The sequence below is a fragment of the Plecotus auritus genome (genome assembly GCF_963455305.1).
Source record: "Plecotus auritus genome assembly, chromosome: 9".
In the NCBI taxonomy this organism is placed as follows: domain Eukaryota; kingdom Metazoa; phylum Chordata; class Mammalia; order Chiroptera; family Vespertilionidae; genus Plecotus; species Plecotus auritus.
Genome location: NC_137783.1, coordinates 8574343 through 8644270, shown reverse-complemented (window position 1 = coordinate 8644270; position 69928 = coordinate 8574343). Strand labels below are relative to the sequence as shown.

Below are 69928 nucleotides of genomic sequence, written 5' to 3'. Positions count from 1 at the left end.
GAAAGAAGGTCAGAGGACACGTGCTAGTTTCTTTGTTTGGAGACAGAGGAAACTCTAAGCAGTACGAAGTTTTCAAGTGAGTAAAATACAACTCTAAGCTTCTTAAGTGGTGGAATACCCCACGCATTCAATGTATGTTATGGACATAAGAGTTGATCTCTTACTATATGAGCATAAGCTACTGCCACCCATCATCAAAAGGAAGAGGTGATTTCACCCTTGCGCCTTAATACATTTCAGAATTTTGTTTCTAATTTTTCTCCCTGCTATTTCCTGAGAAAACCCCTGATGTTTACTTGGATGAGTGATATCTGATTTATAATCAGTAAATAATAATTCTGTCCACAAAACAACTGGGGAAAGATGATATAATGATGCTATCATTTATAACATTGTGAGAGGATTAATGACTAACCCATGGTTGAAGTTTTATTAGTAGTAAGAATGACTTTAAAGTAATATGAGTTACTGATGGCAGACAAGCTAACACTAAGCATACATGTATGCACTTATTTAATACATTAGAATGACAAATGTACTGCCAGGGGTTAGGGGAGGCTGGGGGAAGGTCAATGGGGAAAAAAAGGATATATATATATATATATATATATATATATATACTACTATTTATAATACTTTAAACAATAAAATAAAATTAAAAAAAGAATGACAAATGTACCATCAGTTATTGTACTAGAGATGCATTGCAAGCTGGTTTTAGAAATACATCTATTTATGTATATGTATATTTATGTAAATTCATGTATGTTTTTACTAACTTTTTAATTCCCAAGGGGCATTCTCCGACCATTCAGTATTCATTCCAATGAATTTGATTCAGATGTGGATGTTGGAGATTTGCAGATGGTTAAATTTGTTTGGTATAACAATATAATCAACCCAACTCTACCCAAAGTGGGAGCATCCCAGGTCATGGTGCAAAGAAGTGATGGGAAACTGTAAGTAATAAAAATCCAAAGAGATTTGAATTATTGAATCACATTTATAGTTCTATGCCCACTGGAAGTTGACTTTAAGTTAAATCTCTTGTGATGGTTCTCCTACATCCCACCCACACCTGCTTCCTCATACTTCTTGTTCTTTAGGATAAAGTGTAGAACTTTAGGGAAACAACTTAGATAAATTTGTAGATGAGTGTTGTGTTATCTAACAAAAGTGGTGTTAGATTGAAAATCTGGTTTCATGATTTAAGGTGAGAAACTTGATGTTATGCAGCTACTGTGCCTTGTGTTACATGTGTGCTTAACATGTGTATCTTCCCCAAATGTCCTGGGTTCACCAAATTGCCACTTAAATGGTCAGAAAAATATTTAACTTATCAAGGAATACAAATAGGAGAAACCAAGATGGCGGCATAGGTAAACACCTAAACTGCTGCCTCGCCCAACAATATCAAAACTACAACTAAAAGACAAAACGGACACCATCCAGAATCACAGGAAAGCTGGCCGAGTGGAAATTCTACAACTAGAAGGAAAGAGGAAAGCACATTGAGAATCAGAGGAGCTGCAAAAGGCTGAGGTATGGAAACACGTGAGCGCACGGAGAGGAGGGCTGCTGAGTGCACAGGCGGCTGAGTGCGCAGCTGGTTTTCTAAAGCGGGAGGGAGACGGAAGCTCCCGACTGTGCTGAACTCCAGTTCCCAGCGAGTTTCTGGGAACCCAGATTCATTCGGGGAGAAACTGGACTATCAGGAAAAGAGAAAGCACACTGAGACTCAGGGGAGCTGCGGAGGCAGAGGTCCGGAGGCACGCACATGCAGAGAGGACAGACTGCTAAGTGCACAGGCGGCTGAGTGTGCGGCTGGCTTTCTAAAGCGGGAGGGAGACGGAAGCTCCCAACTGTGCTGAACTCCAGTTCCAGGCGAGTTTCTGGGAACCCAGACTTATTCGGGGAGAAACTGGACTGTCTGGCAGTGGGCAAAACTCGAGGACGGCTTTCTCTCAGAGGCACTTACAGCGATTACCGAGGGACACTGAGACCCAGGGGCCTCATAGGACAGGGCTGACGGGAAGCCAAGGCTGTCTGCTCCACCCTAAGACTCCGCCCCATCCAAGCTGAGCACAGAGGCTTTTGTAATTTTGCAAGTCTTGTCTCATAAGAGTGTCTCCAGCATAGAAGTTCACCTGGCATAGACACAGCTGATCATCACAGCCAATTGGCTTGGAGGTCAATTCCTCCCAGTGATACCAACAACAATCAAGACTTAACTACAACAAGGCTGTACACACAGTCCACAAAGGGGTGCACCAAGAGTGTCTGCCTCAGGTAACTGGGGAAGCTAAGCCACTGTGCCCTAGAGGACACCTACCACACAAAGCTACTCTACCAACTGAGGGAAGCAGCAAAATGTGGAGACAAAGAAACAGATCACAAACGAAAGAAATGGAGGAAAGCAAATGACTGGATATAGAGTTCAAAACCACAGTTATAAGGTTTTTCAAGAATTTCCTAGAAAAGGCCAATAAATTTAGCGAGACCCTCGAGGTTATGAAAAAGGACCAACTAGAAATTAAACATACGCTGACTGAAATAAAAAATATTATACAGAGACCTAACAGCAGACTAGATGGATGCAAGAATCAAGTCAAAGATTTGAAATACAAAGAAGCAAAAAACACTCAACAGGAAAAGCAAAAAGAAAAAAGAATCCAAAAAGTTGAAGATAGTGTAAGGAGCGTCTGGGACAACTTCAAGCGTACCAACATCAGAATTATGGGGGTGCCAGAAGAAGACAGAGAGCAAGATACTGAAAACCTATTTGAAGAAATAATGACTGAAAACTTCCTCTACCTGGTGACAGAAATAGACTTACAAGTCTAGGAAGCACACAGAACCCCAAACAAGAGGAATCCAAAGAGGACCACACCAAGATACATCATAATTAAAATGCCAAGAGCGAAAGACAAAGAGAGAATATTAAAAGCAGCAAAAGAAAAACAGTTAGTTACCTACAAGGGAACAACCATACGATTGTCAGCTGATTTCTCAACAGAAACTATGCAGGCCAGACGGGAGTGGCAAGAAATATTCGAAGTGATGAATAGCAATAACCTACAACCAAGATTACTCTACCCAGCAAAGCTATCATTCAGAATTGAAGGTCAGATAAAGAGCTTCACAGATAAGAAAAAGCTAAAGGAGTTCATCAATACCAAACCAGTATTATATGAAATGCTGAAAGGTACTCTTTAAGAAGAGGAAGAAGAAGAAAAAGGTAAAGATAAAAATTATGAACAACAAAATGACAACAAATACATACCTATCAACAAGTGAATCTAAAAATCAAGTGAATAAAAAATCTGATGAACAGAATAAACTGGTGAATATAACAGAATCAGGGGCATAGAAAGGGAGTGGACTGACAATTCTCAGGGGGAAAGGAGTGTGGGGGGTGCAGGAAGAGACTGGATAAAAATTGTACACTTATGGATGAGGACAGTGCGGGGGAGGTAAGGGCAGAGGGTGGGGTGGGAACTGGGTGGAGGGGAGCTATGGGGGGGAAAAAGAGGAACAATTGTAATAATCTGAACAATAAAGATTTATTAAATTTTTTAAAAAGGAATACAAATAGGCTATTCTGGATCATTAGCCTTCTTACTGAAGACAAAGGTCAGCCTTTGGTTTTAACCAAGACTAAAGTGTGTGTGAACCAAGAGATATTTAGCAGAATGAAACACCAGAAAAAGTGAGCTGACGATGTTGATGATCAGCACAAAACCAATATTAGCCCAGTGATTTGAATATAAAGCCAAATTCTGATGCACAGTATTATGCTTCTTTTGTCATCATGTCCCCCAGTCCCCATAAAAGCCCAATGAGGGGGCTTTAGCTTCTGGCAAAGATGGAATAACAGCAACTGGATACACCTTCCCAACTGGAAAACAACCAAAAATTCAGACAAAAATATATAAAATAACAGTTTCTAGACATTGAACATCAGGCAACAAAGGAAAGTGATCCCTGAGAGACAAGAAATAAATAAGGTAGACCCTTACAATTGTTTTAGATAGAAAAATATATTTGAAGAAATTTTCAAACTTGGTGAAACTATAAACCAACAGGTCTAAGTGATATAACAAGAAACATGAAGAAAACTAACCAACTCACATCAAGATCAAATTGCTCAAAACTAGTCATAAAGAGAAAAATCTTGAAAGCAGCCAGAAGAAAAATATGCATTATGTACAGAGAAATCAGGATAATAATTACAGCAAATTTCTCATCAGAAATGCAAGTGAGAAGACAGTGAAACAACATCTTTAAAGTACTGAAAGGAAAAAAAGCTGTTAACCTAGAATTCTATACCCACAAAAATACCTTTCAAAGATAAAGATGAAATAAAGGCTTTTCAGATATACCAAAGCTAAAAGAATTTATCACCAGCAGGTCAACATTAGAAATGTTAAAGAATGGTCTTTGGGTTGAGGGAAATATACCAGTTGGAAAAGACAAAAGAGTGCATACATCTTTCATTTCAACTCCTGGTAAAATTCTGTACAATTCAAATGAGTCCATAGTGACAGCAGATCAGTGGTTGCCTGGGGATGAGAGAAGATGAAAAGGGATGGGAAAGAAAGATTACAAAGGAGCAGAAGAAAAATTGAGAGATGATAACTATGATGTCTATGCTTAGTCTCTTGATTGTGGTGATGGGAGGTAGTTACTATTATTATCCCCATTTTACAGATAATTAAATAAAAGCTTAGTGCCAGAATTCATATGTAGGAAATTTGACTCCAACACTTTCTTAGCTACTATAAAACAAATTCAGTTCACCTTTATTCATATATAGATATTGTGTGCCCTTCATTTCTGTGTGCTCTTCATTCCCTTATCAATATTAGTTTTTAAGTTTTAATTTGCCATCTGTGAGTTGCCAGCCATTAGACTACAGGGGAGGAAATGAAGATGAAGAGAAAAGAGCATTTTCTGAAGACTTTCATGTACCAGGAAATTTACAATTAAGCTTATATATTAAAGAAAATTAGCCCCTAAGCATCCTAAGTTTTGTTCAATCTTAATGAGCACAATTAGTCATTTCAGGTCAGTTCCTGAATTAAAGTAGGAATGCCTAGCCAATGGAACACCAGGGCCTCAGAATTTTTCCTTTGGCTGATTTCTTGTCATGCTGTTGACCTTACTCTTCCTCAGTTGTATTGGTTGACAATGTGCCAAATGTTTAGTAGGTGTTTTTAGAATGTGACAGGTGAGTCTTCCCTGTCCTTTGAGGTGTCCAGCGACACCTCCACTCTCTGCTGTTGCACAGCCATGAAACAAAATGTGGAAAGAAGAATCCAGTCCTTTATACAGAAGAGAAGTCTTCCCTCCGCCAATGTCTGGTCTCGAGCATTAGGTGTGCTGGAGAGGAGAGCAAAGCGTAGCCTCATGCTCAACACACCGACTGTGGGCCACATGGAGTTGACGTTCATTGTTTTCTCTCCGCAGGTACAATTTCTGTAGTGAAGCAACTGTGAGGGAAGATGTTCTGCTCACTCTCACTCCATGTAGGAGCCTGCTGACATCTGACCACTAAATCTTATTACTAATAAAATCTGTTGGTGAAGCAATACAGTCCTTTTTTTGTCATCATGAGTCTATTTTTCCAATGAAACTTTTGGATATGGCGATTAAAACCCAAAGTTTGGAGTTAGTCTGAAGAACCACAAATAGCGGTTGACTTTTGCTACATATGATGTGACATTGAGCTTAGGAATATTGTTTACTTGATACTGACATATTGTCCATTACTACTATGGCTGATGTCAGTCTGATTTCTTAAGGCAGATGTCCAGGTCCAAAATGACCCCCTCTTGGTGGGTATCCACCTTTGCTGCTTTTTCCATCTGCTCCTACTCAGGCATCTCAGGAGAGATGACACATACGGAGGTGAGGACTGGGAATTTCCAATTCTCCTAACTGCTCCCATTGGGGCTCCCTCAGACCCTCTCCTCTCTGCAGCCTCTTTGATTTTTCTAACGTACAAATCAAAGAGCCTCCCAATAGTCCCCAAGATAGAATCCACATTCCTTAGTGAGCCTTGCAAGGGCCCTGTTTTCACCTAGGACGCCAGCATCATTTCTCACCACATTCTTTCTAGAACTCTACATCCCCTAACAGGGCCTTGGCCTCAGATGCTGCCTGGACCTTTGTGCAAACTCTTCCTCTCCTTAGGATGTCCTTTCCCATGTCTTCCTGTCTACTTAACTGCTACTGACTAACTTCCTGTCTGTGTAGATATCCCTTCTTCCAGGAAGACCTTCTTCACCTCCATTACCCACACCTCTGAAGACTGGATTATAGGCCACCCCACTACATTCACACTGTACCTTGGATTTTCTCCATCTCAGCACTTATCTCTCCATATTAGTTTCTTGTTTACTTGCCTGTATATCCTATTTGTGAATTTTGTAAGGGGGTTGCATGTTGTATGTGCCTGGTTCAATGGAATGCAGGTGAGTGTCTAGGGCCAGGGGTGGGCAAACTTTTTGACTCAAGGGCCACAATGGGTTCTTAAACTGGACCGGAGGGCCGGAACAAAAGCATGGATGGAGTGTTTGTGTGAACTAATATAAATTCAAAGTAAAGGAGCGGAGGGGAGAGCAAGAGAATCCTCTGCTCTTTCCGCTCCGCGGGCCGGATAGAACAGCTGAATGGGCCGGATCTGGCCCGCGGGCCGTAGTTTGCCCACGGCTGGTCTGGGCTGTGAGAAAGATTTAGAAAACACCTTTCTCAGAACAAACACTTCTTTGGAATTAAGGGGCTCTGAGAACCCAGCTTGGGCCAACCCTATTCTTCCCCCAGAATTCATAAGACAGTTCTCTATTGAGATGACAAGGTATCTGAACCTTCTGAACTTGAAATTAAAGTGTAAAACAAAGAAAGAGCTGATCAGCCGGAGGAAAGCAGTGGTTTGGCTCCCTCGGGATGTGTAGACAAAGCAGATGACAGCTGGAGACCTCACCTATATCTTTGTGACCTTCAAGGAGTTATACATTTTGAAGACAGGAGAGCTGTCAGTGGAAATGAAGTAATAGTTTCAAAAGAGAGCCATAGATCTGTGTGAATACAAATCCTTAGTTTCTAAAGCTGAGTGGGATATAAGTTTATTCAACATATTTCAGTGTTTTGACGTTTGAAAGCCTCACCTAGAAATCTTTCCATCTGGTGTGGAGTGAATTATTTGGTCTAGGAGGCTCTAAAGAAGATGCAGATTAGACCCCAGTCTTGCTAAGGCCTTAGTCCAATTATATCCCCCAGGGCACTTAAACAGGAGCCAGTGTATTAGAGTACAGTGCATATTAACGAAATGTGGGTGTTAGGAAAGAATACGCTCTTACTGGTGAACTGGTGCTGTGTGCCCAAGAATGGTGACAGTGAGTACAATGTCAGCTGCTCTCTCTGAGTCCCAGGCCTGGCTGAGCTGGGTTCCTGTATTGGTTAGCCACTGCTGCATAACAAGCCACCACCAAACTCAGTAGCATTAAACAGTAAGCATATGTTAGTAATCTCTGGGTTAGTTGGGTGCTTCTTCTGGTCTTGGCAGGATTCACTCATGTGCCTGTGGTCACAATGTGTTGAGTCAGCAGTGCTGTTAATCTTAGCTGGGTCTCTCACATATGTGGAGGTCAGCTGGCTTTGAGCTGTTCCATGTGGTTACTGCAATCACATTTGATGACCAAATTAAGGCATCCATCTAGCCAAAGGCATCCTATATAATAAAAGCCTAATACGCAAATCAACCGAACAGTGGAATGACTGGTCGCTATGACGTGCACTGACCACCAGGGGGGCAGACGTTCAACACAAGAGCTGCCCTCAGGCCCAGGCAGGTGCCAGAGGGGGCTCTCCCCCCACCCCCCAATCGCCCTGCCAGTCACCCCACAGATTGGCCCTGATCGCCGGCCAGGCCTAGGGACCCTACCTGTACATGAATTTCATGCACTGGGCCTCTAGTAAGGACATAAACGTCTGTTGTTGATGAAAAGAGCTGCAAGACCACATTGCAGAGGGTGTGGATATTTAGGGGGAGTGTGGAGAACTGTGACCATTTTCTCAATCCACCTATCACCATCTCTAACCTGGTTCTCCATCCTGGGAAGCCGGGGACTGGGGAAGAAATAGGTCAGGTGTTGGAAGGGTTTTTACAGTGATGGGTCAGCTTAGGCCCCAGTCTCTGATGTTCTTACACTGCCTTTTCCTCACTGCTGTCATCAGAAGTGAGGGCACCTTTTTGATTCACTGACCTTTGACTTTCTCCATGAAGGCATGCTTCTTGTCAAACAACTAATGGCAATGAATGGAGAGTTGCTTCTTCTTATCTTAAAACAACACAACAGTCCTGATCAGATTTGCTGGTTAGGAAAGCCAGTCTCCACAGTCATCATTCACTCTTTTATTTTTTAAATTTTATTAAATTTATTGCAGTGACATTGGTTAATAAAATTATATAGGTTTCAAGTGTACAATCATCTGCATATTGCATTATGTGTTCACCACCCAAAGTCAAGTTCCTCCTGTCACCATATATTTGACCCTTTTTATCCTCTTCTACTTCCCCTCCACCACCCTTCCCCTCTGGTAACCACCATACTGTTGTCCATGTCTATGAGTTTTTGTTTGTTCATTTATTGTTTGCAGTTTTATATCCCACATATAAGTGAAAACATATGGTTCTTGGTTTTTTCCATCTAACTTACTTCAGTTAGCATGATATTCTCAATATCACTCACTCTTGCTAACTCATGTGAATCACCTCTTCATTATTTCAAGGTGTAACAATCACAATACTTTTAAAGAAATCCCCTCCTCACCAACACTGAGCCACCAACTGTGCACTTTTGTACAAATTTAGCCGAGTCAGCTGATTTAAAATTGCTATTTTCTTACTGTGGAGCCACACACTTCTTGTAGTGGCTGCCCAGTTCACAACTTTAGCTCCATCTTTGGGTGCACAGGGGTGGGCCTCAGCCTGGCCTGCCCAATAGGAGCCATTCTCCATTGCTAATTCAGAGACAGTTCCTGACCTGGCCAGGCCAATCACCTGGTAATTAATTAAGAATTCTGAGCTGAGATACACAAAGCCACAGGATCCCGGCAGCAGAATCAGGTCCAAGGCAGCGGAGATCTGAGGAGGACTGAGGCCTCCAGAGTGGCCCCATTTCTTGGGCTTCCCTGGGTCTCATGGTTCAACAATTTCATGGATTCCATGAGATCCCCCAATATTTGTTCAATAAATCTCTCTCTTTTTTTAAAAAAATGTAGCTAACCAGAATTGATTTCTGTTGCTTACAACCAATAGGCCCATAACATACCTCTAAAAACTTACATGTTTAAATAGCTCATGATCTGTACTTCACTATTGTTTCAGGGAGTGGGGGCGGGGGTGGGGAGAATAGCCAACATACATAGAAACATGTGAAATGGACAGATCTTTTGTCCCTAAAATTCAACGTTAGGAGTTTATCCCACAGATACACCATCCATGTGGAAAGTGACAGATGTATAAGAATATTCACTAAGGCATTGTTTTTAATAGTAAAATACTGGAAACAAACAAATGCTCACCAATAGAAAACACACCAGCTCTTACAGTGGTTTCAACCACTGAACCCCCACAGGTAGTGTCCTTCCCTTGGGTTGGAGCCCACAGATGAACTTGGCAGTGAGGTGAGCTAACAGGGAAAAAGGCACAGGGGACAGATCACATATCATTATTTCTCCTAAATCTAATCAGATGTTCATATTCTTCCTGCTTCTCTGAAGAATAACATCTCTTTCTTCCCTTCCTTCTTAAAACTGTGTCCTCTCATCTTTCTTGGCCCTGAAATTCACTGAGGAGAAGGGGAAAATGCCCACAAACTCCATTCATGGCACATTCATTTTTTCATTAACTCATGACCATGTCAGTGCCAGGCACAGTGCCAGCAGCTGGGGTCCAACTGTGGCCAAAGCAGATGAGGTCTCTGTCCTCATGGAATTGCATTCTAGGTGGGAAAAGCATGACTACAAATACATAAGCAGGTAAATGAGACAGGTAATGAGACCTTGTCATGAGGAATCTAAAAAAAGCAAACAAGTTGCTGGGGTCAAGTGGGGAGGCTGACAGTGGAGAAACTTCAGGGGTGGTCAGAGATGGCCTCACTGAAGAGGTGACCTTAAAGCCAGTTGTTGAATGACAAGAAGGAGCCAGCCCTATGGAGGTCCAGGGAAGAGAGTCTAAGGCCATGGGAACAGTAAGCACAAAGGCCCCGAGGTGGGAAAGGACCAGGCATGTTGGATGGAAGCCAATGTTGCCATGTGCGGAGGGCAAAGTGGAAGCAGGAAGAAAAGAGGCGTGAGAGGCAGTCAGGGCCATCTGACATCTCCTACAGACTCATTTACCTATTTACTCACTAGCCTTTCACGAATCTCCTCCGGGGCCAGCACAGCATGTCTAAGGAAAGCACCAAGGCCTCTGATGTCCCAGCCTGTGTAAAGCGCTCCAGCCCCTCCTAGACCACCTGAACAGACTTCCAAAGCTTAAATACTTCATCGCTTAGGTCAACCAGATGGCTCAAATCTGGCAGTTCAGCAGGAAATTTGTTTTCTATTTCAACTTATTCTATGTAGCTAATCTTCCTATTCTATGTGGTTGACCCTCAACAGATCTTGTTGATAACTTGCTCCGAATAACTGAATATTCAACAGTTCCTTACTTCGCTCTGTACAGACTGGATTCAAATTCCATCTCATCACTCATTATCTATGTGACTTTGGAGACAGTTTATCTCTCTGTGCCTCAATTTCCACATATGCAAAGAGAGACAAATAATGGTACCTACTTCATGCAGCTGCTGTAAGACTTAAATTCGATAACATGTGTAAAGTGCTTGACTGTACGCTCTAAGCTTTAATAGCTGTTGCTGACTATTCTTGTTATTCTGGGAGAAGTCCTTTCTGTTTTCTTAACAGGGGAGCCTCTCTAACTGCCCTCCCTCTTCCCCCCCCTCGCCCCCCCCCCCTACTGCAGTGTTCTGGTTACTCTGGAGAAGTGTGAACTTTGACACTGAGGCATATTTAACTTGGGGAGGTAGAGGGCACCAGTGGTGTTTGCCATGAGAAGGCTTATCTGCCCGCTGTGTGAACTGGCCAGGCTGCTCACAGATGCATGTCTGTGGGGAATTCATGTCGGCCTCACAGAGGCTGGATCTTACAAGGTGCGGTGTGTAACCTTCGGAGGACCTGGGGAAACCCAGCAGATGTGACCATGTCTGGTGACATGGGCTTTAGAGGCTCCTGAACCCAGCTATTCAAAATTACAGTGGACCTGGCTGGTGTGGCTCAATTGGTTGAGCATTGTCTTGTGCACCCAAAGGTTGCAGGTTCGATTCCTGGTCGGGGCACATGCCTGGGTTGCAGGCTCAATCCCCAGTGGGGAGCATGCAGGAGGCAGGGAATCACTGTTCAGATCTCACATCCATGTTTCTCTCTCTTCCTTCCTCTCTCTCTAAAAATCAATAAAAATTTTTTAAAAAATTACAGTAAGATAATAGAATAATTGCTGCTGTTTTTTTAAAATATATTTTTATTGATTTCAGAGAGGAAGGGAGAGAGAGAGAGAGAATTCAATGATGAGAGAGAATCATTGGTCAGCTGTCTCCTGCATGCCCTACACTGGGGATCAAGCCTGCAACCCAGACGTGTGCCCTGAGAATCGAATGGTGACTTCCTGATTTATAGGTTGACGCTCAACCACTGAGCCACACTGGCCGGGCTGCTATTGTTTAAACCACTATGTTTTGAGTTGGTTCATTACGCAGTAGATAACTGGGACAGGTAATTAATGGGGAATTGTGGTCAGAGGCTATTGTGGGGGCTGTTGAATCTATCTCCAAAGCTCATGTCCTTGGGTATTACTAGACTGCCAGAGACAGAGACAAGACAGAGACAGAGACAGAGAGAGGAGGTGTTTTTTAATCAGACACTCCCGTTTACATTCACGTATGTGTGGGCACATCCATCTGTTCTCAGTGGGAAATGCTACCCTCCAGTTTGCTGCTGTGACCTCATTGGAACTTGCATACTACTTAGTGATGAAATACAAAATCAGAAAGTGGGACCTACTTGGCTCACAAGTACATGCACAGGCACATAGGTACAAAGTTGGGGACTTTGGACCCCCTTTTAATCAAGCTTCTTTCCTCTTCCCAGGCTTGTGGGAAGATTGGACCACTGTTATTAACCTCGTTTTGTGTATTTGTGCAGATTAAGCTCTTAAGTGCACACAGCATGTTTTATCATCACCTGCTGTTTCCTTGAGGCAGCGTCCAGACGATAAAGCTGGAGTATAAAAGCCGGCCTGGGCACTGGATCCAGAGGGAGAGGAAGCCTGGACCGTCTGACAGGGTAAGTCCCCTTTGCCATTCTCCCACGATCTGTGAAGGACAGGCTGGGCCAGTGGTCGGCAAACTGCGGCTCTGTTAACTAATGAGTTTGCCAACCACTGGGCTGGGCGAATAGCCTGGCATCCGAGTCTGCTCGTTGCCCCGGCACCCCTTGATGAGGCTGGTAACGTCGGAATGTATTGCAGATGGTGAGCATCTGGGCAATCGCACTCTTTCTGCTGGGAGCAGCCCAAGGTGAGAAACAGCACACCTGCCCCGGGGGGAGAACTGGAGCCCAACGTCTCCGCTCTGGCCAGAGAAACTGAGGCAGCTGGGACAACTTCAGATCCAGAAAGAGGCGGGTGGGGCTGCCACTACCTGGGAGCGAGGCCAGTATGAGGGGGGCCTGCTTTGCAGCATCTCCCCAGCATCCTGCCTTCATGCCGGGGTGCCCTAGGTCAGACCTTTCTGGGTAAAGCATTAAACATCTGCCCAAATTAACAAATTGACTTACCAATGCCCATTCTCACGTTTGTTAGATAAGTATATTTGAAGAGCTGAGATGGGACACAGACCTTTGACCCAATGGGACTGGTCCCGGACCAGATGGTGGTACTAGGGGCAGGAAAATACGGGTGGGCAGAGGTGGGTGTCTGCACGGTCTTCAGGCTGTCCCCACGCAGGGGAGTGACCAGGCTGAGCAGCAGTGACTCCAGATCCCAGGTCCAGAGTTAACCCTTGAGCAAGCCACCTTTCTCCACAGGAAAAGAAATCTGCTATGGTCAGCTCGGCTGCTTTTCCGACTCTGAGCCCTGGGGCGGGACTGTCATCAGGCCCCTGAAAGTCCTTCCCTGGAGCCCCGAGAAGATCGGCACCCGCTTCCTGCTCTACACCAATGAGAACCCAGACACCTTCCAGGTGAGGCCGCTGTCATTTCAACATCATTGTAGCTGGGGGAGGGGCTGTGCCCACCCCGCACACCAGGAGTTTCTTCCCTCTGTACCCACCTCCTCCATAACACTGCCCCACCCCAGCCCTCCAGCTGCACCCTCAGGCCTGGACAGAGCAGGTCTTCAGTAAAAAGTTGGCTTGAATGAATGAATGGCTCACATTCCCCAGAACCTCTAGTTGGTTATGGGATTCAGTTTTGGGCAATGAGCTTACCAAAGAACGCTACGAAAGGTATGACCTTGAGCCACAATCCAGACCCAGTGGAAGCAGTGAGTCCTGACATGGGAAGGTGGGGCCGGAAAAGGGAGGTCAGGGTGGGCTTCATGGAAGAGGGGGCCTTTGTGCTACATTTTGGAAGGCTATAGCATTGGGACACGTAGAAAACGGAAGAGAGAGGCAGTCCTGACTGGTTGGGCTGCAAAAACATGCAATCCCTCTGCGTTTGTCACAGAATCTCCTTCCCTCTGATCCATCAACGATTGAGGCATCGAATTTTCAAACAGACAGGAAGACCCGGTTCATCATCCACGGCTTCATAGACAAGGGCGATGAGAGCTGGGTGCTGAAGATGTGCAAGGTAGGGGCCGGCTCCTGTCCCTGTGACCCACTCTGCCGGCCACTGCCATTGCATCCCGCCAACGTCCCTGCATCCCTTTAAGCAGTCACAGTAAATGAGCTCAAAAGGCAATTCAGCTCCTCTTTACGAAAGTAAAATTTCCTTTCCACTGGACTGCGTCTGGAGCCCGAAACGATGACATCTGCTATGTGGACAGACGCGTCCTTGCTTCTGGCTAAATCAAGGTTAAGTGTTGTCTGCTGCCATGTCCAGTGAGGGCACTGGGAATTCCTGTCAAGGAGGAATTCTGTTCTTTTTGTTCAGATTTTCCCCCATCCCTGAGAATCAGACACGTGTTGCTAGGGCCATTTCTGTGAGAATGAAGAACTGAGATTGGCCGGTGACTAAAAAGGCAGCATAGAAACTGCCCAAATTGTATGCAACATAGCACCTGTTGGTCAGAAGAACAGGCAACAGGCAAACACACTCATGTGCACATACATACACATGCAAACACACAGAATATACCATTCTCCTTTCTTTTTGTGTAGACACTGGTTCAGTCTACTTTCCTGGCACCAAAGCATTTACCCAGCACACCATTAGTAACCCTGATCTATAACGCCACCAGGAAAAGTTACAAACCAGAAAACTGAAGGCATGCTGTGTTTGCCCTTGGTTTTCCAGGCATTTAGCTCTGTCTCACAATGAATAAGCACTTTCGTGTATATGCTGTACGATATAGCTGATGCCCCCCGTTCTCCAGAGGTTCCTCAGGGTTGCTTTAAAAATAAAAGTCCTACAGAATAGCCTCCTGTATCCCTGTGTGTGTGATCACACAGATTCGGATCATAGATGTGAAAAGATTCAGAGTGGATTTTACATTTGTAGGGCCGTTTCTTTTTTCTTTTCTTTTTAAATATATTTTTATTGATTTCAGAGAGGAAGGGAGAGGGAGAGAGAGATAGAAACATCAATGATGCGAGAAACTCATTGATCGGCTGCCTCCTACCACTGGGGATCGAGCCCGCAACTCAGGCATGTGCCCTTGACCGGAATCGAACCTGGGACCCTTCAGTCCGTAGGCTGACGCTCTATCCACTGAGCAAAACCGGCCAGGGCTCTTTTCTTCTTTTAATCTTTGTTGTTGAAAGTATGACATATGTTCCCTTTTCCCCCCCATTGACCTATTCTAACCCAGCCCTGCCCTCCGCCCCAGGCCTTCACCACCCCATTGTCTGTGTCCATGGGTTATGCATCTATGCATGCAAGTTCTTTGGTTGATCTCTTCCCACCTACCCACCCTCCCCTGCCTTCCCTCTGAGGTCCTGCATCTGTTCCATGCTTCCTGTCTTTGTAGGACCGGTTCAAATTCCAGCTGGCCATGTGCACTGCCTGGCGGGACTTCTAACCTTCGATTATCAGTTCCTTTAACCTCCAGGAAGTTTTCCTTTCAGAATTCTTCTTCCTCTTTCAAATCAGAGCAGTTCTATTTCTCAAATATGTCAGCATGTGTCCTCTCCATGAACGTCTATGCTTTCCTGACCCTAAAATCAGGAAATGATGCTTCCCTCTACCTTCCAACTTAGTCAATGCCCAGCAGGCTGGGCTGAAGGCAAGCCCGCTGATTGGCAGCAGCGTTGCCGAGAGGCTGAAAGGGCCCCTCGAGGTCAGACCCACAAGGACATTAGACACCGGCTCCCAGAGGTTGCACTTGAGGCCTTCCCTTTTCAAAATGGGGCTCCTTTAGGGATGGAATTGTTCCCCCACCTAAGCAACCTTATTGAATTTGGTGGGGGGTGGCGGGGAGAGGGAGAGGAGGGAACCAGAGCTGCCAGCTTTCCTACCAGCTGGAGAGAGAATCTGTTTGCATTCACCCGGGGTGACTCCTAACTGACAACAGGTTTCCCTACGTCTAGTTGATCGCAGCGCCCACCTGGCCAGGACAGGGCACGGCCAGTCGTAGCTGCTAGCGACGGTCCCTGAGCCCTGGCTGGATGTGGCTTCAAGGGCCCGAGGGCAGTAACGCCTGCTGTCTCCCACCAGAACATGTTCGAGGTGGAGGAGGTGAACTGCATCTGCGTGGACTGGAAGAGGGGCTCGCAGACCACCTACTCGCAGGCCGTCAACAACGTGCGCGTGGTGGGCGCCCAGGTGGCCCAGATGCTGGACGTGCTCAAGGTGAGTGGAGGGGGTGGTGGGGCCGCCTGGGAAGCAGGCGGGGCCCCTGGTCTCACTTGGGTCAAGAAGCCGCTGGCATTATAGATTTAAAGAAGAATGAGAAAGAATTGCTATTTCTCCTCGCGTCTTCGAAAACTCTGAAAGTCGCCTTAGTGGATTTTCTGAGAGGATGGGAAAGCGCTAAAAGCTCACACTGGGGGCTTTTTTTTAAAAAAAAAAAATATTTTTATTGATTTCAGAGAGGAAGGGAGAAGGTGAGAGAGACAGAAATATCCATCATTGATCGGCTGCCTTCTGCATACCCCCTACTGGGGATTGAGCCTGCAACCCGGCATGTGCCCTTGATCAGAATCAAACCTGGGACCCTTCAGTCTGCAGGCCAACGCTCTATCCACTGAGCCAAACCGGCTAGAGCCACACACTGGGGGCTTTTATATTGCCTTCGATTAATGGGCAAAAGAGCTGAGGCCCAGAAAGCTTAACTGGTTGCCCCCTCAAAATCAGAGCAGATGAATGCGAGTTATCTTTGGGCCCCCAAGCATCTAGCTCCAGGGGTCCCACTATACCAAGTGGGCTCTGTTTGAGGGAAACGGCTTTTCGGGGAGAGCCAGGGGAGCCAAAGGCCTGTGTACAGTTAGCATGTACCACTCCACTGGCCCGTTGTTGGGGGTCCTGTTGATGGCAGGGAACCCCTTCTGCACAATCAATTCAGCTGTGTCTTCCTTTTCCCTAATTCTTTGTCTAAGTCACTAATTTTCAGTGACTCTTTTGTCTGCCAGATGAAGGTCCCAGCCACTTCTGTCTGACAGTTCAAGGGTCCATGAAAGAACCAACTGGTTCTAACTGCCCCGCAGCAATCCAAACCCGGGGTGTTTGTACTAGAGGCACTGGAGACCAATGAACGAGTATATCTGGGTGAACATCAGTGAGATCAACATGTGCCCACTCCTTGTACCTCTGTGTTATGTTTGTTCATCCACTGTTTGGGGGTACGGTGTCAGGAGCTGTGCTAGGAGGTGAAGAGGATGGATGAGGGTCCAGGCCCTGGAGGAGCTTATAGTGGAGACTTGACAATAGAGTGTGGTCAGGTTCTGGTGGGGAGAGCCCCGGGCTGTATGGAAGCAGGTGGGTGGGTGTGTGGGGCTGATCGGGATGGGGCGGCAGTGGGCTGATGTGAGCTTTGTGGATGAGAGCTGGGCAAGTAGTTGGGGAGATGAACAACTCCAGGAAGGATTCCGAACCAGGCCCAGAGATCAGAGACCATGACATATTTAAGGGCCTGAAAGTTCTCCAAAGGGTTTGCTAGAGAAGAGTCTAGAAAGATCCGTGTTGAGTCAGGAAAGCTCTGAGGCCCTGGTCATGAGCTTGGACTTGATGCTAAGGGGAGAGGGAGCCACGAAAGGCCTCAGCAGAGGAGTAACAGTATCAGGTTTGCACGTCCCAAAAACCACCGCACAGAAAAGTCCTCAAAATGCCATCTTTCCTCTGCAGACGAACTACAGCTACTCACCCTCCCAAGTTCACCTCATCGGCCACAGCCTGGGAGCCCACGTGGCTGGAGAGGCAGGGAGCAGGACTCCAGGCCTGGGCAGGATCACCGGTAAGGCCCAAGCAGTGGGGCTCTGGGTTTTTCCCCAGTAACCCCACCACGTGGTACAAGACTGCCGTCCAGCTCAGAACTGGCCCCAAGGAGACTGTCCCCTTGGCCGCGGCAGGGAGTTTGCACCAAGCATTTCAGGAGGCCCCCTGGGAAACAGGGGGTGGTGGCTTCGTTCCTCTTTGTTTCTCTCTGCTACTTCTGCCTCTGTCCCTGTCCCTTCTCTCTAAAACCAGGTTTCCTGGTGATGTGGGTTGCTCAGCAGCACTTGGCACCCAGGAAAAGGCAGAGTTAGGCTGGTAGGAACGTGGGCTGGTATAATTCAGAAGGGTCCATATTGTCAGGGGAGAGAGGAACCTCTCCCCTGCTCTTTGAAATCAAGGGCAGAATAGAACATGGAAAGTATGCTTCCCTGCTCACTGCTGGGACAAGAAACCCAGCCACCAACAGGGCTGAAAGCATTCTTTTAGCCCAAGCAAAGCCTTTACATTGTAACAATAGCAACAAAATATTTCTGAATAATAATAATAATAATAATAATAATAATATGATACTAATATAATTGCTATAGTTAGCATAGTTTAAGTGCCTAATTATCCCCAAACACTACACAAAGTGCTTTACATCTTCTCACTTAATCCTCAGAACCAAAGAAACAGGCTCAAGAAAGTGAGTGGCTTGTCCAAGGTTACGTAACTAGAGGTAGAACTGAGATTCAGACCCAGTTTTGCTGTCATTCAGCTCAAACAAGTCTCTAACTTTATAAGGACTTTTCCTTTTCTGTTCAACAGACAGTTATGTTCATGCCTTTTTGGCTGCTCTGACCAAACCTTCAAAAAGCTGTTGACAAATCCAAGAGCCCTTCCAAGAAGGAACTTTATTCAGGAGAAAATAATCATAATTAACATTTTACTTATACACCCATGATGGTGTGCCAGGCACTTAATGCTCCAAATATTAACTCATTTATTCTTATAACAACCATATGGAATAGATGCCATTATTACGCACCCCTACTTTTATAAATGGGGAAACAGAGGTACAATAAAGGTCAAGTGATTCACCCAAGGTCATGCAACTTGCCCAAGAAGTAGCCGAGTGGGGCTTGGAGCCATGCAGCCCAGTCCCAGAATCTTGTTCTTACCTACAGTACCACTTGCTTCAAATTTGGGAAGTGAAAGAGAATGTTGAAGAAGAAAGATAGGTGAATAAAGGAGGGTATCTGATGTAGAAAAAAAAAATCCCTGCTCCAAAGGAAAAATCTAAATGTCTTTGTTCATCTGCCCTTCCCTATCCATGCCACTGGAGCCCTCCTGCAATGAGCAATTGAGACTCTGTGTCCAGGGGGCCATGGCACTGGACACTTCCCTGTTGTGGCACCCCTTTGGTTAGACGGTGCGTGGCCTGAGCAACCGTACATCTCGGTCCTGTGGCCACCACAGCGAGGCCTGTTGCCTGCAGCACTGACCATCTCTCTTAGGGTTGGATCCGGTAGAAGCAAGTTTCCAGGGCACTTCTGAAGAGGTCCGACTTGATCCCTCCGATGCTGCCTTTGTGGATGTGATTCACACGGATGCAGCTCCTCTGATCCCCTCCTTGGGTGAGGCCAATGATGCTCCAGCTGTGCGCATGTGTAATGGGGTTTTACCCAGGAGAGCCTTGCACTGGAGAAAAGCTCATTGTTGTTCCCAACATTGCAGGTTTTGGAACGAGTCAACTGATAGGTCACCTTGACTTCTTCCCCAATGGAGGAGAAGAGATGCCGGGATGCAAGAAGAACGCCTTGTCACAGATTGTGGACCTGGACGGCATCTGGTCAGGTAAAGCCAGACTGGGGCACCACCTTCCTGGGGTGGGCAGCGCCTTTCCCATAGCAGATCTTAACAAATAAAACACCCTGCTCTTTAAAAATATACAACCCCCCTTCTAGACCTTATTTCTGAAAACTGTAGCTATATATCATTTGTTATATCTAAGCTCTGCTGATTTTGTACTTCTTAAAACATGGTTGTGTACGAGCAACAAAGAATTACCAAACTGTTGCTTAAAGCTCTAACTCCAGCAATAAATTGGTAGATACACATAACAAAGTAAGGGAAAACGATAAAAGTTAACATCCTGACTCAAAGAGAATTTGTCTGCCAATTTCTCCCTTGGGAGTCAGTGGTATGCTTCAAGCTTATGAAACTGGCGTCATTTCAGTTTCCATGGCAAAACCATTTGCACAGGGAGAGTCACCATTCCTCAGTGTTGAGTCAAGAATGAGAAGCAATCACACGTTAGGAAGGTTAGTGTGGAGACTGGGCTATTCGAGGTGGTTAGTCTTTGTCATTGATCAAGTGCCCCGGGATAAAGGGCATTCTTCAGATGCAGCTCTGACTCTGTACTTAATAATGTTAAACGTACGATGGATAGGCAAATTTTTCAGCCAGAGGCATCATTTGGCATCATATAGGTCAAAACCCTTAGTGGTCTGACCAGATCTAAGGAGTAAAGATTTTTATTGAACTCAATCAAAATGGCTTGGCAAGTATGGACACTATCAAAGCAAATATTAAGGATAAGACTTGTAGGTTTGTCTTTTATAGCTTTGTGAGGGTTTGTATGGCTAGGGCAGCCTAAACTCTCCATCAGTGATGGCCAAGCAAGTTCAGCCCAGGCCTGGAAGGTAGGAATCTGTCCCTTGGCAGGAGTTATGGAAGCCAAGGAAGATTGTAAGGAGTGAGATGCTGTGAGAGTGATAGGGATGCTCATATACAGCCACCTAAAGCTACTCAACCTTCCTTTTCATTTGCATGAAAGTGTTGAAGTCACCCTGGTATTAGCATGTCTAGGAGGTCAACGTCACATCTGGTTGTGTATTTAAGGACCTCCAGCTTGGTGCCTGGGACACAGGATGGCAGAGGGTAGAGGCGTGGACTCATGAACCACATGGGCTTGGGTTTAATTCCCAGCTCAGCCATTTACAAGCTGTACACTGAAATCTGAGTGTATAATCTATAGATCTTCCTGCAGTTAAGGATGGGATGGTATCCACTTCCTGGGAAGAGTGAGGAGGACGTGGACAATCCATGTGATGTTCTCAGTACCATTGCCCAGCACACAGAAAGCACCCACTATGTGCTAACTGCATTAATGTGGCTGGATTTGGGACTTACCTTAAATTTCTGAAAATACAGTCCCACCTTGGAACCATCCCACCTGGAGAGGCAGAGAAGTTGTCACAGCTCCCTGACCACCTGTGCGGACTTCTTCATTTGTTTCCCCAGGAACCAAGGACTTCGTGGCTTGCAATCACCTAAGGAGCTACAAGTATTACACGGACAGCATCCTCAGTCCTGATGGGTTCACTGCGTACCCCTGCGCTTCCTACAGGGCCTTTAAGTCTGTGAGTTTTTGCCCCACGCCGAGTCCCACTGTGGGACTGTTGTCCAGCTGTGTTTGGAATCTACGGTACCTGCTCTCCTGGTTCTGACCCTCCTCTCCTTGGTTTCACTGGCCCATCAGAGTCCCTGGTCCTGTGGGGCAGAGGGATACAAAGCTTTAGGCAGGCAGTGGTTAGCACTCCAGATGAGTCACATGGGTGAGGAAGACTGGAAAGTCAGAGAAAAGAGCAGTCCATTCGAAAATCAAATGAAGAAGCACAGACTGTAGGAAAATTGCTCACCTGGACGTATGGATCTGAAAAGGACAAATTCATTCCTTACAGACTGATGTATCTCTTCTCATTAGAACAAGTGCTTCCCCTGCCCAGATGAAGGGTGCCCGCAGATGGGCCACTACGCCGATAAATTCGCTGGCAAGGCGAGCCCGGAGCAGCAGAAATTCTTCCTGAACACGGGCGATTCCAGCAATTTTGCCCGTAAGTTGCACCTCGACTTTCCCTCCCGGGTAAAGAAAGCTTAGTTTCTGTTCTAAGCAAAGGGCTTGTCTCTGACCTGAAACATTTATGGACACATTTTTATTATCTTAGAAAAAGGACATTTCCACCCAAACCATCCCATTTAAGATTCGACTGGGGGTTTAGAAAGAGCCTGCATTTCTCCAATTTTATTTCTGTGGCATGAAATGAGTGGAAGCAAATAGTACAACTAATGGGATAGCAGCAAGTTGCACGTCTCTGTGGCATCGATCCCGAATTTTTACTGCTCCACAGTTCATGGACCCTTTTTACCATTTTTAAATTAAATTTATTGGGGTGACATTGGGTAATAAAATTAAATAGGTTTCAAGTGTACAATTGTATAAGTCTGTGATACATTACCTGTATATTGCATTGTGTGCCTACCACCCAGAGTCAAGTCTTCTTCCATCACCATGTATTTGACCCCCTTTACTCTTAAGATTATGTCACATACATACACCTGTTCTTCTATTAATTCAGCAAATATCCACTTGTTATCAGCTCTTTGCTGGGCTGAGCCCCTTAAGAAGCCCAATTCCAGTCTCTCCATTCTCTTCCCACCCCCCATCCACCAGTACCTGGTACCCAGGGGCTGCCCCTCTGGTGGAGGGTGGATGGGAATCAGAAAGGGGTGATTTCTCTCAAAAACCTGCCGGATGGACTAGGTCATGGGGTACAAACAGGGCATGTTTGGGTCACTTTGCATGGACCTTGCCCATGATGGGTCCCTAAGATGTTTCACTGTAAAAAAGAGACTGTACTATATAAATACATGAATATAAAACCTGCCTTACATAGTCAAGTCAGGTTTACTGAGACATAATTGTTTACAGCAAAATTCACCCTTTGTAGTGGATAGTTCTATGAGTTTGGACAAATGACTAATCATGTAACTACCTCCACAATCAAGACGTAGGATGTTTCCATCACCAGGTACATTTTTTTAAAGACATTGGTTAATCAACACTTCCCCTGATGCAGTGATGCATGAAATACTTGCCCATAGTTAAGGACAACGTAAGCATTCACACACGTTGTGTTAATTCCTCAGCCAACATTAACTGATGGAACACAGACTATGCTAGACACTGGGGGTGCAGGGAACAAGACGCGCTGCGCATGAGACTTCTAGCCCAACAGTGAAGACAGAACCAGAGCCAGCAGCTATAAGGGTGTTGTGCCTGGCGGGCCCTGACCAGAGGGCCAGAAACAACATCTCTGAGGATGTGAAGGACAAATAGGAATTAAGCAAAATATGTGTATATATGTGTGTGTGGTTTTTTTAAAATATTTTTTTATTGATTTCAGAGAGGAAGGGAGCGGGAGCTAGGGATAGAAATATCAATGATGAGAGAGCATCATTGATCGGCTGCCTGCTGCACACCCCCTACTAGGAATGGAGTCCATAACCCGGGCATGTGCCCTTGACCAGAATCCAACCCAGGACCCTTCAGTCCGCAGGTCGACACTCTATCCATTGATCCAAACCAGTTAGAGCTGTATGTGTGTTTGTTTATACAAAGGATGTGTAATGTGTGTGTACATGTGTATATGAGTGTGTGTTTGTGTATGTGAGTGTGTGGTTTTATGTATATAGATTATGTTAGTGTGTGGTTATCTTATATAATAGAAGCCTAATATGCTATGTGTCTGACCGTCAGTCACTATGATGTGCACTGACCACCAGGGGGCAGACACTCAGACCGGTAGGATAGCTTGCTGCTGGGGTACGGTTGATTGGGACTGGGCGAGATGGGCCGGACACGCCCTGGAGCCCTCCCGCAGTACCTCCCCAGCCCCAATCATGCACCGGTGGGGTCCCTCAGTCTGGCCTGAGCCCTCTCGCAATCTGGGACCCCTCGGGGGGTGTCGTAGAGCCAGTTTCAGCCCGATCCCCGCAGGCCAGGCCGAAGGACCCTGCCCTCTCCAGGCTCCCAGGACCACACTGCTGAGCTAGAGTACCAGGTGAGGGGATGAGCGTCTTTTCTCTTTTCACCTTACCTCATGGGACTGTCACTCAGAGCAGAACGGTCCCAGAGGACTTTCTGCAGTGAAAGAAGTGGCATTAACCCCATGCGGCAATGTAGCACTCAGCATGTGGCTAGTGAAACTGCAGAACTAAACTTGTAATTTGATTTAATTTGTATTTCCATTTCAGCAGCCATGTCTGGCTAGTGGCCCCTTGACTGAGCCGTGCAGATCTGAAGGGAGACTCTGCTAAATACGTATTTCCCGTCAGGGCCTACTTGGAGTTGCAGATTAACCCGTAGAATCTCTTACACTTTAATGCCTCCATCGATGTAAGGGACAGAGACAGGCATCTGAGATGTGGGTCAAGTATTTTGTGCATGAATAACCTGACCTCTTCCATCCCCTGTGCAGGCTGGAGATACGGGGTTTCCGTCACAATGTCTGGGAGACTGGTCACTGGACAGATCAAAGTTGCTCTGTTTGGAAATAAGGGTAACACTCACCAATATGACATCTTCAGGTAAATTTCCTACCTTAGCGCCCCATCTCATCTGATGACGTACAGGGCCTTCAGATCCATCACTCAAATGCTCACCATCTCTTTATCTGTCGGTGGATTTTAAATTCTTTCCTTTGTGAACCGAAGTTCATTTCAGACTTCCACTAACAACTTTTCCTCTCTATTATAAATCCAGGCATTTCTTTTTTTTTAAATATATTTTATTGATTTTTTACAGAGAGGAAGGGAGAGGGATAGAGAGTTAGAAACATCGATGAGAGAGAAACATCGGTCAGCTGCCTCCTGCACACCCCTTACTGGGGATGTGCCCGCAACCAAGGTACGTGCCCTTGACCGGAATCGAACCTGGGACCTTTCAGTCCGCAGGCCGACGCTCTATCCACTGAGCCAAACCGGTTTCAGCTAAATCCAGGCATTTCATTCTTTCTCACGCAATAGATCATATTTTTAAAAAACAAATCTAATTATTACTCCAGATATCATGCTTTCTATTTTGTTTAGTAACATGTGCTTACGTTAAAACAAGTGGATAACTTGTCACTATATAAATAATTCTCCCAGAAAAAAACCATGTGAAGGAATTATATAATTTTCTATAAGAAAGTTTTGAAGACAAATTGACCTGAGTTTGAGTAACCAACACTTAAATAATGGTTTGATTTCTGGCTTTTCCATGTCTCCATCCTTTATTTGGGAATCAATTTGGAAAAATACTCCCATTAATTGAGAGTAGGAAAGAGCGGCGTGGCCTTATTTGGTCACTGGAAGTTGTTTCTGTGAAGGAAAATGCTCCTATTTCTCTTTCAAGGGGCGTCATCAAACCAGGCTCCACCCATTCCAATGAGTTTGACGCAGACCTGGACGTGGGAACAATTCAGAAAGTCAAGTTCATTTGGAATAACCACGTGATAAACCCCACCCTCCCCAAAGTGGGTGCATCCAAGATCACCGTGCAAAAGGGAGAAGAGAAGACTGTGTATGTATCTTTACCAGTTTATGCCTAAGGGTGTTTGCAGAGATTCCTGTTTGTAGGGACAACTCAGCCCAGAAAGTCAAGTTATGGAAGGCAAGGTCAAGACAGGTCTGAAGTGGGACTCTACCACAGAAATGTGGCCGATGGCATCAGATATTTGCTTCTTGGTTCTTCCATTTGTGAATGGAGAGTCTTCTGTGCCTCGGTTCCCTCACCTGTGATGTAAGACTCGTGAGGATCCCACGAGTGTCGTTGCCTGCAGCCAGTAGGAGCTCAATGTACCGTAGCTACTGGACTGGTCAGCCAGGTCCCCAGAGTGGCCGAGCCGAGGGTGAGCCCAGCTGGAAGCCAGTGTTTGTGCAGGGGCTGCATGTGCTTGTGGAGAAGAAGAGGGGACAGAGGACCCAGAGACCAGGGCCACTTCTGAGTAACGGCTGGCCTGTCCCACAGCCCAGCTGCCTGTCACTGGCAGCCCAGAGGGCAACCACTTCCCCAGTGATTGGCTGAGGCTATAACCCTAACGCTTCCCTCCGTGCTTTGGAATTGTGAATCAGCAAATCCTTTTGCTGAACAAGGCCAATCACCACGTAAAGGCCAGCACTTAAAGAGGGTTCTTTTTCTCCACAGGTACAACTTCTGTAGCAAAGACACTGTGCGGGAAGACGTCCTGCTCACTCTCACGCCCTGTTAAACACCAGGGTTAACATCAATAAAATCCAATGATGCATCAATCTCTGCACAGTCTGTCTCTGGTCTCAGCTGCCCCCTGCCGGGACATTTGGGAACTGAACATCTTAGAACTCCCAAATGTCCTGAGCATTTCCATCTATTTGGGTTTCTTGCCGTTGACTTCTGATCACACACCCTTTTCCCGCAGCTTCCTTGGTCCTGGTGGCCACTGTTCCTGCCTCACCTGAGAGGGTGGGTGTTTGTGCCTCAGCAAAGCCTTTCATCAGACAGACAAGGAAACTGAGGCTCAGGTGGGGGTCTTGCTGTTCAAGCACACAGTGTGAATCACAGTCCCCTCAGGACTGAGGGCCGGGCCCCTAACTCGAACTCCACCTCTCCTCCCTGACTCTGCCATCATCTTGAGGGGTCATGGAAGGACCATACTGTGGCATGGGAAGGAACATGCTATAATGTGGGAAGGACCATGCTGTGGCTTGGGAAGGACCATGCTATGACATGGGAAGGACCATGCTGTGGCGTGGGAAGGACCATGCTATGACATGGGAAGGACCATGCTGTGGCGTGGGAAGGACCATGCTATGACATGGGAAGGACCATGCTGTGGCGTGGGAAGGACCATGCTATGACATGGGAAGGACCATGCTGTGGCGTGGGAAGGACCATGCTGTGGTGTGGGAAGGACCATGCTATGACATGGGAAGAACCATGCTGTGGCGTGGGAAGGACCATACTATGACATGGGAAGGACCATGCTGTGGTGTGGGAAGGACCATGCTGTGGCGTGGGAAGGACCATGCTATGACATGGGAAGAACCATGCTGTGGCGTGGGAAGGACCATGCTATGACATGGGAAGGACCATGCTGTGGCGTGGGAAGGACCATGCTATGACATGGGAAGGACCATGCTATGACATGGGAAGGACCATGCTATGACATGGGAAAGACCATGCTGTGGCGTGGGAAGGACCATGCTATGACATGGGAAGGACCATGCTATGACGTGGGAAGGACCATGCTATGAAGTGTCCTTCGTGGTGGTAAATTCGGTGGTGATGGGACCACTTGGTGGCCCGGCTCTTGGTGAGGTACAGAGCTCCAGCACATTTGCAGAGCGCGGACAGGCTCCCAGGCCCCTCTCCCTGGGCCGGCTGCCTCGGAGCCCTCTCTGCCTGCCTGGCAGGCGCCACTCCCGGGCAGCTCAGCACTGAGGACGAAAGGCTTCTAAGAGGAGGGAGACTTCCTATCACTCTATGGTCCCAAACCACCAAGGAGCCCTCAGCTGCTCAGACCTCCCTGTGGGCCCCACCCACGCAGGTGTTCTTCACCTGGGAGGGGGTATTCTTTAAGGTGATCATCCCCAGGGGGCTGTGCAGGTCTGGGCAAGTCACCCCTCCCCAGAGTGTCTCCCCTCTTGGCCACCAGGCCTCGCATCCCACACAGCGGTTCCAGCGGATGTTGTGAGGGATAAAGGAGCGACGGTAGTGAGGGCCTCATAGTTTAGGGCACGAGGCAAGTGCTCAATGAAAGCAGTAATGATGAGGGTCGGTGCGGGGGGCACCGGGCAGGGGCCCCTTACTCACAGTTCTGCCCAGCACTGGCCGTGAACTGACACCCTGGACAAGGCAACACCATGCTGGCAAAAGTGCTCCATCCACAGAGCGTTACCAGCCACCAGCTCTGGGCTGGCTCTGGAGGGCGAGGAGAGCAGAGCCTTCCATTCAGTCCTCTTCCATGCAGGCCTCCAGGCGAGCACAGTGGGAGGGATGCCCAAAGCAAGGATGTCCCAGAACAGGGTGGCCCAGAGCGGGGAGAAGCAAGGCGGGGAAGGCTCCGCACCATCCTTGGGTCTAGGCCAAGGCTTGCAAGAAGACTGCAGGCTGGGAGGCCAGCCAGGAGGAGGAGGCCCCTGAGATATCCAGGCAAGAGGAGAGAGGACTGTGAGGACAGAGAGGAAACCGGAGGCATCATGGAGGGGGTGGGACTGGTTGGCCACAGGTGACAGCCTGTCTCACCTCCTCCCCAGGCTCACAGATATGGCCGATGACTTGGGGAGAACAATGTTTAAACAGGCCCCCCAAGGCTGGGGGCTACATACTAGGCACTCAGTGAAAGCACTGCCCTGAGCCATGGATGACTTGGGGTGACTTGGGGTGACCTGGGTCTTGGCTGCAGGCCCAGTGGTGGCCGTGTGCTCTGGGCAGGGAGGCAGCGGGTGGAGGCTGAGCTGGGGATTGAACCTGCAACCTGGGTTTGCGCCCTGACCGGGAATCAAACCAGCGACCTTTCGGTGCATGGGACGACACTCAACCAACTGAGCCACCCCGGCCAGGGCTGGGCACAGGCCTCTTTAAAGGGCCTTCGGGTGATTCCCACGGGGAGCCCCGCTGGGATACAGTATTCAGTGACGTGCAAACAGGAGCTCCGCTCCCAGGGCTGTAGGCCTACCGGTCTCTGAGAAATTATTAATTTTATGCTTTCGTTTGGATGACAATCCACATTTCAACCCAGGGAACAGCCAAAGCTTTCTCTCTCCTGCGGTCCTTTGCCGCAAGACTCTTGTTTCCTGGGTCGCTGTGCAATGAAATGAGGTTCATGAGAGGGTCCCCGGGTGGGGAGAACCTTTAGGAAGGCGGCATCCACGTGTTCACTCAGGCCCGGGGAACCGTGGCATCTGGGACTGCCCCTGTGGATGCCATGCCCAGGGTCCCAGGCTTAGAGAGCAGAGTCGGCTCTGGGACATGGAGGAGCCAATATGGAGAAGAGGGAGGGATGGTGGAGGACTGAGCCTGGCGGGGCAGGAGGCAGGCCTGGGAGGAAGACCTCGGGGACAGGTTCCTCGGGGGAGATGGAGAGGCAGCCGCCTCCCTGGCAGGGGGAACGGCAGGTGCAGATGCTCAGAAGAGGGGAAAACAGGTTCATTCCAGAACAGTGAGTCCTTCTTCCAGGGATGTGACTGTCCGGTGAGGGGGTGGCAGCGATGAAGCCGGCAGGGGCCACGTGGTGGCCTGATGAGTCACCTCGGGCTGTCATAATGAAGTGCCACCGACTGGATGACTCAGACAACGACTGGATGACTCAAACAATAAAACGCGTTCTCTCACAGTTCTGGGGGCTGGGAAGTCCGAGCCCCGGCTCCGCTGGCCTGGCTCCGGCGGATCTCCGGGAAGAGCTGCCGCAACCTTGGCCACGCCTCGGCTGGGGGCAGCATCACCAGCTCCTTCCTTCACGTCCACACGGTGTTCTCGCTGCGCGCCTGTCACTGGTCCAAATTTCCCCTTTTATAATGACACCAGTCAGCCCGACCGGACTCCTCCTTCCTGTGGGCGACCCTATCTCCAAACAGGGCCATAGTCTCAGATCCTGGGGGTTAGGACTCCCAACATATCTTTTGGGGGGAACATAATCCACCCCCTTACAGTGGCCAACTTGGTAGGCGTGCTTTAGGAGCTTGGACGCCACCTAAATTTTACCTGATACCCCACGTTACTCTCTTTAGAAGAAGCCCAGATGACAGAGCCCGGGGCAGGCCCTCCTCCATGGGCTGTCTTCGTTTGAAGTTGTGTATTGATTTGTGGGCACTTGGTGTCTGTGCCCCATGGACCATCGGCCGCATGAGGACAGGGAGGGAGGATGTTCTGCTCGCTGTTGTAAGAACATCCCTCAAGGCTGGAAGCGCGCCCACGTGTTGTAGCCACATAAAAATAGACGTAAGTGCCTGGCCGGTGCAGCTCAGTGGCTGAGCTCATCCCATGCACCAGGAGGTCACAGGTTCGATTCTCAGTCAGGACATATGCCTGGGATTGTGGGCTCGATCCCCAATAGGGAGTGTGCAGGAGGCAGCTGATCGATGTTTCTCTGTCTCTACATCTCTCTCTCTCTCTCTCCCTCTCTTTCTTTCTCTCTCCCTTACTCTCTCTAAAATCAATAAAAACATATTTTTAAAAAAAACAGACATGAGTGAATGAACAAACACGTGAGACATGCATCTGAGGGCATAGGGAGCACCCACAGGATTAAGCGGGGAGGATGACCTGAAGGGGGAGGGGCAGGGACCTAGAGAGAGGTGATGGCAGCCTCGCCAGGGCAAGGGCGAGGACAAGGACAGGGGACTGGAGGGCACACATAAAAGAGGTGCTGAAGCAGAGGAATAAACAAACTTGCGACAGGCCCAGGGTGTAGGAGGAGGACCCAAGCTACCCCCGTCCCCCCAGGCAGCTGCTATGCCAGCTGGCAGGGCTCCCCCAGGCCCTGACCCTGCTGCCACCAGCCAACAGGTGGCAGTGAATGACTTTTCCCACAGGTGCTGGCCTTCCCCTTCTTCCCAGGGCAGACAGCTGGCGGCATCTCAGAACCTCAGGTCCCCAGAAAGGAGAGGGGAGCTGAGCTGGCGCTGCCACGGCAGGCAAATGGGAGACAGCCTGGGCCCCCCTGGCCTGCTTCAGGCCACCCTGCCAATGAGACCAGGGGGTAGCTTGGTGCAGGGACAATGTTCCTCAATCAGTGGTCTCATTCCACCCATTTCACAGGTCATCCACTGAGACCTACACAAGGAGCGAGCAGCAGCACAGTAGGAGGTGGAGCCCTACGACCAATGCCTGCTCTTCCAATTGCCCTTAAAGGAAGCCCTAGAACCTTTCAGGACCTTGGTGGTCTGGGCTGTAAAATGGGACTAAACAGGTACTCTATTTCTTGAGCATTGACAGCTCTAAGAGCTACGATTTGATCACTGCCATTTCCTCCCAGGACACCGCTTGACCTAGGCCACTCAACTGCTTTCCGACGCTCAGCCCTCAACACCTGTCCTTGGGGTTACACTCCCCAGATGTGTTTGCTCAGCTTATTCTCATTACCTTGGATTTTGTCACCTCTTGGGTGATTTCTTATCCTCGGGAAGGGGGGTTCGGATGGTGAGCTCCCTCGGGTGACTGTTGCTTGAATAGGAAAGGAAGGTCTTTTCTCTAGGTTTCAGTTTCCAACATTTCTTGTAGGATCCCAGATTTGAAAAGGACCTTAAAAGTAGATCCTCTAATCAACCCTCACCTGATTCTTGGCTTCTGTCCGTCTCTGCTCAAGTCGTAATGTTATCCAGGCGAGACGGGGAGTGAACCTCACCGAGAAACTCCTGTTTCCCAATGACTCTGACCTTTGGAAAGTTTTTCCTTACAGTGAATAAATCTGCCTGGGTGAGTCCCTGGAGGACAGGGTGACCACCATCTGCCCTTGGCATGTAGAACAGGGCCGGGTGACCTGGAAATAGCAAGGGCTGAACTAACACCCGCCCCTTTCTCTCCAGCTCTGCCCTCTGGTGGTGGCTGTTGACCAGATGAAATGCCACTGAGGTGAGTAGTTCCCTGATTCCTGGACTAATCTGTGGCTGGAACCAGGAGGGCATGGTGATGGGACCCACTGATTATTTCAAGACAACTTACTAAACCTTTGGCAAAAACTACACCCAAACCACAGACTAGGTTGGCTGCTACCAGTGTGGGCTGCTAAACAGAAACCCAGGAACTACACTATTTTGAGCCCTTCCCTGAAAAGGACAGAAATCCTCATTCTGGAGTCAGGAAAGGAAGGCACCCAAAGCCTAGCGAGTCCCCCCAGGTGGACCCCAGGTGGACCCCAGGCCTCTGAACCACATCCTCCCTCAGGGGGGAGTCCAGTGGCCAGCTGCACCTGTGAGGAGCCCCAGTGACAACGGGATGGCCCACTCCAAGGGCTTATCTAGGGGACTAGGTACAGAGGTGGACAGGCCTCAGCAGCAGCTGGAAGCTCTCCATCCTGGTGGCCTGCAGCCCGGAGGGAGGGAGCTGTCATAAGAACATGGAAGGAGCTGGGTCCATGGGAGAGAAGTGCAATGTTGCCCAACCCCAGCACAGATGGGAGGGAGCCTGCGTAGAGATACTCTAATCCTTCCCCCTCCCCTCTGATCTCCCTGAGGCGCCTCCCATTGGCTGAACCCAACCAGAGGCCCAAGGGCAAGGCCAAGGCAGGCCACAGAAGCATCCTCCCGGCCACAGGGCGCGGAGGGGAAGGCAGGAGAGATCTGGAAGTTATCCAGCTCACCAGCCCCATGAGTCATTCGCTTCCAAGGTCTCATCCTTTCCTCCAGCAATGCAGCAATGCCTGCTCCAACAGTGATCACGGCACCTGGCAGGTGCTGTGCTCGGCTCTGGCCACACCGAAATGACCATACACACCGCGAGCCTCCGACCAAGGCAAGGTCTACCAGGCGTCCTCAAACTACGGCCCGCGGGCCACATGCGGCCCGCCGAGGACATTTATCCGGCCCGCCGGGTGCCGCTGCCTGTCCTGCTTAGCAGCCGACTCATCCCGGGCCCGCAGTGCGCATAGGAATTTGTTCATAGTTGTTTTTTTAAACTATAGTCCGGCCCTCCAACGGTCTGAGGGACAGTGAACTGGCCCCTGTTTAAAAAGTTTGAGGACCCCTTACTAAGCAAACAGCCACGGAAATATGCTTACCAGCTGGGAGATGTCCCATGGAGGAAAGATGGGAGCATGATGAGAATGCAAAGGAAGACCTGGCCCCACTCTGCGCAGTGAGGAAGGCTTCTTGGGGCAGGGGGATGCTTTGACTTGGTCAGAAAGGAGTGGGGATGGTACGTTTTGGGAAGAGGAAACAGAATATGCAAAGACCCCAGGGTGGGCACTTTCCAAAACTTCACACAAGGCCAGCCGGGCCGGTGCGCCCGGAATTCAGTGAGCAACAGAGAGAAACTCGGCCCGGCGGTGTGGCTCAGTGGTTGAGCGTCGACCTATGAACCAGGAGGTCGCGGTTCAATTCCAAGTCAGGGCACGTGTCTAGGTTGCAGGCTTGGTCCCCGATCCTGCAAGAGGCAGGCCGGGCCACCTCCACCTTCTTATCTCCAGGTCAGAGTTCAGTCCACGCAGCTCAGAAGTTCTTTGGAAATAGACTATATGTTTTCCAAACAAAGCTGTCTACTTCAACAGTGTCTGTTTCACTCTTTGTTGCTCAACAGGGTTGCCTTTGTTCTCTGTCCAGGTCCCTGGGAGGCTTCTCTCCACCCCCGGAGCAGAGGAGACGCGTGTCCTCATACCCAGGCGCCTCCCCGGAACAGCAAACCTGCAGACCCCATTCCTGCCAGTAATGACAGGCACCAAGACGGGCTTGGGCTCCTGTCTCCGAAGGGATTTTGAACAGGAGGCTTGATGTTCCCTGTTCTCACCCAGAAACACAATCTTTTGGCAGCTGAACCTGTAGATTCAGATTAACGGGGTCCTTTCCTGTCCCCAAAGTCTGTTTTTTCCCCCTCCAATCTCACTTTATAAATAACCCTGCTCCCCGGCTGAGCTGACTGTATGTGTTTATGATAATCTCGGTGCAAAGCACACTTATCTATCTTCCTGTCCTTTCCTCTAAGGAGTCCAAAGGATAAAGCCTGGTTATAAAAGGCCACGGCCACCCCCGGGGCTGAGTGGAGCGCAGGTGTCACACAGTAAGTCCTCGCTCTGCGCGGGCAGGGCGCTTGGCGGGTTGGGCAGCCAGCGGGACGTGGCCCAGAGGGAGCAGCCACTGCTGGGAGGATCCTGCCTCCGGTTCTGCAGAGCTGCTGCCCCGTCCCTGTGTGGGGAGGCCTCAGCCTCAGGGACCCCACCTGGAGGGACAGCCCAATGGGACGCAGGCACCGGGCTGCCCTGGGCTGCAGGCCCCCAGCCCTGTCTGGGTTGGGCGACGGTCCCCACTGTCGGTGTGTCTGTGTTTCCATCCCTGTAGATGCTGCCCTCCTGGATCGTCGGCCTTCTCCTGCTGGCCACTGTCAGAGGTGAGGAGGCTGTCCCCATCCCCGGGGGGAGAAAGGGACCGCCCGGGCTGGCCTCGGGGTGGGGCAGCCAGAGGCCCCATCACCATTATCATCATAATGAATAGCCTTATCACTATTTCTTTTTTTAAATATATTTTATTGATTTTTTAGAGAGGAAGGGAGAGGGAGAAAGAGTTAGAAACATGGATGAGAGAGAAACATCAATCAGCTGCCTCCTGCACAACCCCTACTGGGGATGTGCCCACAACCAACGTACATGCCCTTGACCAGAATCGAACCTGGGACCCTTCAGTCTGCAGGCCGATGCTCTATCCACGGAGCCAAACCGGTTAGGGCGTCTTATCACTATTTCAAGAAAAACAATTGCAACCATTCGGGGAGTGTTGACGCTGTAGCAAACACAGGGCAACATCTTGGACACAGGTGACCCCGGGGACCCACCTGCCCTTCTCCTCCAGCAACTGGCTGTGATGGGGTGGCCGAGGCGGCAGGCTGCTGGGCAGCAGAGGTGGGGGAGGGTGCTCTTGGCATGCCCCCAGCACCTTCAGCCCCTTGCGTGGACAAGTACGTGTCTGCAGCCTAAGCTACATGGACGTGTCCCGTGGAGAACTATCCTGCGGGCCTGCGACCTGAGCGCCCCCTCCTGTCCATCCCGCCCCATCACACCTCTCGCTGTTCCACCTCTGTCTCTCCAGCTCCAGTCTGAGCCTCTCCTCTGGCCTCCCTTCTGCTGGGCTTCCTTCCGCACTGCACCACGAGGCCTCCTTTTCTCCTCACCTCGCCCCAGCCCACTCTTGGCCCCCCTCCCATCTTGGCCACGCCTCCATCCTGATGATAAGGGATAAAACAGCATGAAACGAGTGGTTTCCGGGCCCCCTGCCCTCCCTCCGAATCAGAATCGCTGAGGGAGGGGCTGGGGACGGGTACCAGTGATTCCTGTCTCCGTGGAATTCGGGGAGCACCGACAGCAGGCAGAGCCCAGCATTGGCTTCGGCAGCCCTAGGCTGCACCCTGAAACGCCTCGTGGGTAGCGGAGGCGAGGCTGCTCCTTCTCCGAGCCTCTCAGTGTCCCTCCCGGGTGTTGCTCTTTCGGCCCCAGGAAAGGAGATCTGCTATCAGCCTTTCGGCTGCTTCCCCGATGAAAAGCCCTGGGCAGGGATCTTCCAGCGGCCCGTGAAGCTCTTCCCCTGGGCCCCCAAGGACATCGACACCCAGTTTCTTCTCTACACAAATGAGAACCCCAACAACTTCCAAGTGAGAGCGGGCATGGCGGGGCTGCGGGGGGGGGGGGGGGCGGGGGGTTGGGGTGCACACAGCTGTCTGAGGCAAAGGCAGGCCATGGAGCTGTCCGGGCGATGCTCCCTCACCACTGGCAGCCCCTTAGCTCTCAGGATGGGGAACCCCTGATGAGGTCTATGGATGCCCCGCTCAGAAACGGCCACATTCCACACACTGTGCACAGGACTTCCTGGCACTGAGCCCCGATCCTGTGAGGAAGGGGGTAGGAGCAGCATTTATGGAGAAATCCAGGCCTGGTGTGTCCAGCTTCTTCCTGCACTGGGCCGTGGGGGGAGGGGAGCCCCTCGGGGAATGAGGGTGGGGGGTGTAAGTCCTTCCTGATGAGCCAGAAGACAGGTGTGGGAGAGGGGACTTGTTATTGTTGTTGTTAATCCTCACCAGAGGATATTTTTTCCATTAACTTTTAGAGAGTAGGAGGGAGGGATGAAAGGGGGGAGAGAGAGAGAGAGAGAGAAACATTGATACATCGATGTCGGAGAGACACACTGATTGGTTGTCTCCCACATGAGCCCCAATTGGGGCTTGGGATCAAACTGGAAACCCAGGTGCAAGCCTTTGACCGGGAATCAAACCCGTGACCCTTCGGTGCACGGGCCAATGCTCTAACCACTGAGCGACTCCGGCCAGAGTGAGAAGGGCCATTTAACCACAAAAGCAAAAAGGTCCCTGGGAGTGACCTCCAGTCCCCAGAAGGCCTGCTGGGGGGAGGCAGGACAGGCTTCTTCCAGGTAGTGACCAGGAAGAATGTGCTCAGCGCTCAGCTGCTCACAGCTCCACGCCTGACCGTGTGGAGAGCTGGTGACTGGCCATCGATCCCTGAGGTCAGCTGCTGTGGGATTCTAGGTGACAAACTCCCCGCTTCGAGCCCCGAGCTGGGAGTCTGCTTGGACGTGGTGGCTGGGCTGTTTTTATCTTCTGATCCTTCTTCAGGCGTGGTGCCCAGGGGGCTGGTGAAGGGGCCCCTGGCCTGTAGGAGTCGGTTCTTAAGTGCTACAAGCTTGAGATGCCCTTGGCGGCTCCCCTGAGCCGCATCTCCCCTCATGTTGGTGCTTCTGGCCTGGGGCCCTTCACCGTTTCTGTTCCAGGAACCTCTTCCGCCATCTGGGGAAGCCTAGGGGCCCCTTCTCAGGATGATGTGTTTAAATGCATGCAATAAAATACATTGGATTACAAGGGAAACCAATTATATGGAAAAGCAGTTATCAGAACATTTGAAAAGATAAATATAAGTCACAGTCATAGACGTGCTGCTTTATTATTATCTCACTAAATAACCAGATCTACCGGTTGGTCTAACAACTACGGTCACTTGAAATAGTAATGAGAATAACTGATTTTTAAGACATCTGCCACCACTGTCCTGTGACATGGAAATACCTGTGACTCCCACTGGTGACAGAGTGTTGTTACGATGAGGGTGGCTTGTTGCCCAATTTTATAACTAACAGAAATGCTAGAAAGTCCATGAACGTGGACCTTCTGAATCCTGTCCTCAAGCCCCAGGGCAGGAACTCCTGTTCTAGCCCGACCCAACTTTGTGGGAGCTGATCCCGTGACCCGGTCTTCCTGGAACTGGCTCTCACAGGTCTATGGCTTGGAAAGGCCAACGTCCCAATTCACCTTTTCCACTTTAAACAGCGGATCTCCTCCACGGACCTGGCCACCGTGGAGGCTTCAAACTTCCAACTGGACCGCAAGACGCGCTTCATCATCCACGGCTTCATAGACAAGGGGGAGGAGAGCTGGCTGACGGACATGTGCCAGGTAGGACCCCGCCCCCGGCCACTCCCTGCTGAGACCAGCACCCAGCACCCAGCTTCAAACACTTTCCCGGTCACTGCCCCCGAGCCTGGGAACAGAGACAGTCCAGGGACAGATGGTCCTTCCTAAAAACTCCGAGGAAACCCTGGGTTCTCCGGAGCGTCCACTGTCAAGTTCTCCCGACCCCACCGACCTCTAGCCAGCCATCTCTTCTAGAGACCAGAGATCCAGAGCCCAATCAAAATGCCCCAGAAGTGGAGGCGCCAGCAAATTACCTGGCATTTGTCTCGGGTGTGACATCAGACACCAACGTAAACATTGCCCCTAACACCCTGCTGTCCCACAGAGCTCTCTGTGACAGCGCACAGCTCCACAGCGTCACTGTCCCAACCAGGAGCCACTGCTCCCCAGCACTCACCCAGCACCTGAAATGCGGCGACTGTGACCAAAGACTTGGCTTTTCAATTGTATGGGACTTTCATTCATTGTTAATAGCCACCTGGGGCCAGTGGCCACAGTACTGGATGGCGCAGTTCTGAAGCTATCATCCATATTAGTAATGGATTATTATTCATCACACCCATTTTCTGAGCACTTCCTCGGAGCCTGACACTGTGATCATTATTTCAGTCTTTGTCCCACTTGACCCCGGCCCCCCAGCAACGTTGTGAGAGAGGTAGAGTTATTGTTCCCATTTTATAGATGAGGAAATGGAGGCAGGAAAAGTTCAACACTTGCCCAGAGTCGAATCCAGAGGTGGGAACGCAAAACCAGGTCTCTGTCTATAAAATACCGCAACCTTGTGTCTGCAGATTTAGTCCTTAGGGGGTGCCCACAGGCATGGCTTTCAACTTAGTCTGCACTGGGGGAGCCCTCGAGCAGCTTCTTCCCAAGGTGGTCTGCTCCTCTTGAGGTTTGGGTGTTCACACGGGTCCTCAAGTCCCAGAAGGAGGCCATGTGAACGTGGAGCCGGGAGAGTCAGGGGGACGTGTCCATCGCGATGCCCTGGCCTCCAGGCAACTCCTCCCTGCCTCAACCCCCGGGGTAGTCCAGGCCATCCTCAAATGAGCACAGGCTACCAGGGGTGGGCAAACTCTTTGACTCGAGGGCCACAATGGGTTCTTAAACTGGACCGGAGGGCCGGAACAAAAGCATGGATGGAGTGTTTGTGTGAACTAATATAAATTCAAAGTAAAGGAGCGGAGGGGAGAGCAAGAGAACCGGATAGAACAGCCGGATTCGGCCCGAGGGCTGTAGTTTGCCCACGGCTGGGTTATACAGTGGCCCTTTCTGACATTTACTTGGTCCCATCACGGGACCAGCCTGTGCTTGGGCAGTACACTGTGGCCACACCACATCATATAAAAGATGCACGTGTCCGGAGCATTGTAACCTACCTCCATCTAAATTTCATCTTGCCCGTTAATACCTTCTATCTCCCACCTCTGCATTGTTGGGGACACAACAGCAGCCGTTCGGTGGTTTCAGCTACCTAGTACAAGTGTCAGCAAACTTCCTGTAAAGGACCGGGCAGTAAATAGTTTAGCATTTTCAGGTCATATGGTTTCAACTCAACTCTGTTGTCGCTCCAAAGCAGAGAAAGAATATGTAAACAAATGGGTGTGACTGTGTCCCAATAAAACTTTATTTATATGAGCAGGTGGATTTGGCCCTCCCATAACAGTTTGCTAAGCCCTGTTGTAGTAAGTGATCTTTTTTTGCCTGGCTGTGTCGATAACCACCTGGGAGACCTTCGGCCAGTCACTTACTCCATTCCAGGCCTCAGTGTTCACATCTGTTAAGTGGGGATCAGGTACTCAGTTCCTGGTGAGGTGGCGAGGATTAGGACAAGTGGGAGGAATATTAAAACTCTGACACCAATTAGATGCTTGATGGCTGTGAATTCCTATCTCTGGAGGCCTGTGCCTGTTAATACACTGGTTTCTCCCTCTTGTTTTTTCTCCCCCAGAAAATGTTTAAGGTGGAGAAGGTGAACTGCATCTGCGTGGACTGGAGGCGTGGGGCCAGGGCAGATTACACCCAAGCCGTCCACAACATTCGAGTCGTGGGAGCCGAGATAGCTTTCTTAATACAAGGGCTGTCGGTAAATCCTGCCTGAGCCACAACCTGTGGGAAGGAGTGGAGGGGGGCAGGCAGACATGGGGCCCCCAGAGGCAGCCTGGGGACTGGTGCACAGGGGCTGGGCCGGAAGCCGGGACACACAGAGGGGAGTTTCCTAAAATGAAACTGCAACCTTCTCCCTCCTGGAGTCCTGAAGATCCCTCGCGGTGCCTGGGGCGAACGAACCACTTTGGGCCTCGGTTTCCCCTTTTGAAATAAGCCGTCCTTGGAGGCTGTTCTGGGCATTCTCAGCCCAGAAGATGAGTCTTCTTTCTCAGAAAGGGGAAAGCCCCTTTCCGCCTTCTGGAAGGTCTACTCCCCGAGCACCCCAGAGCTGGACCCAGGCTCTCGAAGGCCAGCCCAAGCCCTGCGGGAGGGGAGGGAGGCCGCGGTGGGTGTGGATGGAGCAGGCAGTGCCCGGCCTGGCTCCCCAGGCGGACCTGCAGTTGACACAGAGGCCGCTGGTGCGCACTGTCGGCCCGCGCCCCGGCCCGCGCCCCGGGACTCAGGACTCAGGACTCGGAGACTGCAGTGGCCCAGGGTTGGGAAATGCTGTCCTAGGTGGTCCCGGAGCCTGGTCGTTCGTCCCGAGACCTGTCCCCATCCCCTTCCCCGAGCCAGGGCGTCCCCACCCGGGCCTGGGGGACCTGACGCGCCATCCTTCCGCAGACCGAGATGGGCTACAGCTTGGAGAACGTGCACCTCATCGGCCACAGTCTGGGCGCGCACGCGGCCGGCGAGGCAGGCAGGAGGCTGGGGGGCCGCGTGGGCAGGATCACAGGTAGGGGGTGCGGGGGTGGGGTGGGGCGGGGTGAGAGGGGCGTGCCTGCAGGGAGATGGAAGCCCTAACACACGCACTTCCCATGGCCAAGGGCGCCCCTACTGGTCGCCGGGGGACACTGATTTTAGGCGCTGCCAGACTTAGATTTAAAAAATAATTGCCCACACATTTTCATGGGAATGACAAAAAAATATAGGATCGTAAATAAAAACACGTTTATTAAAAAAGAAAAATATGACTAGCACGTTCAACTCATGACCTCAGGATTATTATTGCTAGAGAAGGGCAGATTTTTGAGCGGTGAAATGATTTTTAATACGAATTCATCAGTTCCACAAATATTAATTGTCGCTGCTGTGCCAGCTCCAGGCAGAACATGAAAGTAGCGGAGAGCTGTCACAGGACGCACTCAGTAGATAATAAGAATGAATGAATGAATGAATGAATGAATGAATCACTAGGCAAAATGAAGGCACACTAGACATAGACACAGACACGGCTGAGTCACGTTTGCATGTAACTGTGCCAACAGTTTAATGGCCGTCTGCTTTGCCCAGGGCTGTGTGCTAGGCATGGGGGGAAGGAGCCGGGGATTCGTAGATTATCATTATGGAGAATTTTTCAGATTGCAAAGTTCTTTCTCTTATATCTCTGTGTGGGGTTTTCACAATAGCCCCGTAAGGTAGGTTGCTGTTATTCCCACTTTCCGGATGAGGACACTGAGGCTCAGGGAAGACACACATTTGACCTTGAGCAGAACCTGGGCTGGAATACAGGTCACTGAGTCCTGTGGGCCATGCTCCTCCCATCCGCTGCCTCTCTTTGAAGATGAGCTGGGCACAGGCCCTGCTTCAGGCGGAAAGCCGCCTGGGTTTTGTGGGTCCAGGGCTTGGGACCTGGTTTGTCACTGTGCACCGCCCCCTTCCAGGACTGGATCCGGCAGAACCATGCTTCCAGGGCACGCCCGAGGAGGTGAGGCTGGACCCGTCGGACGCCATGTTTGTGGATGTGATTCACACGGATGCCTCGCCCATAGTCCCTTACCTAGGTGAGCTCCTCACTCCACCTCTTGGTGACCAGGGCTGTCCCTGGTAAGAGTAGGTCTGGGGGTGGTATTCAGAATGGTTAACTACAGTGATAGCTTGGATGCCCACCAGTCAAAGTGGGTGCCAGCCACAAACAAACAGCCCAGTGCCAGTGGTATCAGCCTGGGGGCCCCGGCAGGTCAGACAAGCACTGGTGTAGCCTATGGAAGGGGTTGCTCAGTCCTCAAACTCTGTGACCTTCCCTAGGCGCCACTATCCATTCGTGCACTGCGGGGTGGGGGGGAGGGGAAAGGAGAGGGGGAGGCCCCCTCAGCCCGGCCTGCGCCCTCTCGCAGTCCAGGACCCCTTGGGGGTCCTTAGCGCTGCCACCACCACCGCTGTGCTCACCAGCTGTGAGCCCAGCTTCTGGCTGAGCCGCACTCAGTGGGAGCTCACTGACCATCAGGGGGCAGCTTCTGTGTTGAGCGTCTGCCCCCTGGTGGTCAGTGCATGTCATAGCGACCGATCATTCTGCCGTTCAGTTGATTTGCATATTAGGGTTTTATTATATAGGATGCTTGACCGATACTTGCAAAGTTAATGCAAAGTTAATGTTTGAATATTTTGCTCACTTCTTTTGCAGAAACTTTGGTTATAGTTTGTGTTGTTGAAAATGAAATATATCCCTTTATTTAATTCTTCTAAAATCAAATGGGTTAATTGTTGTTGTTAGTTTAAATAAATTAAAATTTTAAATAATTAAAATTATGTAAAAAATTAATATTACATAAACTCACTCTTCTTTTTTCAACATTTTCTTATGTGACCCCTCATGAAACATGCCAACAAAGGGTATGTTTTTAATAATAGTGATGGTTACCATGGGCTGCGTTGGACATTTTGTACATACTCGCTTGGTAACAATCCTAAAAAGTGGGCATTATTATTATTGTTTCATAGCTGAGGATACTGAGGTTTGAAAAGCTTTAGTAGTTGCCCGAGATCACGGAGTGTGTAAATAAGACCAGGATGTGATCACGGGTCTGTGTGCTTAAAAAGCCAAAGTGTCCAGCCATTATGCTGGTCTCTCAATACAACGAAATCTCAATATCACCTTATCACATAGAAATCAAAATTTCAAAATGAATAAAGGAATGGAAATTGCACAGTGCTGATAGTGTCTATGATGCATAATGGTATCAGGGTATATCAGTATTGTTCACAGCCTCCCTAGGACAGACAGAAAGACAGACAGACACACATTCAAATACACATGTAGGCATGCTCACTGCCTCTGCTCTCTCCTCCTTCCTTGTCTTGCTAAGGGCTCATCTCTGAGAGCGATCTGCAAAGCCAAGCGGGGTGGCTATGCTGAGGGGACAGTTTGCCAAGAAGACTCTTGCTCTGGTCGGAAGGAGTCGGATGCTTTCTGGGGCCATGACCTTGCCTGGGGACCGCTTACCTCCCCGCTCACCGCTGCTTCCAATGTTTCAGGTTTTGGAATGAGCCAAAAGGTGGGCCATCTGGATTTCTATCCAAACGGAGGAAAGCAAATGCCCGGATGTCAGAAAAATATCCTTTCATCCATCGTTGATATAAATGGACTCTGGGAAGGTATGTCCATCAGCAAAGCAAGACGGCAGTGCTGTCCTGGGGGAGGAGGCAGGATGCGTGGCCGGGCCCTGTAGTACTGAATTTGCCTCCACTTATGGCGTGCTCATTCTGTCCCAGGCGTTGTCACGACGCCATGAGAGAGTTACTCTGGTTATCCCCATTTCCCAGATGAAGAAACTGGATCCGAAAAGTTATAAAACTTGCCCAAGGCCACCTTATGTTAAAGTTCAATTTCTGGCTGCAAAGTCCCAACCTCATACCAGCCTGTGTCGTCTCCCCCACATCAGGATTCTGAGGCATGAGCTGGCCGGGCACGTTGGCAAATACCAGTTCTAGCTTTGCCCCCTCCCCCACCCCCATCCTGCTTTCACTGCTTGCTCCTTGAAGGGCACGCACAAAGATCTGGAGGGCTTTGACTTTCTTGCCCTTTGCTGTCGGCAGGTGCTAGGACTGGAAAGGGACTGAGCTGGAAAAAGGACCAAGTGGGGACATGCTCTGTGGGTTTGGGGAGTGCGTGCATGGAGTGGGAGGCCTGGAGGTCTAGGAGCAATGAGGCTTATGTGTGTCAATGTCAGAGATGTCCACACCTGTAGAGAATTTTTATGAGTTTATTGGAGCCAAAGTGACGACAATTGCTGGGAAGCAAACTCTCAACGGACTGAGAAAATGCTCCGGAGAACAGCAGATTTACGGCTTATTTTATACATTAGAATCAAAAGAGGAGACATAGGGGGTTCTGTGAAATCCATGGGTGGTAGATTGGGAAGGGGGAAGAAAGTAAAACGGGAAATCTCTGGAATTGGATAAAAAGTAAAATAGAGAGGCACATACTTTTACATTGGTGGGTACAGGATGGTTAATGATCAACATTTAGAGCACATAGAGGTGGTATTTGGGGAACAAGGTCACAATGAGGGGTTCTGGGGTCTGGTGCTCTTGTAGGGAGTGCTCTGAGGACCTGGAAAAGATTACTCTGATATTTAAAAGGTGCGTTTTCTTAGATGCAAAAAGAAAACAGTTTCACTGAAGGTGAAGATTCTTTGTCACCCTGGCCGGATGGCTCAGTTGGTTAGAGCTTTGTCCTATATACCAGAAAGGTTTTGGGTTTGATTTCTGGTCAGGGCGCGTATAGGCGGCAACTGATTGATGTTTCTCTCTCACCTCGATGTTTCTCTCTCTCCCTTCCTCTCTCTCTCTAAAATCAATAAACATATCCTCGGTGAGGATTTAAAAAAAAAAAAAAGATTGGCCTTTGTCAAGGACGCTACAGGCCTGGGACAGGACTACCCTCCATGACCCGCTTTTAATTAGGAATTTTTATGTTCAGCTCACCCCACGTGGGTACTTCTGGCCTCTGAGTTTGTAAGGCCACCATGCAGGCCGCCCCTGAGCTGGTCAGGTTTAGTATGTGGCGCCTTTTTCGTCCGCATGAGGTCTGCGTTTACGTGAGAGACAAGCTCAGTCCCCCTACGATTAGGTGACTTAACGCACCACCTCCATCACCTGCCTCTGCTCTTCTCCTATTGCCTCTCCCTGGAGACCAGACTTCATCTCCTCCCTGCACGTGGAGGCTTTGAGTCTGCGATCATTTCATTTTGGAGTTTATTTGTCTCAGCTGGGAGTTTTCCGGGCATCCCAGACACCCCAGTACCCTGCTCAGGGCCTGGCCCAGAGCAGGTGCTCCGTACAGCCCACTCCACTGAGCATTTAATATTCCATGTGCTTAATGTGAACGAATAGAGTCGATAAAGCAGTAGCCAACAGCCAATGGAGCCTTTGAGCTCTCTGCCCAGCACCAGGTAACTCCAGGGAAGACCCGGCTGAAGGAATGAGGCCGCCCCTCCCAGAAGCGACCAGCAGGGCCCACATAATAGCAAGGAGCCCAGCTTTAATTAAAGAGGCAATGCAGAGTGAACAGGCCCACAGGAGTGCGTGTCTATTGTGTGGGCTCCCAGTCACCCAGGGGCTGGGCTGGAGGAACAATTAAATCCACTTGCCCCTCTATTATGGATACTTGGGCAGCGATTCTGGACGGAAGAAACAATTAAGTTGGAAACAGGTTGTGTTGTCTGGTAATGACTGTTGGTGCCAGACACCAGCCGGCCTGGCTGGAGTCGCTGGGCCCTGGGGCAGGCAGAGCTAATGCACCAGCACAAAGAGGACCCGTCTGTTCTCCATGGTGGTGGATAAAGCCCCCCAGACCCCCAGAGGTGGTCCCCAGGTATGTCTGGGGTCACTGTGCATCACACCATGGGAAGTTTTATACCAAGGAGCTGGAGAAATGAAAAAAAAAAAAAAACAATTTTGCAAATAGGAGGACTTGGGTTAAAGAAAAGGGTGGTAGAGAAAATGCAGTGACACAGTGGCCTAGAGCCAAGGGGACTTTGGTCTCCACTGCTCTTACCTTGCGCTTTCGAAGGGCAAAGGGCAAAGGGCGAGGAAGAGGAATTTCTCAGCCTGGGGCCATGGGCACAGAAAAGCTGCATTCCTGGGACAGGCCCGCAGGTATGGTCCCTGGTTCTCAAACTGGGGCCCTCCGGCCCAACACCGCCCACAGCAGCCAGTGGTCGGTGGTCAGCCTTCACAGGGACCAGTTTTAAAGAGGGAATGTACTGCTGTTGTGTAGGCATGAAACATTGTCATGTCAAAGTCAAGATGCAGGTTTCTCATGAAAAATCAGAAGACCAAGCAATCTGGGCCTTAACATTCAACAACTGGCTGACTGTGTAAGATTCCTTTTGAAAGCTATTGCCTCTCTCCCTCTCCCCCCACTTCCCTTCTCTCTCTCTCTTCTTTCTGTATATATTTTTCTCACTCTCCCCAAGGCCTCTAGCCCTCATCCTTCACTTCTGTCAGACGCCTGGCCCCTGGAGGATTGGACACACGTCCTTGTTAGAACCCCTACTTCCCCAGCACGTGCCCAGCTCCGAGTAGGCCCTGCTCAGCACATGGGCACGGTGGGGGGCAGAGGAAAGCGACTGTAGCCAAACACCATTACTAAAGAAGCCCCCAGATACCACCTCTATGTGCTGTAAATGTTGATCACGAACTATTTCCTGCTTGCCCCAAAGTATGTCAAAGTCAATGACAGGAACTTTGAATGGTGACGGAGGCATTCGGGAATGCCGACACCCCTCTGTGAAACGAGGAGGTGACTCCTTATTCAGATCAGAACGGTTCAAGCTTCAAAAGTGAGAGTCTCCTATGAGCTCCCGCAGCTTTTGCTTCCTCAGGAACCCGAGACTTTGTAGCCTGCAATCACCTGAGAAGCTACAAGTATTACTCCAGCAGCATCCTCAACCCCGACGGCTTCCTGGGCTACCCGTGTGCCTCCTACAATGAGTTTGAGGAGGTGGGTCTCCCCAGGGGTCTGGGGAGGGTGGGGTGGCTCTGTTGTTGTTGGTTCTGTCCCTGTGGCTTGGAACAGAACAGAGATGGAACTCCACGACTAGTAAGAGGCGGTACTGGTAATGCTGAGCCTCACACAGCCTTCTTCCTCCGGGGAGCGGGGTGGGCAGGCGGATGGCACAGACCTGACCCGGCTGTGCCTTGCCTTGATCCCCAACTTTTCATTCTGAAAAATTCTCAAAGGATGCCTGGACAGCATGGGTGAGATGGATGCATGCATGCTTTAATCAATGGATGGAGGGTAGATGGATACATGAATAGAAAGATGGTTAGGTGGATGAGTGGATGGATGAGGGATGGATGGAGGGATGGATGGGAAGGTGAATTGATCAATTGAATGAGTGAATGAGTCAAAGGCCTACCACTCACAGACAAATTGTTGTTTTTATACTAGAAGAGCTGTTTCCCTTGTCCAGTCGGAGGGTGCCCCAAAATGGGGCACTATGCTGACCAGTTTCAGGGGAAGACCAGTGCCGTGGGACAAACGTTTTTCCTGAACACAGGGGAGAGCGGTAACTTTACTCGTAAGTTTCCATTTTACCCATTTAAAAGCTGCAAATGACTTTAAAGGGTGTATCAACCTGGTTAGTTAGGACCCTTGGCAGCAATGGGTAGAAACTCAACACCAGCAAGCTTAAATGATAGTGGGAGGACGGTAGAATGGCATTTGTCTTGCCTCTTACGTTCACCCCTTTAACCAATAATCCTGACAGTGGAGTAGGTCGACCGTGGATGGCCCAGGCTGGTCACATGTCCACCCAACCCTGTGGCAGGAAGGATGGATCCATTAACGGAAGAAGGCAAGATGGGGCAAAGGCACCCCCGTGATTACCCACCATACTAGTCCCCCTGTGTACACACACATGAGCATGCTGTGTTTTTGGTGTTCTTTTGCCCAGCTTCTCACTTAAAAAGAAGATAGTAAAAGCACCAAGATTTGTTTGTTATAATTAATATTGCATGATGGTTGAACAGTAGAGCATTTATTTTCCAAGGGAGTTTTACATTTAAAAACATTTATGCAGCACTTCACAAAACACTGTTTACACACAGTATTTCATGTAATACTCACGACACTTAGCATAAACGATAACAGTTGGGAATATCTATAAAGTCTTACAAGCATTTTCCTTTAAGTCAGAACGCACCTTAGGAAAACACTTGCATGTGTGCGGGAGAAGGTATTCAAGGATGTTCACACAGCATTGATTTTAATACCAAAAGAACCCGGGGAGAAAGCTAGATATCCACCACTGGTTAAACAACCAAATCCTATATGTAACCATTCAAGGAAGGATCTAGAAAACCTCTAAGGCATAGTAAGTTAAAAGGCAAATAGCAAAACATCACGTAATATATCATGTTCCAGTCAGGGTCTTTGCTGAAGACAGAGCTCATTCAAGTGGTTCACATGAGGAGACCTCATTGGAGGGTCTGCTTTTGGAGGTGTGGACAGGGTTGAAAGAACAAATTAGGGATGCTGAGGTGCCCAGAATCTAGCGGCTGCGGGGCTCCAGGAATGGAGTGAAGCGAGCTACTGCCAGACACTAGAGCAAGGAGGCTGCAGGAGAGCAAGCACCTCCATCTCCCTCCTCCTGCCACTGGCCTCCCGTGCAAGCCTCTGATGGGCTGAACCCAACGAAAAGCCAGCCACAAGGATCCCTGGTGAGGCCGACCTTATAAAGCACAGGACAGGACAGGGAAGGGCGGTGAGTCAGTCTGGCGTGGGGATGGATGGAGAGAATAGAGAATAACAGTGCATATTATTTATGGAAGGGGGGAAAGCCTCATTATTTATTTATTTTTATATGTTTTTAAAAATTGATTTCAGAGGGAAAGAGAGATAGAAACATCAATGATAAGAGAGAATCATTGATCGGCTGCCTCATGCACCCCCCGCCCCCCTACAGGAGATGAAGCCTGAAACCTGGCCATGTGCTCTGACCAGGAATCAAACCGTGACCTCCTGGTTCTTAGGTCAATGCTCAGCTACTGAGCCACGCCAGTCGGGCAAAATCCTATATTTATACATTCATATGTGTGTGTAAATGCCCAGAGAAAGCTCTAGTTGAGGTTATCCCAACCTCAGCTCTACTGAGATACGGGACTGGATCCTTCGTTATTGGGGGGCTGTCCTGTGCATTGCAGTATGTTTAGCAAATCCGTGGTCTCTACCAGCGAGATGCCAGTAGCCCTGCACCCACCCACCCCATTCCCTGGGTGTGACAATCAAGAACATCTCCAGATAATGCCAACTGTCCCCGAGAAGCAAGTCACCCCGCTGGGCTTGACTAAGTCTACAGACCAAACTGGGAAGACCCTGAGACGGAGGGCAGGTAGACAGAGTGCTGAGAAAGGGTTTATTCATTTTTAAAATTTATCTGTGTTGTTTTTCCACTGAGAATATGCCCATGGCATGGGAAAATAATAAAAATAAAGAAGGGAACAGTACGTGATTTATCCAAATGTTGAAGCCCAGATGTCTCCCTCTCCCGTGGCCTTCCTGGTGTAGTCAGTGGTGTGCACCTGGGTACCGGGGTAGAGTAACCAGCCGCCCTCCATCCATCGGAACACATACCTGGCTGGGTTGGCAAGAGATTTTGCTGAGCTGTAATACTGACTCCCCCTGCCCGCCGAGTCCCTCACCCCCACCTAGCATCAGAATTCCTGGGACCCCAACTGCATTGAAGGAAACCATTAGTTACATTCGCCCTTACTTCCCACTCATGGGGGATTCGGAGCTTGGAACAAGAATGCTCCCATGGGTTATTTTTTTTTTTTTCCCCAACAAGATGAGTTCATTGAACTGATTGTATTTTTTCTTTGCACAGGTTGGAGATACAGGGTATCGGTCACACTGGCTGGAAAAAAGAAAGTGAGTGGGTACATCAGGATTGCTTTATATGGAAGTAATGGAAACTCAAAGCAATATGAAATTTTCAAGTAAGTTTGATAGTAAAGTGAAATGACCATACTTTCCCTAATAGATTATTAATAAAAGATTGGGTATAAACTTCTACATACGTCTAGCCATACAGAACCTTTGAATCCTAGAATGTCAGAGCCGAAGGAAGTCTCTTAGCATCTAATTGAATCACCCCACAGGAGAAGACGAAGGCGCAGAGAGGATGCACGCGCGATTTTAAAGGCTGACTCCTGGGGTGCCAAGCACTGCTTCCTTCCTGCTTAAGTTGTGGGGTTGTTGTTGTTGTTTTTAACATTTTTTTTTCAGAGAAAGGAAAGGAGAGGAAGAGAGAGAAACATCAATGATGAGAGAGAATCATTGATCAGCTGCCCCCTGCACACCCCCTCCTGAGGACTGAACCCACAACCTGGGCATGTGCCCTGACCAGGAATTGAACTGTGACCTCCTGGTTCATGAGTCCACACTCTACCACTGAGCCACACCAGCCAGGCCCTGCTTAAGTTTTATGAATATCATGTTCTCCTTAGACAAGGCACATTTATATGGCAGCTGCTTCCCATCCCACACACACACTCCATCCCCCACTTGTGCTGTGCTCCATGTGAAGCCTGAAGCTAGCTTCCTGTTGCTATGGTAGCCTCAGCACCTAGCTTTTGCAGGTATATGAGGCTCTTGGTAAAAATGTGTTGGATAACTGTGCTATAAAATTAGATTCTGTTTGTGCACTAAGTTTGCATAATAATTTTCATGTTAAAGTTCTTTGACTGCTTCTTATGCTACATGTGGGATGCCCACAAATGACCCCGGCTGAAGCACATGCGTCTTTAAACAAAGATAACAAGTCCTGCAGTGAAATTAGAGTCAATATGCCGCCCCAAGTAGTTGACTTCCCTCTAGGTCCCAATCAAGACAGTGGAAATCTAGAGTCCAGGATTATTCTAAAGGTGTGTTCTTCACAGCTGCGTCTGTGTTTTAGCGTCCCTGGATGTGTATGGAGGCATTCAAGGGAATTGCAGAAAGCCAATAGCAGCAGCCATTTTTGGAGGAACAGCGGGGTGCTGTCACCCTAGGTATTCATCTATCCAGCTGATAGGACACTTTATGTCTGTGTTTGCAGAGGGTCCCTCAAACCAGAAGCAAATCATGTGCGTGACATTGATGTGGACATCAATGTTGGAAAAATCCAGAAGGTTAAGTTCCTCTGGAACAACCATGTGATAAATCTCTTCACGTACAAACTGGGGGCTTCGAGAATCACAGTGCAGAGTGGTGAAGATGGGACTGAGTGAGTATCTTTTATTCCACCTGAGTATTGTTTCTATATTCCCTTATCCATCTATTTCTGCAAACATACATGCATGCATTCCATCACCCACCCGTCCACCTACATAGCCTTCTACCCACCCATTCCTTCATCCCTTTCTCTCCATCCACTTAACCACTTACCGATCCACTTATCCATGCAGCCATTCATCTACCCAACGATTCCTCTCAACTCTGCATCTTTCCATCTATCCATCTGATTTCCTTTGAAAAATCAATCATCATTTTCCTTGAGCCAAATTCAACTTGGCTGGAGCAAGACATCAATTGTAAGGCATAGGTTCGAGAAGCAGGCCAATAGGAGACTCTGTTTTATCTCAAACAATAAGGAGCGCCCCTGGGCAGTAGCTGTAGGAAATCTCAGGGTTTATTTTACACAAATTGTTTTGTTTGGAGACTGTGGCCTGAGAGGCATACAGACTGTGTTAGGATCTAGCTCACAGTGGAAGCTCTTCTCTTGCTGAGAGGATAAAATCTGACTTGGTGAGAGTAGGGAGAGAACATAACAGTGTTTAAAATGTGGCAAGAAAAAAAGGCTACCGTAAAAGAGGGTGATAGAAAATAGCATGTCAGCGTCTGAAGGAAACTCGGAGATCACCTTTCACCTGCTCTCATTTTAAGATGAGAAGGGTGAGGTTCGCAGAGTCACATAACGTGTCTAAGGCCACCGAGGAAAGCTAGAGGGAAGAATATTTGCAAACTCTTTTCAAAAACATATACTAAGGCCTTGCTCAGCTGCATGACTTAGCTGTGCTGACAGTAAATGGTCATAGTCCCGATTCCTGGGCGTGGTGCTGGAAGGGTCAGAGGTCACTGCGGCTGTGCCAGTGAGCAGAGCTTGAGCCCGAGGCACGCCCAGGGCTTGAAACCCAGTCCTCTGACCTCCAATCCAGCCCTTGTCCCACTGTGCCCGCCCAGCTCACACAGCCGGCCGTGGAGCTGAGGGTCGGTAAGGCCTGGCTGGGGGATGCATTGTGGAACTGTCTGGGTTTCACAGCATTTAGGTGGAGGTGAGGGTGGGTTTTGTTTTCACGTACGGTACAGCTCACCCACTATACATCCCAAACACCAACATCTCACCCCCTATAAGGGCTTCCTCGCCAAGGAGCCACATTCTGAAGCTGAGCCCGGAGGGAGGCTCGCTGGCCAACCATCCCCTTTTAGCCAAAGAGGCCTGCAGGAAAAGGAGGCGGCCAGGTGTCCGGCAGCTCACGGCTGAGTTGTTGCCCCAACTGGGCAGGCTTCACCCTCTTCAGGAGTGACATCCTCCATGATCTTCCCCCCCGCCCCCAACATCTCTATCGAGATATAATTGTCATAGCCTGTGTTCACCCATTTAAAGTATATATTTCAGTGCTTTTTAGTACATTTGCAGAGTTGTGTAATCATGTCTAAAGTCAATTTTAGAAGATTTCATCACCCTTCCCCAAAAAACCCACACCTATCAGCCATCATCCCATAACCTCCCATCCCTTTTCTCCAGCCCTGGGGAACCTGTTTTCTATTTCGATAGATTTTCCTATTCTGGACATTTCATATACATGGAGTCATACAATATATATAGTCCTTCGTGACTGGCTTTTTTCACGTAGCATAATGTGTTCAAGGTTCATCCATGGTGTAACATGTATCGGTACTTTATTCCTTTTTACTGCCAAATAATATTCTGTTATATGGATATACCACATTTTATTTATCCATTTAGCAGTTGATAGACATCAGGGATATTTGCACTTTGGGGCTATTATGAATAATGCTGCTGTGAACATTTATGTACGAGTTTTTGTGCGCACATATGTTTTCATTTCTCTTGGGTACATACCTAGGAGCGGAATTGCTAGGTTATGTGGTAACTCCTATGTTTAACCATGAGAAGAACTACCAGACTGTTTTCCAAAGTGGCTGCCACATTTTCCATTCCCAGAAGCAATGTATGAAGAACCCCCCAGGTTCTTAACTCTAGGGAAAGTTCCCTCTGGGCAGGCAGAGGCACCCCTATCCCCTAAATTCATTGCCAGGCCCACCCAAAGCTTCAGGCTCACTGGAGACCCTCTTGGTTTAAAAAATCTGCCGTCTGACACAGCTGATTCACTTTCAGCTTGTTAAAAGGCTGCAGGAGGAGAGGGTGTTCTTTAAGTGGTTTTGCTTCGTAAGAATCACCTGGACTCTGCGTGGTGTAGCCGAGCCTTTCAGTCAGAAGGGTCTGAATTCCAGGGTTTGGCTAGATCAGTGGTTGGCAAACTCATTAGTCAACAGAGCGGCAAACCGTGGCTCGAGAGCTGCATGTGGCTCGCGGCCGCGATTTGCCGACCACTGGGCTAGATAGATGCACACACATTTCCGCAAGCTGCTGAGCCTCACGCTGAACACGTTCTCCTCCGCAGGTATCGTTTTTGCAGTGACGACACCGTGAAAGAAGACCGGTTGCAGTCGCTTTACCCTTGTTAAAAATATGGTGCTCCCTTGTCTCTTCGTGGTAATAAATTTTTAATGCCCTCGGGTTGACATTAAGGTGTGAGTTTGACATCCTCCGGTTTCTGGGGTCATATTTTGGAAATGACTTTTAAAACTAGCACCAAGGCCCCATCCAGTGGGCTCAGTGGTTAGAGCACCAAAGGTTCTCGGGTTTGATTCCTGGTCAAGGGCACATACAAGGGTTGCAGGTTTCATCCCTGGCCCCAGTTGGGGTGCTTACGAGAGGCAACCACTCAATGCGTCTCTCTCACATGGGTGTTTTTTCCTCTCTCTCTCCTTCCCTCTCTCCCTTCCACTCTCTCTAAAAATCAAGGGGAAAAAATGTCCTTGGATGAGGATTAACAACAACAAAATGCTGGAGCCAAGTTGGCCGCAGGTCATGTCTGAAACCTCCCACCCGCAGTCCTTTGCCACCGTCTTTCTCAGGGCACCTGTGTGGCCTGTTCTAACGTAGACCATGAAGCTCTGTCCTATTTGAAAAGCTCATCATTACTTCCACGTGTTGCCTGCCTAGGGCAGTGGTCGGCAAACTCATTAGTCAACAGAGCCAATATCAACAGTACGATGACTAAATTTCTTTTGAGAGCCAAATTTTTTAAACTTAAACTTCTTCTAATGCCACTTCTTCAAAATAGACTCACCCAGGCCGTGGTATTTTGTGGAAGAGCCACACTCAAGGGGCCAAAGAGCCTCACGTGGCTCGTGAGCCGCAGTTTGCCGACCACTGTCCTAGGGGGAGGGAGCTGGCCCATGGAAGAGCAGCCTGGGTGGCATGCGCACCTCTGAGCCATTGGAGGGAGTGGGCTTTAAAAAACGTGAATTTGCACATGGCACCAAATGCAAATGAGCCAGAGAGTATTCTTACCCAAAGTGCTTCTTCCAGCCTTGCCCCCAGGTCTCCCAGTTCCTCTCCCAGGAACAGCTTGAGGTTTTTCCAGAAATATGTGTGCACCTACCTCATATACCCCGGCCCCACTTCCACAGCGGTAGCCTACAAAACACCGTTCTTACCTTGCTTTTTACATTATAAACATAATTTGGATATTACGGTCTAACTTGAGGCCTGATGCATGAAATTCATGCAAGAGTAGGCCTTCCTTCCCCCGGCTGCTGGCACCAGCTTCCCTCCGGCACCCAGGACCGGGCTTCCCTCTGGCCGCCAGCAGGCACCCAAGACCCAGGCTTCCCTCCTCTGGCGCTGGCAGGCACCCGGGACCCAGGCTGGCTTCCCTCCGGCCCAGGCTTCTTTAGGAAGGACGTCCGGAATGACGTCCGGAAGACACCCAGTCTAATTAGCATATTACCCTTTTATTAGTATAGATAGTATAGAAAGAGCCTCTTTAATCTTCATAGGGCTTCACAGATGCCACCGAGGGAGGCATGTGGTGTGCTTGTCCCTGCTGATGGGCATAGAAATGGTCTCCAAAATTTTCTTATTGCAAATATTCACGCATCTAATATCCTTCTGTGATGTGTGTGGCGTGCGGGCCTTCTAGGCTGGCCTCTGCCCTAACCCCTGGCCTCCTACTAACCCCCGGCCGACCTGCCCACTCCTCCTGGGAACCCGGGGAGATGAATAGGCTGGTGCAGGTAGAGGGTGTCACTTTCAGGGCTGGGGATGGTGGAATAGGGTTCACCTGTTGAGCAGGAGCGAGAGCATTCACCATTTAATTCTTAGAATTAAGAAATGGCTGCATTTACCAATTCCCTGAAAGGCTGTGTGACAGGTGTGGCGGGCACTCGAAGAGAACGAGATGACACACCCAAGGTCCCCAGAATGAGGCAGAAGGAGCTCTCCCCCGTTTAGGGGGTGCCTCTCTACTTCCTAGCAGGACAAAGAGCCGGCACTCTGTACCTGGGGTTTCTTTCATTCTCCCTTCCTCTGTGTGTTTCCTAAAATTCTCTTTCCGGAAGCACTGTCCAGCACTCAAAACCTTGGTCTGCTGCAATGACATAGGTCCTTGTCTGAGACCTTGGAGACTGCCTGGGCCTCAACAGCACTGCACATCAGCCCAGCCGGTGTGGCTCAGTGATTGAGGGTCGACCCAGGAACCAAGAGGTCACTAGTTCAATTCCTGATCAGGGCACATGCCCAGGTTGCAGACTTGATCCCCAGTAGGGGGCGTGCAGGAGGCAGCTGATTGATGGTGTTCCTCTTTCATCGATGTTTCTCTCTATCCCTCTCCTTTCCTTCTCTCTCTAAAAAAATCAATAAAAATATATGCTTTTTAAAAACAAACAAAAAAACACCATCTACAAATTATAGAACAGAGGTTCTCGCCCTAGCTGCGTCATAGAATTGACTGGGGAGCTTTCAAAGGAAACGCCATGCCCAGGCCGTACCCTGGACCAGTAGGAATTTCTGGGGTGGGGCCCAGCACCAGTATTTTTTTAAAATCTGTGGGACACGTATAGCCAGGGTTGAGAACCAACGTGTGTTTCCTTCTAAGAGTCTAAATGGCACTTGCTAATCTTAAGTCTTACTCATTCTCGGAGTGTGATACGGGGCTCCACAAGGGGGCGGAGCTGGCCTTGACTCCCAGCCGCCTCTCTCTCTACCTGTGCCCCCAGGACCTGGGCAGCACCTGCTGGCGTCAGCCATGCCCGCCGCTGTGTGGACAGCTCCGTGTCTTAGCATGTGCCTGCCCCACACAAACCACATCGTCCACAGCGCCCCACGGAGTCGGATGTCAGCAGTGACAAGGGTGGCGTACAAAGCCCTCGGTGGAAAACCAGGCATCTCCCTGCCTTCCTAGCCTCCCGTCGGGAAAAATAATGACTACTTTACAAAACTATTTCATAAAATGTTATGTTAAATGAACATCAAATTACTTTTCCTTTTACTAGCTTTAAATGCTAATAGTGCCATTTATTCCTGACCTTCAGGAATATGAGATGTTTTCGATGACAACATAAAAAGAGTTCTTGTTTGAAAACGCAAGCTACTTTGGACCACATCTTATTACTTCTAAGTATAGCGTGCACCAGCATCGCTCACTTCAGCCGCCCATTTATACGGAGCTGGTGTATATTTCAGTTGACATTTATTGTTCTCCCGCATATGTGTCAAATTCCTTAATGAGGACTCTGACAAAGACATAGAGCTCGGGTTATAGAAATTACATCTGCTACCGTGTAATCAGTGTTATCTATTAGAATGCTATTTGTGACAAGTCACGTTCAAAATAAAAATCGAATTGATTTTTCTGTGATTTTTAATATGGTGCCCTCGCAGCAAGCCTTTGATTGAATCGTAAACACTTTAATGCTCTGTTTTTGTTTGAGGCAGATCAGGAAGGGAGTTTGCGCTATTCACAAAGCTAAAACGAGCTGCAAAACAACAAAATCAGATTTTCAAAAGCATCTTTATTTGCAAGCCCAGGGAATGAATTTGGTAAAGCTCTCTTCACGGGCACGCAGCGCAGCCACCGAGTCTACATTTCCACATTTTGTTATGCATCCATTTCCATCTAAATTAGACTCTCACTGATGCAGGGTCTGAAAGGCCTCTGCCCGGCCTTCGTTTCTCCTTTTCTCTCCAGCGAGTCAGGCTTTTTCTCAGCTGATCCACGCGCCACCTCACCCGGGTCCCTGTCTCTTGGCAGTGGGTTTGGGCTAACTGCTCTGTGTTCTGGGCATGTGGGGGTTCTGTCTCCCACCTCCCCCAAAGGGGTCTCTCTCAAGGAGGCACCTGCTTGACCCATTTTGCTTACAAAATGAGTCACTTACAACCATCCCCTTGGGTTCACACGTGGTTTGGAGCAGGGGGTGGTGAATTAGGGCACAGCCCTCCAGCGAATAATGGTCTTCACATTTTTAACTGTTGTTGTTTTTTTTAATTCAAAAAAATATTTTGTGATACATGAAAATGACATGAAATTAAACTTTCAGTGTCTATAAATAAAGCTTTATTGGAACACAGACACACTCACTAATTTCCATATTGTCTAGAACTGCTTTCCTGCTAACACGGCAGAATTGCCACAGAGACCCGCTGGCCCACAAAGTCTGAAATATTTAGTGTCTGGCCCTTTGTAGAAAAACATTTCAATCCCTGATTTAGGAGGGCCATAGTAACTGGTGCCAGCCAGGCCAATACAAGTGGTTTTAGATAAACTGGAGCTAGGGTCTGGGTCTGTGGAGGGCACGGGGTGACACGACCTGATGAAGAGGCCTGGGGAGAGTTGCCCTTGGTGTGACCTTCATGAGAGCACATACCGGAAGTAAGGCCTGTAGGCTGCTGGGACTGGGTGCCCAGATCCTCTAGGCCATGGAGTGCCTGGTGCCCTTTCCTGATGGCACCCCAGGCTGGTCAGGAAAGATGGGGTACACACTCCCTCTCAGCCTTTGGAGCATCCAGACAAATCCTGTTTGAGTCCACATATAGACAGGGGTTTTATTGGGAACGTGTCAGCCTTTTTTTTTGAGGGGGGGGGTGCTGTATTTTTTCGGGGAAGGGGCTGACTTAGGAAGACTGATGGAGGTTGTCAAGGAGAGGACGGATGGGGCTCTGCCTGCCTGGGCTGTCTCACGGTGATAGCTCACCTGTGGAGTGCCCCCGCTAGGCCGGACACCAGGGGACACCTGGCCTCTTTAGAGAGGGGAGAGTAAAATGCTTAAGGGACCCAGAGGCCTTCTGGGAAAGAAGCCAGGACCACAACTTTTGAAATTCTGGTGAGGGGATGGGGTCTGATGAGCAATGCCTGGGAACGGGGCAGAGAGGTGAAGGCATCCGGTCTTGAGCCTCAATGGAACTTTCCATTTTTGCCTTTTTATTGCTCCTTTCTGGCGCTGTTAGCTGTGCTCAAGAGGAAGCAGATGACCTGTGAGTTTTATGTTAGCAAAATGCTAGGCCAAGCCCTTTGTGTGCGTTACCCCATTGAATCCTCCCAAACCCCACGAGGAAGGTCTTCTCATTTTATAACCAAACATTAAGGGGTAAGAGTGCCTACGTTTCACATAAAGCTCAGTCAGCAGGTATGTGGCACACACCGACATGATGAACCGAAGCCCAGCCCTCAGCATCCTCACTCCACTTTACTGGCTCTGTCATAGTCATTATATATATTTTTGTGTGTTTCTTTTTTGTCCTCTCTTTTCTTTTTTTAAAAAAATATATTTTTATTTTTATTGATTTCAGAGAGGGAGATGGAGAGAGAGAGATAGAAACATCAATGATGAGAGAGGATCATTGATCAGCTGCCTTCTGCACACCCCACACTGGGGATTAAGCCTGCAACCCTGGCATGTGCCCTGACTGGGAATCAAACGGTAACCTCCTGGTTCATAGGTTGACGCTCAACCACTGAGCCACTCCGACCGGACTGTCTTCTCTTTTCTTTCTTGAATCGATTTGCTGTAGAAACCATGGTGCTAGAGAAAAGTCACAGCCACGGCTGACAGCCTTTTAGAACCAGCCAGTCGCCACTCCTGGAGGGGGCGTGAGGACCTGAAACCCGTGCATCCCCTCCCACATCCGGCCTCCAGGGCAACTGTCAGTTTTCTCACAAGAAGAAAGAGGTGACCCCGAAGGATCATTTTAATTGCCATGGAAGTCAGACCATCCTGACAGGAGGCCCTGATATCAAAGGAAACCATGCAAACCTGCACCCTCCAATTCTTCAGCCCTCCCAGCCCAGGGAATTTTGTCTGCTCAGGTAATGGCATTGTTTCTAGTGGCAAAAATGAGCTCATTAAGGATGCAGCCTGTGCTAATCATGATAATTTGCTGGACACTAAAATCATCTCTCTACCTGCCCGGACAGACAATGCTCTGGCAATGATAGGCTAGGGGAACAAAAAGGATAAAGAGTAGGGAAAGAATTGCCATGCGGAACGGCTTAAACAAAAGAGGTTACTTGAACCTAGTGATCTTAATCTTGACATTGTAGAAGAATTAGATACTATTAATCAATTTTTTAAATCGCCTTTATTCAACTTGGGTAACTGCCATTGGGTGGCTGTTTTCTTGTTTGTGTTTTACAGGAGCCATTTTTAACTTTTTTATTTAATTTATTATTTTTTAAATATGTTACTGATTTGTTTAGAAAAAGAGGAAGGGAGAGGGAGAGAGAGAGCTAGAAATAACAATTGGCTGCCTCCTACAGACATCTACTGGGGGTTGAGCCTGCAACCTGGGCATGTGCCCTGACCGGGAATTGAACCGGAGACCTCTTGGTGCCGGGGATGACACTCAACCAAATGAGCCACACCTGCCGGGCCAGGAGCCACTCTGTAAAGATTGGTCTCAGATGAATTAGTTGGAGCTTAAATTTTGATGTGTGATGTGATCCCGTGGATGAGGTTAGCATGAGGGCAGTTTTGAGGAACCCCTTTGGTCTTGGGTCCCCTTCATTTCACGGGCAACGACCTCAGTAAGCTTGAGCCCAGAGCAGTCATCCCCAAACTCTATGGTTTGGGAGGGGGACCAGCCAGCTACACCTCCCATGGCTTGTGTCTGAGAGGCCGGACGGCAGGCGCACTGCCCGCCCAGGCAGGTGAGGGGTCTGTCTCCTGGCTTCTCTTCTGGGGATTGTGGGGTCCCGCTCCCAGGGCTTCTGGAAAACTGGGAACATCCCAACTATGCGCTGAGCTCTGCCCCGCCCTTTGGAGAGAGAGCCAGCCACCTCGTGTTGAGATGTGATTTTTCTACTGCAAGGTACAATCTCTAAAAGACTAAAATATCTCCTAATTATTCAAATAAGGATTCTTTTTTAAAATATATTTTTATTGATTTCAGAGAGGAAGGGAAAGGGAGAGAGAGAATCATTTATTTCACTGATTGGCTGCCTCCTGCACGCCCTCTAGTGGGGATCGAGCCTGCAACCCAGGCATGTGCCCTGACCGGGAATCAAACCATGGCCTCCTGGTTCACAGGTTCCTGCTCAACCACTGAGCCACGGCCGGTCAGGCTCAAATAAGGATTCTTAAAATAACATTTCTTCCTGATTATGTTAACGATAGCTATTGCCTGTGGAAAACTGGGGGGGGGGGGGGAGGGGAAACACAAACAATAAAAACGACTAATAACCACTGTTGGCATTATAGTTTGCTCCCTCTACCCACCCCTTTTTAAAACAAAAAACAAAAAATAGGATTTGTGTGTGTGTGTGTGTGTGTGTGTGTACACATGAGTTTGCTCTTATTATGCTTGTTTTTTACATGTACTGTATCATAAATACTTCCCCCAGCAGCATTTTTCTATCACTGTTTTTGAACAATCAGATACCAGACTGCAATCCCAGGTCCCGTGGGGTTTGGGTGGCTGTTCTGGTTTGTACGACACTCACTCTTTACACACCTCCTTGGCTGTTTCCCTGGACAAGGTTCTCAACCATTTCTGTGTCAGGGGCCCTCTGGCTGTCTGGGGAAATACGTGGGCCAATTCTCAGAATAATGGTTTTTAAATGTAAAATGAAATACAGGAGATTACAAGAAGAAATGAATTATATTGAAACTAGAGGCCCGGTGCACGAAATTCGTGCATGGGGTATTGGGGGGTGTCCCTCAGCCCAGCCTGCACCCTCTCCAATCTGGGACCCCTCGAGGGATGTCTGACTGCCTGACCAGGATCAGCCTAAACGGGCAGTCGGACATCCCTCTCACAATCCAGTACTGCTGGATCCCAAATGCTCGCCTGCCTGCCTTCCTGATTGCCCCTAACCACTCCCCTGCCAGCCTGATCACCCCCTAACCACTCCCCTGCCAGCCTGATTGATGCCTAACTGCTCCCCTGCCAGCCTGTTTGCCCCTAACTGCCCTCCCCTGCAGGCCTGGTCACCCCTAACTGCCCTCCCCTGCAGGCCTGGCCCCCACAACTGCTCTCCCCTGCAGGCCTGGGTCCCCCCCAACTGCCCTCCCCTGCAGGCTTGATCACCCCCAACTGCCCTCCCCTGCAGGCCTGGTCCCCCCCCAACTGCCCTCCCCTGCTGGCCATCTTGTGGCGGCCATCTTGTGTCCACATGGGGGCAGCCATCTTGTGTGTTGGAGTGATGGTCAATTTGCATATCACTCTTTTATTAGATAGTATGGTATCCACATAGTGAAAAGAATACATTTGTGAAATAGCATGTTTCTTTATGCGTGTATTGAACAGCAGCATGCCAGACAGTGTGGTGGCTCTAAGAATTGCAATCGCGGTCAAGTAGTGATCGCAGTACATCGTCTCCGGCTGTTTGTAACGAGTGTCATGAGGTGTGAGGAGGTCTGCGATTTCCACTGGTCTAAGGTGACAGGTACGTCTGTGGTGTGTTCCCTACACTCATCAATGAAAGCAAGCCTGTTTCACTTAGTGAAAACAAAGATGTAACTTCTTTTTCTCATCAAAGTTCTTTCCTTCTCATCGAAGATATGACTCCTGGTTTCCACTCAGGGGACTCTAGGGGTCCAGGGAGCCTGGTGAACATCCCTGGCCTGGGGGACCCCAGCAGTAGCTCCCCACATCGTCCGGCTCGTGCAACTCCGAGCCTTTCCATGCCAAGGCCTCACTGCCCAGCAGCTGCTTCCACTGCTTCTGAGTGCCAATGAGGGCGGGCAGAGAGCACCTGTCAGCGGCAAGAGGCAGTTAGCCAGTGTCCGGGGTTGAATTGTGTCCCCCAAAACAGGTATGTTGAAGTCCTAAGCGCTGGTACCTCGGAATGCGACTCACTTGGAAACAGGGTCCTTGCAGACCGAGTGAGCTAAATTTAGAGGCGGTCCTACTGGAGAAGGATGGACCCTAATCCAAGGTGACCAGTGTCTTCATATGAAAACACAGACACAGGGGGTGCCCACTGGAGCCCCAGCTGGTTTGGCTCAGTGGATAGAGCGTCGGCCTGCGGACTGAAAGGCCCCGGGTTCGATTCCGGCCAAGGGCACATGCCCGGGTGGCAGACTTGATCCCCAGTAGGGGGCGTGCAGGAGACAGACAATTAATGATTCTCTCTCATCACTGATGTTTCTCTCTCTCTCCTTCTCCCTTCCTCTCTGAAATCAATAAAAATACATTTTTAAAAAATACCCACTGGAATTATGCACCAAGGACCACCGGCACACCTTCAGGAACTGGGAAGAAGCAAGGAAGGATTCCTCGTTAAGGTTTCAGGGGGAGCCAGGCCCTGCTAACTCCTTGAGTTTGGAGACTTCCAGAAATTTCTGCTCTCTGATGCGGCCCCGTTTGTGGCCCTCCACAGCCAGCGGGGCTCTCCTGGGGACTGGGATGCTGAACACCCAGGGTGGGGGTGGGGGTGGCCTCTGTGACAGCGTGGGGACGCCCAGGTGAGGACGCTGATGGGGACCGCCAGGTTCGAGGGCCGAGCAGGGCTTCCACCGCAGCCTGGACCAGGTGCACCGTGTTGCCTCCGGGTTAGGAAGAGATGCCCACCCCCCCCCTCCGGCTCTTCTCCAGGTCGGAATCAGGGAAAACCGGTCAGAAGCCGCCGGGATGCTGAGAAGTACACTCTTTATTCCCACAGGACAATAAAAGGTCTTGATCGCTCACGACACCCTACTGCCAGCCAGCCAGGGTGAAAGGGATTCTCCCGTACAAATCTCCCTAGTCCTGCTGGCGGGTGGGGAGGGCGGCTTCTCCTGGGAGACCGGCGAGCTCCCGAGCGCCCCCTAGAGTCCTCTCTCCCTGGGCGGCTCCCCCAGGCGGCTCTGGGCTGAGGACAGTGGCTCCAGACAGGGCTTCCTGTTGCACCACAAATTTGGTCTCTGAGCACAGCCACACGTCCCCGGAGGCCTGGGGTGCTCTGTCGGGGGTATTCCAAGGCCAGGACAGCTGCTGTCTGCAAGACACACCATGCCGTGAGCTGCGGGCGGGTGCCCAGCGGTGCAGAGGCCAGTGCCAACATGCCCCCCACCGCCCCCCGCTTTTAAAAATAGCAGGAAGGGCCCGGGGCCAGTTTGGCTCGGTGGATAGAGCATCGATCGGTGGACTGAAGGGTCCAGGGTTCGATTATAGTCAAGTGAAAGGTCCAAGGTTTGATTCCGGTCAAGGGCATACCTCGGTTGCAGACTCAATCCCCGGCCCTGGTGGGGGCGCGTGTGGGAGGCAGCCGGTCGATGTGTCTCTCACATCAATGATCCATGTCTCTCTATCTATCTCTCCCACTCCCTTCCACTCTCTCTAAAAATCAATGGAAAATATCCTCAGGGGAGGATTAACGAAAAGGAAAAAAAAAAGAAAAAGCCAGCAGGAAGGGAGGAGAGCCTGACTTACCTGGTAGAGAAAAGTCCGGGTACCTGGGCAGCCATTCGTGCTGCTGAACTTTCGGAGGAGGAGCAGGGGGCGGCTGCGTGGATCTCACTCCGTATATTCTAAAGGAAGGACCAACGTCATGGAGTCACTCCTTTGATTAGTAATGAAGAGAATAAATAGAATCTATGCAGTTTCTGTGTGGGCAGGAGAGGTTTATTTCTGATCCTTACCCTTTATCCTAACGGTAAGGGTTATCATGTCCATTTTACAGAAGGGAAAACTGAGGCCACACGAGCCACCCAGCGCCGTGCCCTGCCCCTGCCCTCCCTCGGCACCCCGGGGCCTTAGGTTGCTGCCAGGAGGGTGACCCCGTTGGTGTTTCACTCCCAGCCTCTCCCTGTAAACCAGCAAGGACCACAAGCAGGACTTGGGGAGAATGCTGGGCACAGATGGGGACGGAGGGTGGCTGGCTACTAGGGAGGCCTGGCAGTTACAGACCAGGCCCGTGTGAAAATAACCAGACACAAATTGTCCTGGTGCTGGGAGGGGGCAGCTGGGAAGCCCTGGCCCAGATCTGCCCTTCCCCTTGTCGCCGGGGTCCCGCCCGAGCCAGACTTACTCCTCAAAGGGTTTCAGGTGCGCCCTCTCGGACCGCTCCACGAGGTCCAGGAAGTCCTGGTAGCAGTTTCTGGCCATGACAGAGTACCGGGTGGCGCAGCCCAGCTCAGTGACCCCGGCTCTGGGCAGGTAGCCCGCCCAGCCAGGGATCGGGGCCTCCTCCAGCGGCTTCTTCGTGTGTCGGCATTCTGTACGGAGACCCGCGCTCCCTGAGGGCTCGGAGAAGCCACCCCTGGGCAGGGCCCCCGAGTTAGCTGGCACCCCGACAGTTAGCCCCGGTGAACCCTAGGCCCGTAGATGTCCTCACGGCAGCTGCCACTGGCTGGTGGGCTCCCCGTGCCAGGCACCTTGGTTGGAGTCACACAGACAGCTCCCACCTCATTCTCTCACAAACCATGAAAAGCTGGTGCTTTATTACCTCCACTCTACGGAGGAGGAGACTGAGACTTAAAGAGGTGAAGAGCCTGGCCGGTGTGGCTCAGTGGTTGAGCATCGACCTATGAACCAGGAGGTCACAGTGCAATTCCCAGTCAGGGCACATGCCCAGGTTGTGGGCTCAATCCCCCGTGTGAGGCGTGCAGGAGGCAGCCGATCAATGATTCTCGTCATTGATGTTTCTCTCTCTCTCTCCCTCTTCCTTCCTCACTGAAATCAATAAAAATATATTAAAAAAAAAAAAAAAAAAAAAAAAAGAGGTGAAGAGCCCGGCCGGCATGGCTCAGTGGTTGAGCATCGACCTATGAACCAAGAGGTCATGGTTCGATTCCCAGTCAGGGCACATGCCCAAGTTGTGGGCTCGATCCCCCGTGTGAGGCGTGCAGGAGGCAGCTGATAGATGATTCTCTTTCATCATTGATGTTTCTAACTCTCTCTCCCTCTCCCTTCCTCTCTCTGAAAGCAGGAAGAAAGGAAGAAAGGAAGGAAGGAAGGAAGAAAGGAAGGAAGGAAGGAAGGAAGGAAGGAAGGAAGGAAGGAAGGAGAAAGGAAGGAGAAAGAAAAGAAGGAAGGAAGGAAGGAAGGAGAAAGGAAGGAAGGAAGGAAGGAGAAAGGAAGGAAGGAAGGGAGGGAGGGAGGAGAAAGGAAGGAAGGAAGGAAGGAGAAAGGAAGGAAGGAAGGGAGGGAGGGAGGGAGGGAGGGAGGGAGGAAGGAAGGAAGGAAGGAAGGAAGGAAGGAAGGAAGGAAGGAAGGAAGGAGAGAAAAGAAGAGAGACGGGGCCAAGGTCATACAGGAAGTGGTAGGACCAAGATTCAAATCCATGTCCGTCTGATTCCCGAGCCCGTGCCCCGGGACAGTTCCTGCTGCTCCCTCAGACTACACGCTTCAGCTGCTGCTCCCGGACGGTTTACAGAGGGAGGCAGGAGGAGCATCCAGGTGGGAGAAAGCACAGCAGCCTCGGCCCCGGGAACCTGCCTGCAGGTCGTGACTGCCTGGCTGGCTGACCTCGGGCACCTGCACATTTGTGAGGTAAAAGGGTACTGCCCCATCAGCCTCCCCCAGTGGCTGTAAAAATCCAGTTAGGCCATTGAGCCCCATAACCTCAGAGTGGGAAGGCACCCTAGGGAACATTGAGTCCATTCTTCCAGGCCCTGGGTGTAAGAAGTGGAGCCCAGAGAGGGGAAGCAACCTGCCTTAGATCACACAGCAAATAGCTGCAGAGCTGGGCTAAATCCCAAACTCTTCAGCAAATGCTCTCTGCAATGTCTTAGGAAATTGTAAAGCACAAGAAACGTGTCCTTGAAAGTCCTCAATTCTATACATAAAAGCCTAGGTGACCAGATGGCCAGACAACCGGCTGGTAGCTATGACACGCACTGACCACCAGGGGGCAGACGCTCAACGCAGGAGCTGCTCCCTGGTGGTCAGTGTGCTCCCACATCAGCTGACAGACGAGCGCCAGACACCGGGCTCGTAGCTGGCGAGCGCAGCTGCACCGGCGTGGGCCTCTCCCATGGACACTCTCCCTGCACACCCAAGCAGCAGTGCAGCGCCCAGCCCAGGCTCCAGCTCCTCCCCGGCCGCCTGCTGCTTCACGCACTGCTTCGTGCTGTGTGGGACTGACACGGACAGCAAGCTGGAGCCCGATGAGCCGGCGGGTAAGGCCGGGCTGCGGCGGCTCAGAGACCCACTGATCCCCACAGGCCAGGCCGAGAGACCCCACCAGTGCACGAATCCATGCACCGGGTCTCTAGCAGTAATGATAATAAAGAAAAACAGTCCATTATGTTCCCTATAAGCCTTTACCCCTGAAAAATGGTCCCGGATAAATGACTGTTGTGATTATTAACAGTACATAATCATATTCTCGATGGGTTCTGTGGTTATCAGTGCAAAGCCCTGTCCCACCCAGCTAGTACCTGGAGGAGCTGGGTTCAAACCCAGGTCTGACCTCAGACAAGGGACCCCCCTGTCCAAGCCTCACGTCCCCCATCTCTGAAATGGGAATGGCAGCATGGCCGCGCAGGGCTGCTGTGGGTGGTGGGAAACAACAGTGCCTGGCACAGAGCCGGCCCAGAAGGCAGCGGCCTGAACGCTGTGGTGTCTTACTCAGGGGCTCCTCGTTCCCAGCACCCCGTCCCCCGCCTGCACCCCTCTCCCCCGGAAATGGGTGTTTCTCATTTTAAGACACTGGGCCTTTCCATTTTCACTGCCGCCTGGGGCTTTGGACAGCGCCGCATCGTGAGGTCTCTGTGTCAGCTCCGTGGGCCTGCCGGGCCCTGCCCTTGGGCCCCAGGGGTGAAGGGGGCTGCCTTCGGGGAGCCAGTACCCAGAGTCAAGGGGTGGTACTGCTGGTAGTACTGGTGCAGCGCCCGCAGGACCGCCTCCTCCTGGCAGATGGGCTTCAGTTTGGGGGCAGCGGCCACGGCGTAGCAGAACTCCTTCTGCTGGTCCTTGTAGCGCTGCGTTTTCTCCCGGAAGGCCTGCAGGCAGCGCGACATGTGGTCCTCGCTGGAGGTGCCCTCGCAGCTCAGGTATGGGACGAAGCCTGCGAGAGGGGAGGGGAGGGGAGCCAGCCTTCAGCAGGCGGGGCCCAGACTCTGGGCCCAGAACGTGGCATGTCTTCCTGGGCCCACGGCGCTGCATTTTCCTAAAGGCCCTTCAGACAAGCAGGGCTGCTGTCTCCCCTGCGGCTGGGCCCGCCCACGGCCACAAAAACAGTGACCTTGGAGCTGGGGAGGGGAGGCCCGTTTCCACAAAGGCGATGGCAGTCAGATTCTCTGCTGGCAAAGCCCCTGGTGCGAGGCTGCACGGGAAACGGGGAAAGCGTGTAATGGGCCGAAATGACAGTCTGAGGAGCGATTGAAATTACTCGTGTTTTTAGAGAGAAAGCTTATTTTCCTTGACACTTCCCAAATGCAACTGGGGATCTTTCTTGTCCGACCGTGGGGAAATTGAGGGCTTATTAAAAGCACAGACCTATTACACAAAAAGGTAAATTCGTTATCTGCGAGACCCAGCCCAGAACAATTTTTCACCATTTCCTACAAAATAACAGATAATCATTACAATTAATATGGGTAAAACACAGCTAGGTATTTACACTGGATGCTGAAATCCTAAGTACTATAATACTGTCAAAGCGAAACCCTTTTTTAAAAGAAGAACAAATGAGGAAAAACGGGTAAAAACTTGGTTTTACGCTGCCGAATATCATAAACGAGCCCTCCTGCTTGAAGCCCCATCTTTTTGCCTTGTCCCCAAGTCAGGAAAACCTGGCTTCATAGTGGAAAGGAAAACCCCCCACCCCTGGCCGCCTCAAAGAAGAATCTAATGACTAGACTGACCTTGAAGTCCTCCAAGGTCAGTCTCCCCAACCCGTGGGCAATCAGCACATACCCTGATGTCAGGGGGGAGACTGGAGAAAGCCAGGGGCCTTGCCACTGTGGCTTCTCCTCCGACAGGGCCCACTTTGATCGGCGTAGATTTTAATCATCGTACAGGTGCACAAACAGGAATAGAAGCTACCTTCACTGAGTCTTGCTAAGGACCAAGGCATTTTCAATAGGTTACACAGGCTGGCTCCTTTAATCCCCACAACAATCTTATAGACACTCCATTACTACCCCTGGCAGTTGGCCGAACTGTACCTTCCCAATACAAGTTCTAACCCCTCGCCCCTGTGAATGTGACCTTATCTGGAAATAGGGTCTTTGCTGATGTCATTAAGGATCAGACGTAAGATCATCCCGGATTTAGGGTGGGCCCTAAATCCAACACCTGGTGACCTTATGAAAAGGAAGGACAGAGCTTGGAGACACACAGACACAGACAAGGGCAGGAGGCCGCATGGAGAGTCGTGTGAAGATGGAGGCGGAGGCGGCGGAGATGCTGCCCCCAGCCAAGGAATGCCGGGGCCACCAGAAACTGGAAGAGGCAGGAAGGGTCCTCTCCTGGGGCCTTTGAAGGAACACAGCCCTGCCCACGCCTTGGTTTCAGACTTCTGGCCTCCAGAACGGTGTTGTTTTAAAGGACAGCCCTCAGAAACGAATACACCCATTTTACAGACGCATTTACTTACCATCGAGAGGTAAGTAACTCACAGCCACACAGACAATGGCCTGCAGGCAGCACCGGGAACCTCCGTCTGTTAGAGCCCAGAGCCTGCTGTCATCGCCTCTGTGGAAACGGGCCTTCCCTGTTGGACCGGGTGGGGCTGGGCAACCGGGGAAGAGGCCCCGCAGCTCCCTGCCTGAGGACACCTGTGAGCGAGCTGAGGGCCACAGGGGTCACTGGACTTGTCACAGCGATGTGACCTGGCACGCTCTCGGTGGCCCGGAACTGGTCAGCCCGTTAGGTGGGGTGACCACTTGTCCGGGAGCCAAGGCATTCCCTGGAACACAGGACTGTCCGTGCTAAAAGCGGCGCCGTCCTGGGCAGCCGGTCACCGTCCCTCTTGAGGACACGAGGAGGAGGAACGGGACCGGAGGCACAGTCTATTGGCAAACTCCAGAGAGCCCAGCCGGGAAGGAGGCCAGGGCCTCAGCACTGTGTCCAGTCTGGTCCAGACGCATTTCGTGGACATTAATTCAGTGCTCCCTGCACACCGGGTCCCGTCCTGGGAGATTGGCCTCAGTTGTATTTCTCACTCACTCCTCAGAACCCGGTCATCAGCCACCGCCAGCAATGGGTCGCTCTTAACACGCATCTTAAAAGCCAAAGCACTTGTTCGGGCCCCGTCAGCCGGACAGACGTGGACGATGGGCCAGAGCCTCCGCACCACTTACCGCACCACTTACCACAGTAGCCTGGCGTGACGGGCAGCTGCCTCATGAAGACCTGGGGCGAGTCCATGACGTTGCGCTCTGATAATAAAGGGAAGACGGGATGGAACTCGCCCCCCATGTCCCTGCGTTAAGAACTCACGTCCAGGGGGCGGGAGCCTTGGGAGTAGAGTGCGCTTGCCAGGGGCCGGGAAGGAGAGGCAGCTCTGCCAACGGAACCAGGACTCAGACGTGAATTTAGGTAACAGGTGTACGGACCTCCCCCGACTGCTGTCCCTGCCCTCCCCCCCCCACCACCTTCCATCTACCCTCACGAGGGCCACCAACTGTGACGAAGATAAAGAATGGGAAGATGGGGAGACCAGGGAGCCCCCATGTAAGACTGGAGAACCTTGGGGGAGGGGTGAGGCACTCTCACCCGGAGCCTTTCTTCATCCAGGGGGAATCAGGTCTCCATGGTGATTTTTGCGGCCCACCCTCACCCCCTCAGGACACCTGGCAGGGTCTGAAGACATTTGGGGTTGTCACGACGGGGGGATGGGGTGCTGCTGGTATCTAAGGTCCTGGGTTTGATTCCGTATCAAGGATGCCGCTCAACATCCTTCAAATCACAGGGCGTTCCCACAGCAAAGCAGCAGAGCAAGCTCTGGCTGAAGGGGTCGGAAGTCCCCAAAGGCTGGCGTGGAGTCCAGGGTGGCTGAGAGGGAGGTGGGGACCCTGAGCATCAGTTCCTGTGGATGCTGTCCCACAGCCAGGCCCCTTCCCGCTGCAGGGATGGCCTGCGTCCCCTCTGCGATGGGCAGGCCCAGCAGCGCGTGTGGATGCTGCCAGGTCCACCCGCCACGCCAGGTCATCTCTTCAAAGGGATGCCCTCCCTCCCTGGCCGGTTTGGCCCAGCGGTTGGAGCACCGGGCCCTGGGGACTGAAGGGTCCTGGGTTCCGCTCCGGTGGGGGATGGGGCGCCTACCGTGGTTGCAGGGGGGATCCCCGATTCCAGTTGGGGTGCATGTTGGAGACAAATAATCCATGTCTCTCCCTCACATGGATGTTTCTCCCTCTCTGACTCTCCCCTCCCTTGCACTCCGTCTAAAAATCAATGGGAAAAACATGTTAAAAAAAGAAAAGTGATGCCCTCCCAATGGGACACATGGCCTCAGGGTGTCAGGGTTAGTGGGCAAGGATGGGAATTAAACAGTTCAGACATTTAGGGGCCACTTGCTAGGGGACACGCGGGGCTGCATTCTTGTAAAGTCCTCACAGCCACTCGAAGGGTTAGTTCCTATTCAGGTCCCCATTTTACAGAGGGTGGGTGGGAGGCACAGGGGCTAAAAAACTTGTTTGAGGGCTGTCGCATCCAGGGAGGATGAGGGATTAGCTCTAAACTCCGAGGGGCAGGGTTTTGTTGCCCAAAAGTAAACCGCTGGAGAGGGAGCAGCGCCCAGCGGGGAAGGCGGCAGGCTGGGAGGCCTGCCTGGAGGAGGGGGCAGGGAGGAGCTTGAAGGAGAGATGTGCGAGGGCGTGGGGGGCTGAAAGCTGGGACACCGGAGCCCTTCTCCCCTTTCGGAGCCCCTCGCGAGCCGCTCACCGGGGCAGGCCGGGATCGCGGCCCAGCGGAGCCTCCCGCACACGCGTGGCCTCCGCCC

The 69928-nt window shown here is 50.2% G+C and overlaps 4 protein-coding genes across 4 annotated transcripts in view; 3 read left to right on the top strand and 1 right to left on the bottom strand.

The window, feature by feature from the left end:
* Positions 1 to 5550, top strand: part of LOC308257790 (pancreatic triacylglycerol lipase-like) — a gene marked incomplete at both ends in the record, with an annotated part of 15469 nt that extends 9919 nt beyond the window's left edge. The window contains 4 exon segments of the mRNA XM_080687861.1: positions 1 to 76; positions 795 to 959; positions 5470 to 5527; positions 5533 to 5550. The exon segment at positions 1 to 76 is cut by the window's left edge and continues 33 nt beyond it. Of these exon segments, the coding sequence (XP_080543987.1) occupies positions 1 to 76; positions 795 to 959; positions 5470 to 5527; positions 5533 to 5550 (317 nt within the window).
* A 6833-nt stretch (positions 5551 to 12383) lies between these two features.
* Positions 12384 to 25774, top strand: LOC308257658 (inactive pancreatic lipase-related protein 1). Its single transcript, XM_080687769.1, has 13 exons — positions 12384 to 12408; positions 12593 to 12641; positions 13150 to 13304; positions 13789 to 13914; positions 15940 to 16074; positions 17566 to 17674; positions 19152 to 19271; positions 19372 to 19491; positions 20941 to 21059; positions 21404 to 21533; positions 23958 to 24066; positions 24875 to 25042; positions 25667 to 25774. Exons 2-13 carry the CDS (start codon positions 12593 to 12595, stop codon positions 25728 to 25730), a joined length of 1404 nt encoding a protein of 467 aa, XP_080543895.1. The 5' UTR covers positions 12384 to 12408; the 3' UTR covers positions 25731 to 25774.
* Positions 25775 to 33486: 7712 nt separating this feature from the next.
* Positions 33487 to 52299, top strand: LOC308257659 (pancreatic lipase-related protein 2-like; the record flags this gene model as incomplete). Its single annotated transcript, XM_080687770.1, has 12 exons — positions 33487 to 33535; positions 34635 to 34789; positions 36473 to 36598; positions 38565 to 38699; positions 39386 to 39497; positions 40426 to 40545; positions 42017 to 42136; positions 45370 to 45488; positions 45939 to 46068; positions 48376 to 48487; positions 49588 to 49755; positions 52178 to 52299. The coding sequence occupies 12 exons, from the start codon at positions 33487 to 33489 to the stop codon at positions 52239 to 52241; spliced, it is 1410 nt and encodes a 469-aa protein (XP_080543896.1). The 3' UTR covers positions 52242 to 52299.
* A 9392-nt stretch (positions 52300 to 61691) lies between these two features.
* On the bottom strand, positions 61692 to 69371 carry SPMIP5 (sperm microtubule inner protein 5). Its single transcript, XM_080641030.1, has 6 exons — positions 69253 to 69371; positions 68301 to 68366; positions 65831 to 66049; positions 63068 to 63254; positions 62470 to 62567; positions 61692 to 62035 (listed from the first exon to the last, which is right to left on the bottom strand). Exons 1-6 carry the CDS (start codon positions 69311 to 69313, stop codon positions 61866 to 61868), a joined length of 801 nt encoding a protein of 266 aa, XP_080497156.1. The 5' UTR covers positions 69314 to 69371; the 3' UTR covers positions 61692 to 61865.
* Between the last annotated feature and the right edge of the window lie 557 nt (positions 69372 to 69928).

Bases quoted from the DNA above. Each gene is read 5' to 3' on its own strand.
- LOC308257658 (XM_080687769.1), top strand. From the start codon at position 12,593: ATGGTGAGCATCTGGGCAATCGCACTCTTTCTGCTGGGAGCAGCCCAA. The intron at 16,075-17,565 runs GTGAGTGGAGGG...TTTCCTCTGCAG, and splicing joins AGATGCTGGACGTGCTCAAG to ACGAACTACAGCTACTCACC. The intron at 21,534-23,957 runs GTAAGTTGCACC...TCCCCTGTGCAG, and splicing joins CGATTCCAGCAATTTTGCCC to GCTGGAGATACGGGGTTTCC.
- SPMIP5 (XM_080641030.1), bottom strand. From the start codon at position 69,313: ATGGATTATTTGTCTCCAACATGCACCCCAACTGGAATCGGGGATCCC. The intron at 63,255-65,830 runs GTACTGGCTCCC...GTCTCCGTACAG, and splicing joins GTACCACCCCTTGACTCTGG to AATGCCGACACACGAAGAAG. The intron at 62,036-62,469 runs GTAAGTCAGGCT...TGTGTCTTGCAG, and splicing joins CCCGGACTTTTCTCTACCAG to ACAGCAGCTGTCCTGGCCTT.